This window comes from Centruroides sculpturatus, unplaced genomic scaffold (genome assembly GCF_000671375.1).
Source record: "Centruroides sculpturatus isolate CEXI.00-Female unplaced genomic scaffold, Cexi_2.0 scaffold766, whole genome shotgun sequence".
In the NCBI taxonomy this organism is placed as follows: domain Eukaryota; kingdom Metazoa; phylum Arthropoda; class Arachnida; order Scorpiones; family Buthidae; genus Centruroides; species Centruroides sculpturatus.
This window is the reverse complement of record NW_019384954.1, coordinates 1-68,130: the sequence shown is the minus strand read 5'-3', so window position 1 is coordinate 68,130 and position 68,130 is coordinate 1. Positions and strand designations below refer to the sequence as shown.

The window sequence follows — 68,130 nt, the reverse complement described above, 5'->3', positions numbered from 1 at the left end:
TTTTTTATTGTTTTTATATTTTTCAATATATTTATTTTGTTTGTACAAAATAAAAAAATAATTTTTAACGATACAATAGTCTTCGTTAGGCTTAACATCGACGAAAATTCAACGCGAAGCGACACGCAACGGAGAAAAATTTCAACACGGGATAAATTAATATATTTTTTCGTACATGATTCGTTATCCGAAAAATAAGTTATCCGAACCTCCCCAGTCCCCAATTGATTCGGATAAACGACGCTCTACTGTAATTAATAAACAACGATATGCGTTTTTTGCATACTTTTCGATTTACATGTTATTCTCAGGAACCTATCTACCGTGTAAATCGAGGGTAGGTGTATTTATTCAAACGACTTAATCACCGCGAGTTTATACAAACTTTACAATTGCTCTTTGGATTCTTTTGTCATTACCGGTATCTGTAACATCTGTGGAACGGTTGTTTTCTACACTTAAAATTATTAAAAACTGCGTTTCACAATGGTACAAGACAGACTCAAATCTTGTCATTATATCAATAGAGTCAGATATTTTGCATCAACTTGATATACAGTCGATCCCCATATAACACTGTTGATTATTCCGTTTTATATCAATTCCATGTTATACGAGTCACTTAGATTTTACAAATACATAAACCGTTCACAGCCCGGCACAGGTATTTGTAAAATCTAAGTGACTCGTACTACACGGAATTTATATAAAACGGAATTATCAACAGTGTTATAATGGGGTCGACTGTACATGATATTATTCGAGAATTTTTATTAATGAAAACTAGAAAAGCTCAAGTAGTTCCACGTTCAATTAGTCATTACTCGCTCATTATGGCCTACAGAATTAAATGATTTGGATGACTGCATTACGATGTCAAACACTACCGTTTTGTCAAAATCGATCAAAATGGACGCGGAACATAGGTGTGGCCTCAGGGCGAAAAAGTGTCAAAACTCTGAAAAAAAAGACCTGTATGAAATCGGTCAACATATGAAGAATTGGAAATTATACTCTCGATTTATAATACGCCGAAAAGTATTCCTTTAATAATCTGTGATTCTCAAATTGATCCATCTTCCTAAAAGTGAAACCATTTCCAAGTTTCTATCTTCTAAATTGGCTGTGTTCAAACTTTTTGATTGGCAGGCCAAATTGCGCATAACTCATCTTAGGTAAGTAGATCACAAATATAAAATATTTGTGACTTACCTACCTATAAAAGCGGATGTATGACGTATATTCCATATATGTACTAAAAGTATGTGTAATTCTATCACTTATAAGTAATGTATCAAATATGTTTCGCGGACGGATTAGCGTATGCCGCGGGCCTTAGTTCGGGCACTACTGTTCCGAAAGAAACATAAAAGCCAGAAGCGACAAAATAAAACAGATAAATAATGAAAAAAACAGCAAAAAGCCATTGTTAAAATCATTTTAAATGAATTATTTTGAATGTTTTAATGGAACTTATCACCCTATTACCGATCACATAAAAGTTAATACAGTATTTATTTTATAAATACGTTACATTAATAAAAAAAAATTTTTTTTTAATTTATAATAATAAAAATAATAATTTTTAAATGGGGATTTCATACTTATTTGAAATAATTTTCGACTAATATTATCGTAAACGAATAAATAAATAAAATAAAATAAACAAACAAACAGTTAGGGAGTGCTGTACGAAAATAACCAAGGTCGGCCATGTTATGATTGAAATATTATACTGATGCTATATTAGATTTAGATAAGCTATAATGGGATAATATATTTTACAGGTTTATTTTACTAGGTCTACAATGTACGTAGACTAAATTTTAAATCCGGATTGTTCATTATGCAAACGAACGAGTCGATACGAATATTTAAAAATAGTTGTCGTGGATGTCGTAATATTTGGTAAGTGTTATGCGAGAGAATATATTTAATTTTAAAGGCTGTAAGTAATATATATATTTAAGGTAAGAAGGTATTATGATTTATACGTAAACAGTGTTTCGAGGTATTGCAGTTGCATCAATTGCTTTGATTTTTAATGACATTTCCGTTTCAAGTCTACTGTGACATTGGACTGTTTCCTCTGAATTTTATTATAAATTCGTATTATATATTGAGAATTGAAAGATACTTCTTGCTGATGACAGTGTTATTTAAACCGAAAGGGGTTTTTATATTCAATATGAATTTTAATTATTAAAATTGGAAGTTTTAGAAATTATAACAGGTAAATCTATCATGATTTTTCAACTAATAAAAATAAATTGCACTGAAATAGTTTATCAGTGTAATAATAAATAAGTAAAACTGTAAAGATACAATTGTTTTTTTNGATTCTACTGCATATGGTTTGTAAAATCACATCAATAGAATTCAAAATATATTATGAGGATTATTCAAATACTGTATTTAAATAACAGATAAAACTGTGTAAAATTGATTAAGAAATCAAAAACATGATGCTTTTGATTTCTTAATCACTGATATCTGTGTATTGGATTATGAAAAATTGAATTAAAATATTTTTTTAAAATTATGTTCTGGACATGTGAAATTGTTAAAATTTTGAAAAAAAATGTTCTAATAATGTGAAAAGTTTAACAGCACCCCCTTGGGTCAGATCTGACACCATCTGTGACTTTTGGTCCACAGGAACCTTTCGAATAATGTGTGGCCATGTATGTGGGAAATTAGGGTAAGGGACGGAAGAGGAAGTTGAGAGACAGAGAACTTGGAAATAATGCACTCTACAATGTAATTAACAATTCAACAAACATTTATTTTCCAAATTAATATTAAAACAAATGGAGTGAGTTAAATGTGTGTCTGTCTTTGAGAGAGGCATTTTACAGTTTCATGCATGATGATAAATACCTTTGAAGTCTGGCGATCACTGGCTGACTTGGGTTTCCTGGAGAGTTGGAGGAGAGTCTTTCACTGCTACTGAGAATCTTGAGTCTAGGTAATAATCTGTGATATTAATATCCAGAATTGGTCATAACTGGTTCAAGTCAAATTGTTCTTTAATCTGGAGTGGCTAAGGTCTAGTGGAAATGACAGGAACCTGAGAAGATTAAGTAGAAAGAATAGTAAACTTCTGAATTCTAAAAAATGTTTATTCTGATTAAAATTAACTTTTTATCTTCTAGTAGATGTTCAAACATTTAATAATAATTGATTTATTCAACATTAATCATTCTATGCTATACTTTTAAATAAGTCAGTCTTTAATATTACTAAAATGTTTTTGAGATGAATCTTTCATTGTCAGATCAAATTGACTCCATTTCAAACTATTATCAATATTTTCCATATCAGACAATTGTAGAATGATATTTAAACTGAGTGTGTCAAAGATTTAATTTATTCAATATAATAGGGTAATGGCACCAGTAGTTGACTGTTTAAAGCTGTTTTGACTTTGATATTTTTTGTTATGATGTGTTGTAATAAAAATGTAAAATTCATATATGAAAATAAAGTTTGTTCTATAGTTGTCATGGGAAAGAAAAAAAAATTTCTCATTAAACTTTTGTTTACATTATGAAAAAAAAATTCATGGACTGTTCACCCAATCGTCGACTAGCAGGCTGCACAATTGTTTATGGTTGTTGACAACTGGATTTTCTGTCATCAAGAGCCTGACAAATATGACAACTGAAAGGATAAGCAAGCTCAATAATAGGTATTTTGTAGAAAATATGCAACTGAAACACAGAGCTCGCATTATCTTCTAAAGTAGGGATGGGCAACCCTCAGCCCCCGGGCCACATGTGATCCACATTAATATTTTTTGCGGCCCACGTCACATAAAATATGAATAAATATATCAATTTCCCAGCTTAAGGAAGAATGCAGCAAAAATTCAAACGTTATTTCTACAATTTATGTATGTGAATAGCTTTTCCGCAATGAATTTAGTAAAAATTTAAACAAAAAACCAGCTAACAGACACATCAAAAGTAATTTAAAACTAGTAATGACTAATATTTAACCAAACATTTCCAATATATTACATTTACATCAGTTTCAGAAGCTAAATTAAGCATACATATGCTAATTTATAATTATATATGAATAAATAATTGTGGTTTACTGGCATTTTTTTTTTTTTTTCTCTTTTCTTTTGTATGTGGTCTGCGTCATTTCAAAAGTTTTAAAATGCGGCCCTTACATAGAAAAAGATTGCCCATCCCTGTTCTAAAGACCTGACAATAACTCACTATGTGGTTAACTATCAGAAGGGATGTTGCACAATAATTCTTCCCATCATTGTGAGACAACCAGTTGTTTGTACATGTCATTGAGAAGGGAATCGTCTCATGATGCTTCATGTGAAGATAGTTTCAATGAACTAATTACACATGGCTTACATATTCAACTACTGGAAGTAGTCGGCAATAGGAGTCCCAGCCCTGTTTATCAATGATTTCTTCAAATTTTTGAATTGTTAATATCTGATTGAAGGTGAAATTTTAATGTTTATTTAAAGAACTAATATTTAAATAATATAAATATACTTAAAATTCATTACTTATCACACCGAAATTACTAAAAAATTTACACACCTGAACCATTTACGGTGTGATCATGCAAAACAGGTGAGAAGTATTTGCAAAACAAGAAAACCTTCCAAGAACAACATTGGTGGGAATTATGAAGAAAAAAGAGGAAATTAAGAAACTTGGGTCTGTCATGACTATCTCAATAATGCCAGAGAAAGTTATTGTACAAAGATGTGGAAGATGGTCTGGTATGTTGGCTAAAGCAAATTTGTTCATCGAATGTTCCTGTTTTGGGGCTGATACTGAAAAAAAAAGTGATGAAATTGTTGAGGTACAGTACTTGGAGTAGAAACCAACTTTAGTGCCAGTGATGGATGGTCAGAGACTATATAAAGCACTATTGCATGTACTGTATAAAGCACTACTGTATTTTCTTAATTGTAGTTTTGTGATTTTTTTCAACTTTTTTTTAGTCGTCATATCAGATAACTCGACACATTTCTACTTCTCCTTAGGATGTCGACTTATGCAGACTTGACTGGACTATTATTATTATTTTGGAAAACATGACCATATTTTTGTTTTAAAATGTATTTCAATGTTAATATTTTTTTATTATATAATAAACTAAGAAAAAATATGAAAAACTAATAGGAAATAATGTTTATAATGATAACTTTGATGAAATAATGATATAACTTTTATTTAGCTGTTTAATTGAGACAATTCAGAAAAAGTTTATAAATATAGTTTGCAAATTTTTTTATGTGGAGAATATGAGTGAATATTTCTTTTTAATTTGAGCCTAAATAAAATTTCACCCATTAAATATAAATATAAGTGTTTAAAAGAGTTTTAAATAAAAACAGAATTTCTTTTCTAGTTCTTTTTACAGCTCTGTGGAGTTTTTTTTTCCAGCTATTGCTGTAATTTTATTACACCACAAATTTCCTCAGGACTGCTTTAATTCCCTCTGAACCTTGTTTACATAACTGGACATATTCTGCACCTCTGACTAATCATCGTTTTATTTACTTATCTCACTTAAATGTTATCAGTTAATTATTAACATCGATATAGATGAGTCCCAAACCGATTTACAATAAGCAGATTCTACTGCATATGGTTTGTAAAATCACATCAATAGAATTCAAAATATATTATGAGGATTATTCAAATACTGTATTTAAATAACAGATAAAACTGTGTAAAATTGATTAAGAAATCAAAAACATGATGCTTTTGATTTCTTAATCACTGATATCTGTGTATTGGATTATGAAAAATTGAATTAAAATATTTTTTTAAAATTATGTTCTGGACATGTGAAATTGTTAAAATTTTGAAAAAAAATGTTCTAATAATGTGAAAAGTTTAACAGCACCCCCTTGGGTCAGATCTGACACCATCTGTGACTTTTGGTCCACAGGAACCTTTCGAATAATGTGTGGCCATGTATGTGGGAAATTAGGGTAAGGGACGGAAGAGGAAGTTGAGAGACAGAGAACTTGGAAATAATGCACTCTACAATGTAATTAACAATTCAACAAACATTTATTTTCCAAATTAATATTAAAACAAATGGAGTGAGTTAAATGTGTGTCTGTCTTTGAGAGAGGCATTTTACAGTTTCATGCATGATGATAAATACCTTTGAAGTCTGGCGATCACTGGCTGACTTGGGTTTCCTGGAGAGTTGGAGGAGAGTCTTTCACTGCTACTGAGAATCTTGAGTCTAGGTAATAATCTGTGATATTAATATCCAGAATTGGTCATAACTGGTTCAAGTCAAATTGTTCTTTAATCTGGAGTGGCTAAGGTCTAGTGGAAATGACAGGAACCTGAGAAGATTAGTGATGATGGAGTACTGCGACAGATAATCACACTGAAAAGGTGGACAGGCAAACCCTGTTACTTTTTCTTTTATTTGGGTCTCATCCCTCTCCAAAGACAGCCTGCACAAATTTGGTAAATTTGTGCAGGCTGCTAATCCAATCTACGATTTTTGGTGAAAGTTCCTTTGATGAGTAGATTTTTGCCCGATGATGTGTCATTTACGAAGGAAATGTTGTCAAAGAGAAAATCTCATGTACTTTCTCTGTGATATTTGTTGTCATGGGCTTAAATAGATTTTTTTTTCTCTTTGAACAAATATTAAATTCTCTAAATTACAAAAATGCTAGCCCAGGTCCTCACAATAATAAATGTTCTATTTTTACTGGATTTAAGGTTTTTAATATTAATTTTTTGTTTATTTATTGTAAAACAAAAACATTTTGTAAATGTTGAAACTTTTTTTAAGAAAGTTTCATGATAATGGTTTATTTTGCTGTAATTATGTAAGGAACCAACCTTTTTTATTTTACTCAATTATTTTTGAAAGCTTTATCTTCCTAATCTCAGCAATCTATACAAAACATTCTATATTGAATACTTAAAGTATTTTGTTTGAAAACTTTGCTCAACTATTTTTATTTTCTATTGTTCATTTATATTTTTGTTCTAAAAACAATTTTTAAAAATTACATTCTATCTTGATTTAATTTCTATATATCTAATATTGCATTCACATATGTTCTAATTTCATAAATAATTGTTTGTTTGTTGGTGTGATTGTGTAACATGGAGTTATTTCTTTATTTAGAAGAATTTTATGAGGACCTTAAACTGCCAATTTGATGATTTTTAGAAAGTGTTATATTTTACAACAAATGCAAGGGCAAATTGCAAAATGAGAGTAAATTTATTGTGCTCTAATATGTATTTTTAAAGAATACTATCAATATATAAAACAGTCCTTAAGTTTTATATTTGATTTTTAATGTTGACCAAGTAATGCATGACACTTAAAGAGAATTATAGAACTTTTAGAAGAATTTATTTTGACTTCTCATGACAGTACAAATGTTAAAAATGCTTAATAAAATTTTAATTATAATTATAGGTTTACATTTGTTTTATAAACACAATTGTAATAAAATAAAACTTTTTAATTATACAATAAAATATTTTCAATTTATTAAGTTTAATTTATTAATTAAGATTATATTTGACATAAAAATAGAGAGAATCAGATATTTTTTAATGAATCCAAAATTCAATATATATTTATTTAATAATTTACGAAATATTCAATGTTATCCAAGTTTATTATTAGCTACTAAAGTATCCAAGGTAGCTTCAATCCACATTATCTTAGATAATAGGAATCTACTGTACTCATTAATTTTGTTTTGATTTCTTTGAATAATTTTAGCAGATTCATTGTTGATAAATCTGTGAATCATAATATTGAATATTTCATAATTCAACAAGAAAGGTGTTTCATCTGTTTTTTAATGAGAATGTAAATTTGTCAATATCAATAAGTATTACCTTATGTTTTCTGTTGGAAATATATGCAGAATAACTGGTTAATATCAAGTAACTTGATTCTTCAACAATAATAATGTATTAATTCAATGCATCTTTTCCTATTGAAAATCTTTAGAATTGCAAGATATTTAATTGAATTTAGATTTAAATATTAAGTTAATAAATTTAGTTTTTATCATATATATTAATTTCAGGTAATTTTAATAATGAAGAATGGAAACTATATTGTCTGAATTTATTGCTCGTACTTCAGCTGAACCCGGATTAGCAAGAGACCTTTTAGAAGGTAAAAAATTAGTTATTAAAAATAAATTATTAATTACAAGTGTAATATTTTTATAGTACCACATTTATGTATAATAATTTATTATTTGATATTTATTAATATGGATTTACAACAGTTTGATACTTTTTACAAACATATGACTTCTGATAAAATCAATAGATTTTGAAATTGTTGAATTAAAAAATTTCAACTTTCTTTTATTGATAGTTATTTTACAAGCATACCTTGCTTTACAGCACTTTACTAATGTGGCACTTTTACTTTTAAGTTTGTCTTTTACTTTTAAGGGTTTTTTAAATTTATTTTTATTTAAATGCATCTGATGACTTACATGTGGCTCTTTCAAAAAAAGAGCTTCATTTTAATAGAATTATTATGAATAAACAACAACAGCCTAGCCATTAAAATTTAAATATTGCTTTTTATGTTATATAGTAATATATATTGTAAATAAACACTGCATTTGTTTATGCAATAAATGTTTTTTCTTAAATAAAAAATATACACACATTTTTTTAAGGGGGTGCAAGAGCTTATTTTCAGATTCAAGGGGGTGCTGACCATTAAAAAGGTTAAGAACCGCTGTTCTAGAGGATATAGCTATAAAACATGGTTACCAAAAACACCTTATCCGTAATTTAGCTAATGCCTATTTAACAGGGGTACTTGTTCTACACCCACTACAATATATCACAGATTGGGAACACTCACAACACACGCTGCATTGTTCTAGGTTATAACCACAACATGAGAAGCTTATATAAAGAAATTGCCTGGCAGAAAGGTGATAGATTAACATATAAACGTGTTCCCACTATCTACAATATCCTCAGAAACAGAAAGGACAACACTGACATGCTTAGGGTATTAGGAGTTTATAGGATTCTGTTGAGAAACAATAGATTCAAATGTGATCTTGAGTACATCGGCACCACTACACAATCACTCAAAGTAAGGCTTGTGGAACACAAATTGATATTGATAAAAGAAAATATACAACACTGCCCTAGCCGGGTATGCACAGACAATTACATTCAAGTCTATCTAGGCAAAGCATACATTATACAGTAATCTACATTATAAGTAATCTAATCAGGACACTAGAAGCTCTCAAGATATTCAAATCTGAAAAGAGGGGCTGTTATATCAATTTCAAGGATGAACAACAATTATCTTATGCCTGGCAATCTTTATATCAACAGGAACAGTCGATTAAAAAAAATTTTTTTTAATTCTCATTTATACATTTTTTCAAATAATCTTAAGAATGTTTCATTTTCCACATTCCATTTGAGAATGCTTTAACCTGCAGATGATTGCTTATGTAGATCAAAAATGTTTGTGTTTTATCTGCATTAAACTATTCTGGAATTGTACTTTTAAGGTTTAGAGGTGTGCTGTTTTTTATGCCTATGTAAATAGTCTGTCTTTGCTAAGAGCTTGCAACCAGAAGTTATATGATGTATTGTTTTTGGCAGAATATGGCATTTTCTGCAAGAGTCATTTTAGTGATGTAGAATTTGTTAGTGATGTTTTCTTCAGGTGTATTTTTTATAGTTTTTAGTGTTTATGACCTGATCTTGAATGGCAACTATAAACCTCTCAGTCTCTCCAAACAGGCAGCACCTAGTCAGCAAGTAATTTGATGCAGTTTTGCCAAAATAGTCCTGAGCTAGGTATAGATATTCCTGCCAAGAAGAGCATTTTAGGTCAATGGCTATTTAATATTGCATATATTATTTGTGTGTTGATCTATGTCCAGATGTTCAGAGTGTTTAAAGTATGTTGTTACTGTCTGCTAAAGTTATAGCTTGTTATTATTATCATTATTCATTTTAAAGTATTATTTCCTAAAAATATCATATTTTAATACTGCATTAAAAATTAGCACTTTTTTTATTTATTTTATTATCAATTTTAATATATACTAAATACTAGAATAATTTATGAATTTAATTTACTGACAATAAAATATTCTTGATGATGATTCAAAATATTGATGCCTGACTAACCAAATATTAATGTGATGCATACTAATAAGTTATGTATATGACTTGTTAGTTGCTATGTGTATTACAAATAAATGTTTCTCAACAGTCAAGGGTGTTTAGTGATGAATTATTCTTTCTGCTGAGTACGGGTTTGATTCTTACATATGTAACTTATTGAATTCAATTTATTATTTGTGATGTAATTTTTTTTTATCAGTGAACTGTGGTTACTTTGTGACATTTTTCACATTTTTTTAATGTTAATTACTGCATTATTGGACCAAACATAGTTGTTATTTTAGGAAGATTTAACTTTCCCTTTTCTTTACACACACACACACACACACACACACAGTTCTTAATTGTTAATTTATTGTTTCTGTCTCCCTGTAATTACTTACTGTCTTTAAAAGATGTTTTGAAAATTTTCAACCTCTCTAGGTGTTTTAAGTTGGACCAATCAAACCTAGGATGTATAAAGATATCTTGGTTATAGGCTATCTCAATGTCATCTTCACTCCTGTAAGAACTCAGGTTGGTGGAAGATAGGTCTTTTTAATAGAATATATGCTCTTTAATCCATTTCTACAATGATCTTTTAGTGGCTCTGATGTATACTAGTTTTTTGTTAAATCATTTATCCTTAAAGGGGATGGAATAGACAATCAGAAGTGAATTGTAATTTATTGGATCTTATGAGTTCCTTAATAATGAATAAATAGTAGGGTTCTGTTTGAAAAGATTGGATGTGTTTTAAACCTGGATCACTCTATATTTTGGGCATTTTGAATTATCATTGTCAGTGGACTGAATTTGGAAACAATCTGAGTTTGAAATCTTGGAGGATAACAGATATCATCCAAACCTCATAAAATATCTATTTGACATTTCCAAATCCACCTCACTGACAACAATAAATCTGAATGTTCAAAATATAAAAGTGGCCTGTTTTAACCATCACCTATTCACTCTTTACAAGCAGATTAATATTATTGTGTTTAGCAATCTGGCATACAAATGGAATCATATGTTTATTCATTATTAAGGAACTCAAAGGATCCAATAAGTTACAATTTATTTTCAGGGGTGTATTCCATCCATCTTAAGGTCAAATGGTTTAACAAAAACTAGTATGCATTTGAACCACTAAAATATCATTGGAGAAACAGATTAAGGAGTATATATATTCTATTAAAAAGGGTCTATACTCCACCATCCTGAGTTCTTACTAATGAAAATAACATTGAGGTAGCCTACAACTAAGATCTTATTATACATCCCAGCTTTGATTTGATCCAATTTAAAACATCTAGAGAGGTTGAAAATTTTCAAAGTATCATTTAAAAACAAAGATCTCCACACATGGGAGAAAGTTTCTGCCTCCCATGCATGGAGATCTTTATTTGATCATTCTGTAAATCTAGTTTGACATCATTGATCATGTGTCAGAGGCAGTCAATTACAGTAGAGTGTCGATTATCTGAATCAATTGGGGACTGGGGTTGTTTGGAAAATCGATATTTCGAATAACCGATTATGTATGAAAAAATATATTAATTTATCCCATGTTGAAATTTTTCTCCGTTGCGTGTCGCTTCGCGTTGCATTTTCGTCGATGTTAAGCCTAACAAAGACTATTGTATCGTTAAAAATTATTTTTTTATTTTGTACAAAAAAAATAAATATACAGTAGAGCCTCGATTATTCGATCCAATTGGGGACTGGGGTTGGTCGGATAATTGAAAAGTCGGATAACCGAAAAGTATGAAAAAATCCATTATTAGTGTAGTATATTATTATATCCCATGTAATTAGTATATTAGTATATCGCTATTAACCTACTTCGCGTTGAATTTTCATCGATGTTAAGCCTAACAAAAATATTTTAAAATAATAATCGTCGCTATTGTATCGTTAAAAATTAGAAAATTAAGCCTCATTTAAATACTGGCTCCCTTTCATGGTCGAATGAGTGTTGTCAGCTAAAACACGTAAAAATAATAATAAAGTAGCCAAGACATAACCAAATGTTGTAGTGCCACATCACTAGCAAACATTTGAAATTTGCCGACTAGGACGGTCGGTTAACCGAGGTGTCGGTTAATTGGGGGTCTGATAATCGAGGCTCTACTGTATTGAAAAATATAAAAACAATAAAAAATTATACTTCAGAAGTTAATTTAGTATCAAAAACGTAAAATATTTGAGTAGCCCAAGACATAGCCAAAGATTGCAGCACCACAGCACTGGCGAAAATTTAAATTTGCCGACTGGAATTCTTTCGGATAATCGACGCTCTACTGTATATCATACTATGTTTGGTTTTTTCGAACTCTGTGTTCTGTATTTCAAAGTACTTTTCAACCTGAAGGTGATGACTCAAGTTAGTCAAAAATGCTTGCTTTTATTAAGTTTTTGTTAAATCAAAATTATACTGCTCAATTTTCTGGTTTGTTTTTGATATTAATATTAACCTAGTTCTCAGTTGTTACTATATCAGAGTATAATACCAGTTCAAGATATAAATGAAGATAAATAGGAAAAAATAGAAAGAAAAAAAATTATCTTAGATTGTTTTATTGGCAATAATTTATTTTAACATGTGAAAAGATTAATTGAATATATTTAGAAAGTAAGTTTTTAAATATGTGTAATTATTCAATTTCAAAAACATTAGAGTTTTGTATTCTTGGAATTAAATAATTTAAATTTTTTACTGTAACAAAATAATAATGTAGATAAAATTTACAAAAACTTATAATTTTTTTATTAAAAGAAACTTTAATCTGGAAAAGACTGGGCTGATGGATTCCTGGAAATATAATAGTTTGACATTTATAAAAACAATATTATTTTTTTATTGTTATCTTCTTTTTATTAAGGTAGTAAATTTATTGTTGTTTCATTGAATGCAATATAAAAGTGTTTTATTTTTAGGTCATAAATGGGATCTACAATCAGCATTATCTGCTTATTATGTTTTAAAAGGAATTGTACCATCATCACCACCTTCATTAAATTATAATAATTTGGATAATCCTCTTCCATTAAGTACATTATCATCATCATATGAAACAAGAAACTCATATCCATTGTCGGCTCAGAGACCTCAGTTAAAAAAAGTAGAAGCAGTTGATATTGAAGATGGTCCAAGTAAGTAAGAATTTATGTTCGAGCATTTTAGTAGTATGAATATTATCTGTAGTGAAGATTTGAATTACATTTCAATATGACAACTTTTAAATATAAAGTATCTTCTGGTTTTGTAATCAGTTATTTATAAATTATGGCTGTAAAATAGACATTTGATTTTATGTTTTATAGATAAAAATTTGTACAAAAGATTGATAAAAATAAATTTATTTTCAGCTAAGAAATTGACTCGTGGAATATCTAGTGCAACAGACAACTTAACTTTAGTCACTAAAGCAAGAAATGAATTTGCTCAGGATTTTAGATCAGCTGGTACAGTGAGCACAAGACGTACCCATATCAGATTAGAAACACCTGATTTTACTTTTACTCTTCCTGATCTTTCAATTTATCCAGATGATTTTAGAGATTTTTTAGAACATGATTTAATCGAAACATCTACACTTGTTTCTTTGGAACAAGCAGGTAAGATAATTTTTTGTTCTGATAAAATAATTATCAGTAAATCAATTATATTCATTTTCATCAATGAAATTAGTAAAATATGATAAAAAATGTTGAGTTTATTAAGATGATTTTGTGAGATTCATGTTTTGATAATGGTAGTGGTTACCTTACAATCTTAAGTATTAATTTTTAATATTCCTTGCTAAAAAACTAAACATTGTATATTTTTCAGATAGAAAACAATTCTCTTATTTATAATTAAATGATTAGGTATTAAATATACTACTACATAGTTTCATTTAGTAGTAGAATGAATCTACATGTATATTTCACTGCTTAAACATATTTATTATATCAGACATGGGCAAATGCAGCTCTTTTTGAGTTACATGCAGCTCCTGCTGAAAGTGTTAATTTCTGCTTTTTATTATTATTTTTACAATTTTATTTCCACAATTTTGTGAAAATATGTTTATTAAAAAAATTCAATAATATTTGTTTTATATTATATAATAAAATTGCGGTACAGAACTGCAGCTCCCATGCATTTTGCAAAACCTACATTTTGGCTCCCACTGAATACCCCTGTATTATATCAAAATAAAATTTCTGGAAGTTGCATTACATTGAAATTTCCTCATATTACAGTTTCATAATCACTTTGGAGTGTGTTATGACTAATTTATATAAGCTTATTTCTACATATATTTTTTGAAAAAACAGCAGAATATACAAAAAGCAGAATTAACAAGTATAATGAAGTTTACAAAAAATTTTCCTAATTTGTTTTGATTAATTAAAATTTTTAAGAGAGACTTATCTAATAGATCAATTGATTTAGGTAGCCGGGTCTTTTATTGGCTAATGTATTTAGAGATAGACTGACTTTGCTGACTGATTATTATTAGCTAATTGCTAAAACTTCTACAGATGTTATATTCCAGGGGTGGCCAACCTGCGGCTCGCGAGCCACATGCGGCTCTTCGAAGGATTATTTGTGGTTCTCGATAAATGTACTGTACCCGAGTTCCCTTTTCATTTTTGTGTTATTATATTTTAAAAAATTATTATCGTCCGTATGTGTTTCAAATGTCTTTTAAATTACTAACAACAAATATGAAAGACTAAGTGCAACGTTGTAACAAATTTCATTTCCGTCCAAGTTAAGAATGATATGACTCATCGAAAACTGCGCGAACGAACATAAACAGTGGCGTAATCGTCCGTTATCGACCGACTCCAGACCGATTTCGAATTTGTAAACTGTCATTGCAATGGACAGTTGACATTGTGCTCTGGAGGAAACAAGTTGTATCACTCTTGCTATGGATATATTTTGTAATTGGAATTTTTTGCATACCTTTAATTGCGGCTCGCGAAAAATTTTAATTTTGAAAAATGGCTCGGACTATCAAGGAGCTTGGCCACCCTTGTTATATTCTTTAATTAACAGTAAGTTGATGATTTAAGAATAAGAACATTTATAACTTTAATAAGAAAATTATTTATTTAATATATAAATACATGAAATACACTAATATTTCATGTGTTTACTCATCCAATAAATTATATACTCTAAATGTGGTTATTTTCCTCTAATTCAAAGCTCCAAGGGGCAGGATAAAATTTTGAGTTACAGATATTTTGAATTAGAGAGCAATAGAGTGAAAAATATTGATTCTGAGTATTTTTGTATGTTTATCTCTCTTGCATTATATAAAGAATCTCTGATAGTTTTTTGTTTTAAACAGCTTTCAGCAAAATGTTCAATGTATTCATTGTAAGTAATGGAATCAAACATGTACATCTTGTTGAGATAAAGTGACAGATACTGTTGCTTTGGACCAGAACATTGTATACAAATGGGTGTTGGGCAGTAGATACAACTAACTGAAAATTTTGCAGAAATCTGATAATTTGGATCACTTTGGATAGAATAAATATTAAAATTCAAGTCAGGGAAGTCGAAAGTAACGTAAATCAGTCTCAGGGGGCTATGAAAACCTTTGACTTGGAGGAAATTTGAGGTTAAGAAAATTCAATTTGGAGACATTAAATCCCTGTGCTATTCCATTGAGACCTACCAAGTGCTACAGATCTTTGAATTAAAGAAGTTTTATTGTATTCTAATTTCAAAAAATATCCAATAATAAATTTAACTGTTGTTTATTTTAAAATTGTAACAAAAGCAGAAAATGTTTAAAATGAAATGACTGTAGTTAGAGTTTTTTTAAACACACAAATTAATTATTTTTAAGACACCAAAATTATTTAAAAAGATAATTTTTAAATTCTTATACAGCATAATTCTATTGTGCAAGTTTTTAAAATTTCTGTAGTTTGCTTGGTTATTTGATTATAAGAATGTTACATTTTTTAAAACTATTTTTAATTAAATATTGTATCTCATTTTTTTACACACAATATTTTCAAATATTTGAAATTAAAACCTTTATTATAAAGATTAAACTAATATGCATAAATAAAATTTATTTAATTATGAATTTATTAAAAATGTTTTGTTGAGAGCTGAATATTTAAGTGTAAGCTGTTGTTGGATTCAGACTATTGTTTGTAATAACAATAGTCAGTACATGTTACTATAAGTAAATTTAGTAACATTGCATTTATTGTTCTTTGTTTTGAATGATACAGTTTACTTTTATCAATATGATCTGTTGTCTTTAAAAATAAAAAAACATTGTATTATTCTTGAGTTAGTATCTTTTCACTATGCTATGTTTAATTTTATTATTCTGTCAAAGACAACAAAGTATTTAATTCAAGCTATGTTTTTCATTCTTTGATTAATTGTTTAACTTAAACTTCAGAGTAACATAGTGACTTTTTTTTAAAAAAAAGCTGATTTATATTATTGAAGTAAACTGTATTATATATAGTTTTATACTCTGAGACAAGCAGATAGGAATATAAATTAAAATTATTATAATCAAGTCTGGTGTTTTGAAAACATTTCCATTTGTTTCCAATTTTCCTTAAAATAGCCAATTTGTCCCCAAATTTTCCTTGTTTCCCATGTAAAACAGTTTATTCTCAACTTAATGTTTCTGTGCCATTTTGATTATATCTAATTGATTCCAGTGTGTGTGCATTCCAAGACTTATAGTATAAGTATAATTTTTAATTTATAAATTTTTTATTGATTTAGAATATAAAATTAATTAAATATAAGGTCATAAAAATTATGGATTATAAACAAATCATTTAACCAAAAACTAATGTATATAATATGAAAATAGACATTTTGAAATACAAATTCATATGATTGGTTACTTCTATAATGTTCCAAGCACAAGTGATTGCTTCTCACACTTAATGTCATATACTGCATATTTTTGAAAATACTTGTGCATCTAAAAGCCTTTTAGGCTTTAGTCTAATAAGAGCTTTTATCTGCCTGAAGATGGACCTTCTTAGCTTGAAGCAAAAACTCAATGACTAAGAATTATATTGTATCCATGTAGCTACAAGTCATTTCCACTACTACAGCATATTGTATAGCATGTGCACATTCCTTTGAAGTAACAAAAACAATCAATGAAGGCATTACAGAAAAGAAACATTTTTATTGGCATCTGACAAACATTTTTAAGGTGCAATATCTCATTGGCCAAGGTGGATCATCCTGCCATGAAGGAATTTCTAAAGGAGTTCACAAAATTTGAAAAAAATCTACATCTTGAAAGTGAAATCATAAAATAGATGCGTGAACTCTCACATGTAAATCATATAAAGTAACTTGTCTTTGGTTTCTACTGATGTAGAATATACTCCTCCTCAATTTACAAGAGTTTCATTTTAGATCAGACAGTTTTGTTCTTAATACCATTGAAAAATATTATTTAAGTGAATGTATCCCAGAGTAATTTTATAATTATAGCGATCTATTAAAAGTGAAATTCTGACCAGTAATAATTAAAAAATGCTTGTTGTTGATTTGTGTATTATAGATTACAATGAGTGCTTGTTTTCAATTTATCTTGTTTGTAAGTTATTTCTTTAAATAAATACTGTTGTCTCCAAGTATTTCAAACCTGTTCTCCATACATTGTATTCAAAGTTGATAATTTTGTTCTCAAGTTTTCCATGATTAAACTAAATTTTTCTTTTTAAATTCTTCAGTTCTGAATATAATAAATTATTTATGTAATTAATACTCATAAAAATTTTAATTTAAATGCAATTATTTTCAGGAAGACTTAATTGGTGGGCTGACATTGGAATTTGCCAAAGATTATGGCCTCTTGCAACAACTGGAGATGGAAATTGCTTACTGCATGCTGCTTCACTTGGTATTAATATTTATCATGTTGTTATTTTTTAATAAATGAATATTTATAATAAATTTTACAATATATTAATTTTAATAAGAATCAAAGAAAACATAATAGATTAAACAAATAAACAGACACACAACATCATTATAGACACTACTGACTCACTGATTGGCATGAAATATGTTTGAGCAGAAGCAGATTTCTTGTTAAAAATGAAACAGCACAATATTCCATCAGACTAATCTGAAATTTAAAAATTCCAGTGACAAGTTGCTTAACTTTCCCAGCAACATTTGGTGGTGCCATCTGTTATCATATTTTAACATTTTTATATTTTTAACTATTATAAAATGGCAAAAAGCATAATTTTGAGGATAGGGATGGTTTTTATAAAAACTTGTAAATGCTAATAATGAATAAAATGCCATTAAGTCCATCCCTACTTCAGATGTGACACACAACCTCCTCTATCTTTAATTGCCAAAATTTAATAGCACCAATCTCCCTAATACACAAACCTCCCTGCAAAATTTCAGAAATTTTTGACAGAAAGCACAGGGGTTATTAAGCTTCAAACAGGGCGAGTAAAATCGTGCTCCCCCCACACTAATATGTACATACAGGAAAAAACCCCAAAGTTTTTTGCATTTCTCGACATTTCAAGTTTCTGGGTCCAAAATGTGAAAATCTTGGGCTGTCATTTTTGACCGATCACCATACTTTTTTCTGTTACTATGTCCATACTACCTCTGTTATATATAACATAGCCATGAAAGTAAAAGTAAAATATTTTATGGGCTTAATAGTTTAATTTTTGATCTTTATAGAACAAAATAACAAATGATTAATTTTAACTACTGTGTTTCAATTTTTGAAAATCCTTTCTACTATTAATTTGCTTTACATTATTTTAAATAACATTTTATTTTGTCTTACTATAAATTATTTTTTATTAAAATTTTTTCATACATAAAATTTAAAAACTGTAAATATGTAAATATATATACAGTATAAACAATTAAGCCTGAACTTTATAATAATCAGATCATTAAATACTGGATTAATTTTTGACTATAACTTGGACTGAAGTGTTATTTATGAAAATGTCTAATTTGTTATTTATAAATTAATAATAGTTGCCATTAATTTCATAGTTATTCATCATATATTCAGCATAATTATAATCTGATTACTTAAATAATAATTTTTAATGGATAAAATTGAAACAAGTTTATAAACATTCAAATTTATAGCACAATTTAGAATGGAGTGATTCAGTAGATAGCCATCTTCAGAAATGAAATTATCAATTGTTATAATCACTTTATTTTCAATAATGTGTATCAGTCGACTAGTTCCTATGTTGTTTGGTAAAACAATATAGAAACTGGTTGAACTGTTGAATTATATTCCTTATACATCACTTAATATAAAACCAACAAACATTCTATTCTAGAGATAAATTATACAGGGTTTTTATAAGTAAAGTTCCAGTTTGAAATGGCCATAAAAGGAAAACTAGTGGACAAAATGTTATCAAACATGGTAATAGCTTACTGGAAGTCATGGAATTTATTTTCTGCCAAAAAAAGGGGGAGTTTAAAAACTCACCAACAGCAGGGAATGGTGCTGTATGCAATATTGTTAAATGAAAGAAGACATGAAGACATTGGTTGAAAAGGAACAGTTTGGTGGAATTGAAAAATGTGATACACCGACATGTCCATAACATTCCTCCTGATATGCTAAGAGCTACTGTTGAGAACACAGTAATGTGATTTAACTTGCTTTCAGAAAATGGTGGATGCCACATTGAACATGCTTTGTAACACGTTTTAGAAATGATTAAAAGCATTTTCAATCGATGTCTTCATGTATTATGTCGTTTAACAATATTGTGTAAGCATCATTCTTTGCTGATGATGAGTTTTTGAACTTTTTATTTTTATTTTTGCAGAAAATAAAATCCCATGACTTCCTGTAACCCAGGGTGTCCAACCGTTTTGTTTCTCCGGGCCACATTGAAAGAAGTCATGGAGTTTTGTGCCACAAGTATCTTGTATATACTTATAGCCCAATCCTTAAATATACTAGTATATTTAAGGATTAATATGTCTAGATTATAGTAATAAGTATTAAAACTTTATCAGGAAAAAGGATATTTAAAAAAATTACTTCTACAGACACTTTTAATTTTTACTTAGAAATAGATAAATTCATTGATTATAAAGGAGACAAACAAAAATTTATTTGAAAAACACAAATATTTGTTTTATTTGGGTCTCTAATTAATAAAAAACGACAAAACACCATTTTAAAGTGCATTTTTATTTGATTAATATATTTATGATATGTAGCCCAAAAAGTAGCCAACGTGCCAAATGATATTTTTTACGCCAAACTAAAAAAATGGGTAGCCAAATTTGAAACACAAAAAAGTGCAAAGTAGCCAAATCTTGCAACGCTGGAATGAATACTAAATAAAGCTGGAGTCGGAACTCAAAGGATTATAGACCCAAATGCAAGGACAAAAGATAAAGAAGTGAGGAACATTGGAAAATTAAGGGTCAATATTTGCATAACAGAAGGTCTATTTAACCTTTCTCACTACTTTTTATCTTTTGGCCTCTCTCTCAATTCCCTGAATTTGGGTCTATAATCCTTTGGGTCTGTAATTCTCAATTCCCCGAATTTGGGTCTTATAATCCACAACTCTAGCTTTATTTAGTATTCCTTCCTCATTCACACATTTTCAAGTATTTGAAAACATTTCCTTTCCACTCAAAAATAAAATATGTATAAAGGTATATGGCTTTGTGAAACTTCTTTTTGAGTTTATGCCATTGAAATGAATAAATAAAAATAAAATTAAAAAATTTGTCGGTTTTGTTTACACATTCATTGGGCCGCATTGGAACTTGCCTTGGGCTGAATGCGGGCCACGGGTTGGACACCCCTGCTGTAACCTATTACCAAGTTTGATAACATTTTGTCCAGTATTTTTCCTTGTATGGCCATTTCAAAGTGGAACTTTAATTATAAAGACTCTGTATTTTAATAATTCAGAAACATCTCCCACAACTATGGAAAATATCAATTTTTTCAAACATTACAACAGTTTAAAACATAATTTATGTTCAGAGTGTAATATATATATATGTATATAGGTTTTCTAAATTCCGTATACACTCCTGAATAAAAAAGCTATATTACGAACAAAGTTATTAATACATATAAAAACAAACTATTGAATTATATTTCTTATACATCACTTAATAAAATGTTTGTTGGCTTTATATTAAAATATATATTATATTTTTTTATAGCCTGATAGCCTGGATTTTCTTATAGCCTGATAAAAAATCCAGCATATTGTTTGGTAAAACAATATGCTGGATTTTTTTATCAGGCTATAAGAAGAAAAATTAATAGTCAAATACAAAGAAATATCCTCCATTTTGAAAACTTTTTTTTTCTCTTTTAGATAGGTTTTACTATCTAAATTGTTAAGTTTTTAAGTTCTTAAATTTTTTATAGTGTATATTTTAAAAATAATGCAGCATATTCTGCTAAAGTTAAAATTAATTGAACAATGTTTTTATTAAATGACTTATAACAATAAAGATTTAATTATTAAAGTTGTTATTAACATATGGAATTGTCCTAGGTTTTTAATAAAACAGTGTTTATTATTTATGTAAAATTTAATTGTTGTAAATATTGCTTTATTAAAAATTTTTAAATATATTTGTATATATACTATATAATTTCATTAATGAAATTATTCAATTTTAATTAAATACAGTCAAATCTTGATACAGTTGTTATCAATATAATGATTAATCTTTTCATAATGTTATGAAATATGAATTTGTCTTAATGTAATAAAAAATTTCTGTACTGCAATAAATTTCTGTTTAGTGATACAAGTTTTTTATACTATACTTGTGAAATACAGGATTTTTCTTTTCCTACAATGATGATAATGTAGTAAATTATATTTTAATTGATATTAATTTATTGGACATTTTTGGAATTAAAATGTTTGCCTTTAACACACCGATTCTATCGTGAAATTAGGTGCAGTTGGTAGTTATCAGTACAAATGAGAGCAGAATTGCCAAATTTAGCATGTTTTTTGTATTTTAGCACCTAAATTTTTTGTTTTGCATTTAAAATTATTTATTTACTTTTTACTTTACCTGAAACATTAACTTTTCAACAAAATTTATTTTGACAGCATTTAATGTTAAATGACAAAGGAAACCTGTTTTAACTTTTTCTAGAGCAATTTAGTTTTTTCCTTTTTTCCCTTCAAATCTGTCATTTCTAGTTTTTTCAAGAAATTATAAATTATAGTAAACCTGTATATTAGTCAAAAACCAAAATCTGCCAGAATTTGATCTTACTAGATAAAAGTAATAAATTTTAACAACACTAAGATAGTTCCCATATAATTTATGGAACCTTTATATTAAACTTCTTTAACATAACAAAGTTATCTTAAAAAGTGTACAGGAATGTCTTAATGTTACAAATTACATTTATTATTATTATTATTATTTTTTATTATGCATACTGGATACAATCCTTGATGCGGGGAGCAATACTTCTCCTGAAAAGAAAACAGTTAAATACAAAGATTATAAAAACACAGGCAAAAATATACAATAATAAATTATAAGTTAAGATTCAAAATTAAAATGTAATATTTAAAGTTTAACGCTTGGGAGCATCTGTCAACAAAATACGAAAATACCAATAAATAAAACAATAATAAGCAAATCACTTACCTAAAAAGAAAAAAATAATTTAGTATCAGTGACACAGCACTGACAGATGCTTCCAAACAACACCAGCAACGAAGCCAAATTTATAGCAGAGGAAACATGTCCCCTAAAACAAAAGATCAACAAATTTCTTTAGAAGACAAAACATTAAATTGAAAACATGGTTCCAATAAAATTTTAAGAAAGAAAGACCTGGAAAAAACAATGCAACCAAAAATTTCTTCTTGTAATACTTTTAGATGCCAACATTTGGCCAAAATATGCCTAGCATCCACATTTTCTTCCTCAACACAAAAATTACGCAGTTCTCTCGAGTAATTATTTAAGAAATTCAGTGAATTACACCTAGTGTGAAATTACATTTATTAAAATAATTACAAAAAGCATTTTCATTAAGAAATTATATTTCAGGAATAGTAGTTTTACTTTCATTTACTTCATTTTGCCTAGGAAGATTCATGTTCCTAGGCAAAATTTCAGGTTCCTAGATGATTTAGATGTGTAACATATACTGTAGAAATAATATGCAATAAATCATTTAAATCTTATACTAGAAGAGACTGGATTATTTCTATAATATTAAATGAGGAAGGAGATACTTTTTAAGACTCGCTTAACAGTAAATCTCTGTGACAATACTTTTTCTTGTTCTACTAAATATCACTATAGAGGGGTTTGACTGTATTTGATATATTTATTTGTTGAATATGGAAAAAATTCATTTGATATAAATGAAAATAGAATTTTCAATTAATATAATAATAATATGATACAGGTATTCCTCATATAACAAGGTAGTTACATTCTGAAAAAGTGTCATGTTATGTGAATCTGTCTATATGAAACAAAGGACTAATGCAAAACATGAGTTACATTCCAGAAGTTAGCAAAAGTGTACTATTCTTTTTCATCACTAAGAGAAATATGTTTAATAAAGCAATTAATGATTTATTTCCAATCAATAATTAACTAAAACTTACAATTAAATGTACTGTGTACGTGTTAATATTACTTTTAGTTAAATGAGGGCATTTTCGTTTTACAGAGTATCATTGTCATAGCTTTTTTGTTGATCTTGATCAGAAGTATCAGCAACATTTTCATATTTTTTATTTTTATCATAAAAAGTTATTAAGGATGAGGAAATAAAAATATGTTATTAATCGAAAATTGTTTTAGTGGTCATGTTTGTTTAGTCAAGTACCGAGCAACTTTTTTCCAGAATTTATGTCCTAATACCAAATTGTTCAAGTACCGAAATACCACTATTTCTTTTGTCTTATTATGAATGATTTATTACCTACAGTTAAAAAAAAAAACTTTAATAACACTTACCTAAAAATGTTTAAATAAACTTTACTAAATATGAAGATTAATCTATAAAAAGAAAACAGAGACAGTCTTAAGGACTAAAGTCTGAAAGCAATGACAACAACACCTGGTTGATAGGAAAGTTAGTGCAATTATTTTCTTTCTTGTCCTGTCAGTTTTCATTAAAGTAAACCTGATGCAAAACACACAATAATTTGAAAATTTCAATATTCTAAAATCCATGGGCAAATTTGAGACAACATTCTTGTTTACTTTAATTTAAAAAAATATCAAATAATGAATTTTAAACTTGAAAATTGTGAACTTTTGTACAGAGGATTTTCAAAACTGTGTTAGAGCGAAATCGTGTTTTAGAAGTACCATGTTGTATGAGGGATACTTGTATTTTATTTTATAACAGTAAAAGACATTTTGTTGTGAATATTATTATTATAGAAATAAAATTTAATGTCTGTTTTTTTAACATTTGAGATGTTCAGCAGGATTCTGTTTATTTATTTATTATTTTAAATACTCTAAATTTAGTTTAAAATTTGAATAACTTAGTTTATTTATTTATTTTATTTTTGTTTAGGTATGTGGGGTTTTCATGACAGATTACTAACTTTACGAAAAGCGCTTTATTCGTTGTTAGCAAATAGCTCATATACTGAGGCATTTTATCGCAGATGGCGATGGCAAACATCTTTACAAAATAAAGAAGTAAATATAAAATAAGTTTTTAAAATAATATATTGCTTTGAATAAAATGAATATGCAAAAGTAAAACTAATTACTTAATTTAACTTAAACTTTGTTTTTAATATACATATATAAACTTTTAATTAAATTATCTAGTTATAATGAATACAGTACACCCTTAATTTAACAGTTTGGATTTAATGAACAAAAAATACGTCCTATAGGAAAAGTTTAAAACCTGTTTTTATTCACAAATAGTATGCTAAAAGATTGGATCAATGAGTTAATCAGTATAAATTATTTAATGTAAATTATTATATTATTTTATTCATACTTATATATTATAACAACATATTAACACATCTAGCACATTTTAAGTTCATTATTAATATATTCTTTTAAAACACTTGATTTGACTTTCAGTAATAGCAGATACCCCTTCTCTCCAGTTCATCTGTTAAATTGAGGGTTTATTGTATTAAACTTTTAAGTTTTGATAATTACTATTAATATTACTACTATAAATCAAACTGAAAATTACTGAGACATTAACAATTTTCCACTTAAATTGAAATTAAAATTATAAATTTTTATCATTAAGTTTAGGTTTATCGTTCTTAAGTTTAGGTATTAAGTTTATTTTTCACATTAAATTATAGGTTGAAATGCTTTTGCTTTTGGCTTTGCACCCTACTTGTACATGTACACATTAAATTAAATTTGTAATTTTTACAGTATATAACTTATTTTAATGTTTATAACTTAGGCTGGTCTTATATATTGTGAAAATGAATGGCAGCAAGAATGGAAGAATTTAATAAAAATGGCATCTACTGAGCCTAGGTCTAAAACTTTAACAAAAATCCATCGTGATTTATTTAGTAGAAGAGGGTAAGATTTTCATTTTTTAATTAAAATTTTCAAATTGTTTAAATTGAAACATTAAGTAATTTGGAACACCTAAAAATAATTTTGTAATACTTTAAATAAAATGTTTTTACAAGTGTATAAGTTTTAATTAGAAGTACAATCAGAAACCCCATTAGTACAAAGTTGAAGTAACTTAAAAATTGGTATATTTTATTACCAAGATTTGTATTATGCAAACTTTACAAAAAAATGAATGGTCATATTATTAAAGGCAAAATCCAATTTTTTCCCAGTAATTTCACTATATTTTGTTTTTGATATGTTTAAAAGTAAATAAATAAACAAAACACAGACTTTATTGAGATACATTGTCCTGAAGAAATTTCTGTAATCACTGCAGAAATATCTATGAAGATGCATATTTCTATAGTAGATTAAGGAAAGAATCAATGCTTGTTTTTTGATGTTAGAGTTGATAGAACAACAATTAAAGTTATAATAGGATATAAAAGTCTAACTAGCTGCAAATTGAATCCAGAGGCTGGTTATGTGTGAAACTTTACAAATTTAAAAGTAACTTATATGCTTGGATTTAAACGGAAATTGTTTATTTTTAATTTTAAAATTATGAACTAATTACTGTATTTAATATTCAGTTGTTTTGTTATTTCTGTTATTAAAGCAATTAAAAATAAATATTTCATAAAACTACAAAATTCTCTGTCCTATTAATTTTCAGTTTACAATGTGCGTATCAACTGTCTTAATTGTTCATCATTGTTATAGCATATAAAGTGCCAACCATAAGAGAAACTATAATTTTTTTCAAGTTGAAGTGAATGTACGAGGGGGCCCCAAAAAAACCAGATTTTTTGTATAAAAATGTTATTTAATAATTTTTTACAAAATTCCTTCAGTCACTTTCAAAGTACTCTTCATTAGATGCGATCCACTTGTCAAGTCCTTTTCTCCACTGTTTGAAGCATCTCTAGAACTCTTCAACCTTGATATTGTCCAGTGCCCTTAGCGAAGCTGTTTTTACTGCCTCCACATTATCAAAACGCTTCCCTTTTAGATTTTTCTTCATTCTCGGAAACAGAAAAAAGTTGCAAGGCGCTAGGTCTGGTGAATACAGAAGGTGGGGAACGACAGGCCATCCCCGAGAAGCCAAATAGTGGGTCACTCGTAAGACCATTTGTGCGAGGGCATTGTCGTGATGAATGAACCAGTCATCTGATCACCAAAGTTCTGGGCATTTCCTTTGCACATCCTCTTGCAAATGTCTTAAAACTTCCAAATAAAAGTGCTGGTTAACAGTCTGGCCAGGGGGAACAAATTCCCGTTGCACAATTCCACAAACATCAAAAAAGACAATGATCATTGTCTTCACATTTGACCTCACTTGTCCTGCTTTTTTTGGTCTGGGAGAGTTGGGAATCTTCCACTGGCTTGATGCTTGCTTAGTTTCTGAGTCATACCTGTAACACCAACTCTCATTACCTGTAATGACTTTGGTAAAAAAGTTTGGATCACTTTCAATTTCTTTTTTTAAGTCCCGGCTCAAATTCAATTCAATGTGTTTTTGATCCTGTGTGAGAAGGTGAGGAACAAATTTAGCAGAAACACATCTCATTTGCAACTGCTCAGTCAAAATCCACTGGCACAAGCTCCAACTCACGCCTGCCTCTTCTGAAATTTGGTCGATTGTAAAATGATGATCTTTGTTGAATTTTTGGTGGATTTTTTTCAAAGCTTTCATTGTTTTGAGATGTTGAAGGACACCCATAATGAGCACGGTCTTCAACTATCATCTCACCACGTTTAAAGTGCCCAAACCACTCAAAACCTTGTGTGCGGCTCATAGCATCCTCTTTAAAAGCCTGTTGCAACATTTGGTAAGCTTCCGTTGCCGATTTTTCAAGCAGGAAACAAAATTTCAAACACACTCTTTCTTCTTTTAAATTTGCCATAACGACTTCGCAGCCAGAACAAAATAACAGTAAGAGAAACACAACACTATGCTCAAACTTAAACCTACAAACTGATGTTGTCTGCACAGCTATTTCATGAAGGTCTCTACTAACCCCATCTAGCGGGAGAACTCTGTACTACATCTATGAATTGCAGCACACTCTCAGTTTGGTGTTTTTTTTTTTTNTTTATATTGTATGAATTTATTATTTCTTGTATCCCTCGTCACTTTTACTATGTTTTCTTGAACATAATAAACATTTTATATTTGACAACAAAAAAAAAATAACAACATGCAGCACACTCTCAGTTTGGTGTTTTTTTTTTTTTGGTCTCCCCTCGTAATTGGTGTGACCTGCATTGCCAATGACAATAATAGCATTGACATTATAAATATTTTCACCATCTTAGTCAAAATATATGTCCTTGGTTATGCTGTGGCTTGTGCATTGCCACTTTGATTTGTGTGACTTCAGGGAAGTTGGAAGCAGTGTGCTTTATTACATTAAACTATATAACATAATTATTTCATAAACTGATAATGCAATAATAGAGTTTGAATGTAATTAAGCATTTAAAATTAAAACAAAGTTTAATCAAAATAAAACATTGATTTATTATCTGTAGGTACATAACAAATGTATGCTTTTCAGTGTGTATAATGAATATAAATATCTTAATTTTCTCTTCCATTTGAAGAAAAATTAATAAAATAGTTGATTAATTCTATTATTGTCTACTATTTTACTATCACTATCTGACAGTAAATAAATAGTGAAAATATATGATTGCATTAAAGAGATGAAAGAATACAATACTCACTTTACGCTATTTTAATAGAGAATAATTATTTCATTTTAAGTTAATTATTTCCATTATCTATGTTTGTGTCCTGTGTTGTTATTGTACATGATTTTTTTTACATTTTAATATTTTTTGTTTTATGATGGTTTATATTAGTAATATTTATAATACATTAGAATCTAGATAAAAGGCTTTGCCATTTTTTTCTCTTTTTCAGATTTTTACAATTGTTTAGCTAAAAATTATTAGTGATACAAAGTATCAATTATGTAAACTTAATATGATAATTATAAATATTGATATATTTTATATAATAATTTAATTCTTTAATTCAAATGAAACTATTTGATATTTTGTCTATTTTACTGTTAAGTTTTATTATAATGTAATTGAATTTAGCCAAAAAATTAGTCTATAAAAATAATTTGGTCTTCAATTTCACAGAACATTGAGCTCTTTGAATGAAAATGAAGAAGGACTACAATCTGATGTTTATGAAAGTTTAGAAGAAATTCATATTTTAGCATTAGCTCATGTTTTACATCGTCCTATTATTGTAATTGCTGATACAATGCTTAAAGATGTCACTGGTGAACCATTTGCTCCTATTCCATTTGGTGGAATATATCTTCCTATAGAATGTCCACCTGCTGACTGTTACCGATCTCCTCTTTGTCTTACATATGATGCTGCTCATTTTTCTGCATTAGTTAGTATGGAAAAGGAAAGTTTTGCTGATAAAGTACCACAGTTACAAGGTAATTAATATTAAAGATTATATAGATATCATTTTATTTAATTAAGATATTAATAAATAAAAATTTTATAATATGCTTCAAAACTATAGTTTGGAAAGACTTATAAAAAACCAATTTTTAAAAAATTTACATAATTTGTTTTTGAAATTAGTATAGTGAAACCTGGTTAACTTGAACCAGAATAACTTGAAATCATATATACTTAAGTCATTTTTTTTTCTCTGATCTTCCAGCATGGGGATTTGTGTGTTAAATCAAACTGGTTAACTTGAATTCATTTGAACTGTTTAACTCAAATGAGATTTTGATATAGTATTTTCATAAACTGTCTGGAATTTTAATTTTCCATTAAATAAAATAATTAACATTGATCTGCTGAATAAACTAATCAGAAACTTCTATAAAGTGAAGGAACCACATACAACTAAAAATAAACATGTCACATGACTTCAAGTGGGGAGTGGAGGCTTCCAGATAGTGTGTGACCTAGATACTGTAACATCTATTCAAATTGCTTTTTTTTCCAAACGTTTTTTTTCTTTTGATTACTGATGGATTTTTCCAACTAGCTTATGTAATAAATAAATGAATTTTTGATAAAGCTTGGTTAAATGTTTCAAGTTTCTAAACACCACTGAGAGGTTTACATTGACACAACTGTTCTATGTAATAAGACCAGGGAAATATCATATGGATAGTATATTATGAGTTACCAATAAACTGATTTACAAAACCTTAATTTTTAGTTGAACCTCTATAACTTAACTTTTTAACTCAAAGTCCAAATTTTTTCCTCAACCAATTTGAATTAACTGGGCTCCATGTGTTTATTTCAAAATAAATTTCATTGACACACTTTTAATATATGATCTTTTGCATTTAGTGTTAATAATGACAATGAATAATGATTGCTGTCTTGTCTTGCTTATAAAAAGCTTCTTATTAAAAGCTTATACATAAGGATACAGGCTTAATTTCAAAAGAAACAAATATTTGAAAAAATGCCTCCTCCTGATTGATGTAATAAATTTTTAATTGTACAATTGTTTTAAATTTGAAAACTAAGGAAAAAAGTTTTTCAAAAAAAAAAAAAATTGACTTTTTGATCCAGCAAAAATGATTTCATAAACAAATGTTTTCAATATTTAAAACTCATTATCAAGTTAGCCATCAAATTGAACACAGTATAGCTATACTAAACTCAATTTGATTAATAACTTACAAATAGCTTTTAAAAAACTTGAAAAATATTTGTTTATTAAATACTTATTGCTGGATTAAGAGAGATACTACTTCTTAAGCACTACTTTACAGAGTTTATGGGAGTAATGGATTTTTTGCCCTTTCTACTAAAGGCACTAAAGGAGCTTTTTTTTATCTATCATTGTGGATTTGGATACCTTAGTGATGAGGGACAGAGCCTGGCTTATCTAGGACAGACAACCTCCCTAAAAATCTCTGATGTGTTTGACCTGGAACCCCAGAAAAGCAGGTTAATGCCTTTATTGCCTCTGTCATTCAGCCATTTAAGAGAGCAATGGATTATCATTTTCAATTTTCATATATCTTGGCAACTAATCACTAGATCTCGCATCCATAAGATCTTTGGTAATGAAACATTTGAAGAACCAGATGTTTTAGAAAGGATGTCATATCCTAGTAGATCTGAAGGAAACCATTAAATGACATGTTATGTTCTACTGAAAATTCATTTTTTGAATAGAATCTGTTGTTTCCTGTAATGGAGAGCATATTGAACAGTTATTGAATTCCTCAATGGATACATTGCACCACTGAACCATTGGTGAAAATTTTGTAACTTTTTCTAATTAATGTATTCTGCATATTTTGAAATGCATACTCTCCAAGTTTTGATGTATTTTGAGCCTTAGAACTTGCTCCAGTCACCTTCTAAGTAAGAATATTTTAATTATAAGAATCTTGTATTTGAAAAGTAATTTATGTTGTAAAGAAATAATTTTTTAATTACAAAAATTATTAATCAGTTATTAAATTATTAATCATTAATCAAATTATTCAAAGATGGAAATCATAATTTATACTGAGAAATTGATGTTACCTTAATGGAGATTTAAGTAATTTTTTACATTATATCAAATTTTGTAAGTCAAAAGTTATTGATAAGTCATATACTTTTTCCTGAATTGGTTTTTTTAACATTTTCTTTTAATATAGCTTGCTTCATAAATCTTGGTTATTAGCTTCATGTTATCTGAATAAGGCTCTGGATTTTTTAGAGAGATTACGTACTGGCAACTTGAGTTATATTCGTATCCTGTTGAATTTACATAATCTGTATTCTTTACATACTAACATACCTTGTTACTATGGTATATTCCAACAGCATGCTGAATTTGTAATTGAAGAATAAAACATAATTTATTGAACAATTATGGATATTTTTATTTTAGTAAAGTAACATTATGTCCCATTTTAGTGCTAAATCATTTTTACACATGGAAGACTGACTGCCAAACATTCACCATGATTCTGGCAGCACTCACATGCTTTTTTCACAAAATTGCTTATGACACTAATGCCTAATTCAGGCCCATTTTGCCAATAACATGTCAAATCTCTACGTTGAGGTCATTGATTATTCACATGAATACAAGATATGACAAACCCCTATGCTAATGGTATGTAATTTACATTCAACATTGTTAATGGGACATCCTTTACATATCAGATCTGCCCAGCCAAGATTCATGAAATGCATGATACATTAAGAATAAGCAAAGTTGAGAAAATTATCATCTAGGCGTTAATAACCAACATCTATCGCTACAAACAACAAGCGCTTTCAACGAAACTATTTTCGTCTTCTTCAGGTTAAAAGAACAGTTAATATCCTTCAAATTCAAATTACAGCAACGGCAAACCAGCATTGGAATAAAATCGAAAAACCTTAGAAGAGTGTTATGCAATGACAGGGATCCTTTGTCTGTGCTAGAGCGGTCTGGAGTGTATTCCATCCCATTGGAAAGTACAACATCTGGTACTCATACCCAGTATATCGGAGCGACATCCAGAATGTTGTCTTGCCGCATTTCTGAACACAAACAATCTATTAGTACGGGTAGATGCGACACTGAGTTGGCAAGATTGGTGTTGTAACACCAATACATTCCGAGGTTTCCGAGGTGGGACCAGGTGGGGATACTCAAACAGTGTGATAGCAGAAACATCTTGTATATATGGGAGGTGCTGTTTACCAGCATGCTAAATCCATGCAACACCCCCACGCTGGATGTGCCTTCCTTGTGGGTCAACTTATACAACAGATTAAAACAACGTCGCTAGCTCCGCATTCTCGCAAAATAATCTATTGCTCATGCACGTCGGTACCGAGCGCGCATCTTTTAAATTCTCTGTTTTAGTTCTGTTTCGATTTTATTCCAATGCTGGTTTGCCGTTGCTGTAATTTGAATTTGTAGGATATTAACTGTTCTTTTAACCTGAAGAAGATGAAAATAGTTTTGTTGAAAGCGATTGTTGTTTGTAGCGATAGATGTTGGTTATTAATGCCTAGATGATAATTTTCTCAACTTTGCTTATCCAATATTCGGCGTGAAGTCCAATAATATTTTTCACGTTTACATTAAGAATTTTTTTGTTTTGCACTTTATTTATTTAAAAAAATCAGTTATGAAACATGTTTATTTTGATCTGACAATTTACATACAAAAAAATTTATGGTTTCTTGGGTTTATAATCATTTTAACTTGAATGGCTATGGCTGTATCTAGCATTTTTGAATTGTTAACTAAAAGCTACAGTAACCAAATTATGTAGAAATAAAATATATCTATATACTTGTTTACTTTTTAAAACTGTATTTAAATGTCATAATTAACATGTTTAAAAAACTCAAAACTCATCAATAAAGTAAGAAACTAATTAAATTGGTTAGACTTCCAAATAGTTTGAAACAAAAAATAAAACCTTTGTAATCAGGTAACAAATTTTTTATTTTGAACTGTTCAGAATTTTTTAATTATTTATTACTCATGATTTTAATAAAACATTTTTTTATTTGTTAGCTGCCATACCACTCTGTGATGTAGAGCATAAATTATTACCTCTTCAGTTTGGAGTTGATCCTGGACCAGATGTGCAGTGGAGTCATGATGAGAATGATCCATGGATAATATCAAAGTTGACATTATTGGATAAGGATAAAGTTGGGCTACTAAGTGAATATCTTGATGTTATTGAAATTTCTATTCCATCATATGGACAAATTATATCAGAATCTCAGAATGAAATATCGAATCTAAACAATAGCTATTCTGAAGAGAAGAAGTATTTTTCTGAAATATGTGATAATTACAATGAAAGCAGTAATAATATTTATCAACAAAAAAGCAAAGCAGCACGTCAGCTACAAACAGTAGCAAAACAGTTTGGCAGTATTGGTAAAAGTATGAGCAAAAAACTAAAGAATTTTGGAAATATTACACGTAGAGCAGGTTCATTTAAAAATGATTCTGATAACTTCAAACAGAATTCTGAAGAACTGAAAAATAAAAGAAATTTAAACGAACCTTCTCCAAAGATAAACTGTGAACAGGATTGCCTTAATTCGCAACATATAATTGCAGCTATACTACACACAGAAAAACAACATGAGTATCAAGAAGAAATGATAAAAAATTATTTAATTTCAGCACGCTCCCGATTTGTTCAGGAAAAAGAATTAAAGGCAAAACAAGGAAATGAGTTCATTACTACTGGGTTTAGAGATACATATTCTTCCTCACAATGTGTTAATCCTGGATGTAACATGTATGGAACTGCAGCTACTAATTATTTATGCTCTTCATGCTATTCTAAACAAAAGCAACAAGAAGAGGAATTAAGAATGAAAAATTCAGATGTATCGTCTTCGGTTGTTGAAATTATTCCCAACGATCATGTCATCCGACTTGGAAATTCTGCATTTTACACAGAATGCGACAAAAATACAATGGCTTCTGTTGCAAAAGTGCCCTTGGGAATCCGACCTTCTGCTGATTCTGGACATTATCATTCTTTGTCTAAATCAGTGTTTTATGATGGTGATGTATCCCGTGAATCTATGCAATCTAATTCATTTTCAAATTCTACATCTCACCTTTCAAGTGATAAAAATACTTTAGTTAATTTTTCTGATAGTACTCCATATCAAATTTCAAGTGCATCTGGATGTACAATGAAAGTGGGCCAGAGAACTTATTTGTAAAATTAAAAAAAATCAAGCTAAGTATATTTATGTAGTCATAATTATAGAAATTATAAATGCACAGTGCCTTTGCAACTATTTTTTTATTTAAAAATAGACATGCACAATTCTTAATATGTTGATGATGGTTTTGGAAGTTGTTTACTTGTTATTTATAATATTTCTATTTGAAATAATTAAACAAATGGCTTAATAAAATATTAAAATTTATTTTAATAAATAAATTTTACTAAATAGAATTATATACCATGTATTTTCAAATCATGATTATATCAAGAAAAAATTTTAGAAAGTTTTGAAGTGAGCAATATACATTAACTAAAAGGTTTTAAAATGATAAATATAAATACATGAATAGTTTTCACACTTATGACATGTAATTTTCCATATTAAAATTGTTTGTAGAAAGTAATGTGGAATGTTTTATGATAAAAAATAATAATAATAATGTGATTGATTTTATAATTCTTTTATTAAAATTTGTTAGCAAATTTGTAAAACTTTTAAGTTTTAAAATTTGATATATAATCTTTGTTATCTTTCAGATATGAAAGAAAAATATAAATCTTTTATTATTTTTGAGAGAGAGAGATATTTATTTTGTTAGAATTATCAAATATTATTATTTATTTTATATTAAAATGTTTGCTTTGCAAAATCAGATAATTCCAAATTTATTTTTGCACAATTTTTAAAATTCAGTATTCTATATATATAAAAAGAATTGGAACTAATCAAAACAGTTTTCAAATTATATTATATAATAGCATAATGAAATAAAGATATAAAAGTTTTTGCTATGATTTAGAGTTATCTGACATTGTAAAGTTTCTTTATAAGTATAATATTTTATACTGTTGCTATAACTGGATGTTATTCTAGATTTAATGATTCTATAACTGGAATTTCATCCTATTTAAGTATTAATATTTGTTTTTTTCTTTTTTTAAATTATAAGAATTGTTGAGCTATATTATTTTAGAATTTTCTTCTGAAATCAAGAATAAGTAATAGCATTTAATATTACTTTAAAACCAAAGGAACCAATGAAAGATATTGTTTATAACAATCCAAAGAAGATTCATCTCTTTCAAAATATAAATCTTGTGTATGTAAAAAAAGAGTTAATAAATAAACTAATGATATAGGTTTGTTGTTCAACTGTTCTATTGGATGCTGATGATGATTATTGCTGTCTAAGAGTGAAATTTATAAATTATTATATGTGACTTAAATCATAAATATACAACTGATTAAAAATCTCGCTGTTTAGATAAATAGTAACAAATAAAAAAAGTTTATTAACTTGTAATTTATTGGAACTGTAACAGTTATCTTTTAGCTTATTTGCTCACTGGATATTATTTCAGTTACAAAGTAAGTGTTTTAGTTTATTTTAATCATTACTTATAATTTAAAATTTGTGAAATGTGATTTATATTTTGTATTAATTTGTTTTTTAAATGATTGATGCTACCAATTTTTAATCTAAAATTATTATGCACATATAAGAATTCATTATAAATAACAAATGACATGGTGAGATTATTTGTCTACAGTTTTATTCAAACACATATTGCTAAATACTTATGGCTTTATATACAAATCTTCAAGCATATGTCTTGTTTTACATACATTGTCATACATTATTGAAAATGTTTAACAAAATAGATAATTTTGGAGTAAGAATTTATATTGTATGAATTTATTATTTCTTGTATCCCTCGTCACTTTTACTATGTTTTCTTGAACATAATAAACATTTTATATTTGACAACAAAAAAAAAATAACAACATTCTGTTACTAAATATTTGAATATGAGATATTTATAAGTTGTTTTCATCCATTTTTTTTAATCATTGTCCTCTTTCACTTTATTCAAATTCTAGAATTCATTACTTAATTTATTTCCTACTAATGTCAGGCAGATGCTTACATAGTACTGTCAAATGAGATCTAGATTCAAATGTTAGTCTTTCTGATTTACTTATGGGTAATCCATACTAGTAATGTGTCTACCTCACATCTTTCTTGGTCGACTTCTTTACAAAACAAGCCCGTTTATGGTGGTCAAATAGTGACAGTATAATAATTGCATTAGTATTTCATGATAAAAAGCTAGTCTATTCTTTTAGTAATAACATTACATATTAAAGCAATGTTATAACAAAAAACAATTATAAAAATGTTTACTTATTAAAATTAACATAGTATGTAGAGTTGTTATATCTTGTATATGGATAATCAAACTGTTGAATTTTTTTCAACTTCAGTATGTACTTTTTGATAATCCTTGATTGGAGATAATTAAAATAGAAAAATTTGTAAAATTCACTAGTTTGCAAATTTACTTCCCACTTTTACTTTTGATGTTTTTACATCCTGGTTTTAATAGTGATATTGTTCAGGTACAATGCCTATAGCCACAAAAATCTGTGATATTGTGTATAAAAACACTTCTGTCCCTTTCTGTTATAGTTTACAAATTAGTTTCTAATGCTACTAACATACAATTATTGAAAAATAGTTACTAACATACAATTATTGAAAAATAGTTTGATTTCTTAGAGTAAATAAGTAGCAATTATAAAGATTTAAAAAACAGTAAAAAAGTAATTAATTTGATTTCAGCTGCTTATAATTTAAAAAATTTTTGATTAAAGAATGATCTTGAAGTATGAAATTAAAGAAAATTCAAATATATTTTTTCTTGTGAGTAGAAATGTTTAACTTTTTTTTTTCTTAATATTAGGAACATTTATGTTTACTATTAGAATATAATTTTGTGCAGGTTTTAGGTGCATGCTGAAAAATAACTTGCTTATCTCCAAGTAATTCTTAAATGTTAGAATGACAAAAGCTTCCAAAATATAAATAAACCTCTCAGAATTGACTGGTTTATTTATAATATATAATTTTCTACATTTTATATTGTAGCTAACATGGAAAAATTCTGAAAATTTGACACTGAAGTTAAAATAAATTGTCTTTATTAAATTTTTTTATTTATGACATCAGACAAAAATTCATTACTGCACTTTACAGATATCTGGAATTTGTTATTGAATATATACTGTATATTTTTTTCTAGTCATTATATATTATTAATTTTTTTCTACTTTATATAAGTTTCTTTACTTCTTGATAAGTGTCGGCTTAATTTTAACTTGGCAATAAAATAAAATTTAAAATTTTTAAATAGTTTGTTATGTAAAAAAATAATCATTTCTAATTCTCCACTCATTATTTAAGTAACAATATTACCTTAAAATGACTCAAACAAATTTGATACATAAACAACAGTTTAAACATTTCTGTTCATTAAATCATTTTCAAATTAGCTTTGAGTTTCTTGAAATTCTTAATTTCATCAGAGGTTTGTGTATATAATAATTTTAAGAAAGAAATACATTTTGGATATTTAAAAATGTTTAATTTATCCATTGTAAAAATTTAGAAAATATTGAACATGTAAGTTTTACATGTATCTGAAAAGAGAAAATAATGTAACATATGAACTTATCATTAAAATGTTAAATCTAACTAAATTGAATGCCATGTGATGATTAGACTAAATAAATTATATCATAAATTATTAAACTATAAATATAAATTCTTACTATAATTCAAAATATTTTGTGTTTTTAAGATCAGAATTTTTACTCTTATATGAAACTTTGTAAAAGTAAATTGTGCTATTCATTAGGACAATAATATTGTGTAGAGTTATAGTGGAAAATAAAGATATGAATTTGATTTTAAGCTCAAAAGAATAGTTTAATTATAATGCAGCAAACACAAGGCTTACATAACTGAACCACATACAAAGAAAACAAAACTGACAAGTGAGACAATATATAAAAACAGCAACACTAGTGCCACCTGCTCCATAAAATGCTGCACAAATATCAATAATCTCCCAATTGGTGCATGGGAGATGAACTGTTTGTCAACAGTTTGCTTGTATGAACAAATTTAACTTTGCCAAAGCCTTGGTACAAATGTCTGCAGTATTCTCTTTGGTGTGTACAAACTTACTTCCACTGTACTTCTTGCAAGAAACATAAACATACTGTATATCAAAGTGTTTGCTTTCCCATGTGACCATTGCAGACTCTTGCAACTCAACTACAGTGCTCAGTATCACTTACTCAACTACCTCCACTTACTCTGCTTTATTTTTTGCAAATATCTCATTCCAGAGTTGTTCAATCCAAGGCTTTCATGAATGCCAATTATCAAGACATAAAACTTAGCCTCCATTGTGCTCAGAACTATAAATGTAAGTAGGGGTTTGGAGCAAGGATCCTGATCATGGCTCTACTCCAGGTGAATTTCCTGGTTCTGTCATTGTTTGAGATAGGAATGTATTATTCAACCATTTTATTTTGTTACTTTTATTTATAATCTGTTTCTAATATTTTATATAAACAATAGAAATAGATCTTGTGATTTTTGCTGGGGATGTGGACATAAGGTAACTATTTTAAATGAACACAAGAGAGAGACGTGTGTATTTCATGAGAACAAACTTTATTCTAGTAAGAAATATGCACAGATGAGTACAATAAAATAATATACAGTAAATGATTTTCAAGTTGTCTTCTGAGAAATAATAATCTCAATGATAAACAAGATAATAAACATATTAAGTTTAATGGAAATGGAATGCATCAAGTAACAGATCTTGTGATCAAATATAATATATAATTTTACCTATATTCTCAGATATATTAAACTATAATTAAAAGGCAGGAAATTATAGAAAAAAAATTAGATGCCAATAAACAATTAACTAATATAACTACTATTCACCAGTTCTTTACTATTATTACCCTATTGAAATGTGTTTAGTTTGTTTTTACACTTCCCTGCTTATATTAGAAAGACTATTACAAAATTAAAGAATACACCAATTTCCCAATTATCTGTGTGTGGATTATCCATGCATTGTCAAAATATTAGAGTTACTGTAAAATGACAAGTATTGTGAGGCTCTTGACAAGTCCAAACCTTTACTAAAATTTGCATTAAAATATTTTTTAAAGAAGAAAAAAAATATGCTAGACACAACATTTTTGTTCAAAAATGCGACGTGAATTTTGTAAACAAAAAAGGAATGTAAGTCCTAAGATTGATCTCTCCGGTTGAAAGATTGAATTAAACTTAAATTGCGGGAGAGGTCAGAATTGAAGTTGGGATCCCATTACACATAGTAATGAGTGATCGACCACTTGGAGAGAGAGAGAATGAGAAAAAATGACTAATTGGAATGGTGATTGAGGACAGAAATCTTATAAAAACTTCAGATTTCAGGGTCAAATAGCAGTTTTTCTAAGATTTGTGCTACCAGCTTGGATGTGTCAACCTTTTTCTCGAGCAGCATCAGTATTGCCTAAGTTCCTCCCGTTGCCTCATCTTCTCTGTCCGGCACACGCTGTGTGTTGTTCACCCACCTGCTGAACCCATCTTGTCACTTCCTCTGGGCTTCCATCAAATATCCATCCAGGACAGATCATCAACTGCTATCTGAATGAACTCTTGTCCATGATTGAATTTGTGGAAAGAATCTTTGTACTAAAGTATGTAAGCAAATCTTTCATTTTGAATAAATGGAATTTTGTAAAGATGCCTAGCATCAGTGTCTCCTCCATCACACCCACATATGAATTATGCCCTTATCCTCCTGACACAGGACTAAAGATCTCCCCTATAATTGTCAAGCTCACAGTTTCGTAAGAAACATTTAGCTTTTCTTTCCTCCTTCAACTGTCAGTTCTAAGGGACAGAAGTGAAATGGGTCATTAGTCCTAGAATAGTACTTTGCAGTAGGCAAAGTTGGTGCTATAAACAGCAGATTTGAAAAAAATATCCCTCTAGTCCTAAAATTAATTTGGAAAAAATGTAAGAAAGTGTAAAATTTAAATTTCTAAATATTTTTAAAAATTCAAAAATGCATTATATTGTAAAATTTACAATTTTACAATGTAATGCAACATGCAACAAAAATAAATACATGATTATTATTCACACACAACATTTATTGACATAATTTTATATTTTATCTATATTTTTAGCAAATTAATTAGGATAATAATTTCATGTACAGATAAAAAAAACTACCTTATTTAGGAACAATCAATTAATACATTTCCAATTATTCTGCACCCTGTTCTTCTTATTTTATTTATAATCTGTGATAATTATTACATTTTCTACTTATTACTTTGGTAATTGAAAAAATATTATATGTAATAATGTAATATAATATAAAAATATTAAATGATATAGATTTTGTAATTTTTACTTTCCCAGCTGTTATACAAGAGGAAAATTATGGCGATCCAGCAAAAAATGACCCCTCCAGATTTTTACTTAGGACATCTTAAAATGTCAAGAAATGGAAAAAATTTAGCAGTAATTTCTGTATGGATGTTACTGTGTATGGGGGACGAGCACGATTTTGTTCATTCTGTTTGAAGCTTAATAACTTGTGCTTTTTGTCAAAAATTTCTGAAATTTTGCAAGGAGATTTGTTTATTATAGGGATTGATGCTATAAAATTTTGGTGGTAAAGGTCAAGGGGATGAGGAGATAATAAGTCGTATGTATCTACAACAGGGTTGGACTTAATGACGATTTTACTCGTTATTAGCATTTACAATTCTTTATAAAACAAGTTTAATAATTATCGAATTTTCATAAAATCTCTTAGGCTTCGTAACTAAGATCTAAATCAGCGTTTCTCAAAGTGGGCGATAACGCCCCCTTGTGGGCGCTGGAGGCTTTCAGGGGGGCAGTAGAAGGCTCAAAGAGAATTGGGGGGCGTTAAGGAAATATAGAGGGGCGATGGCAGACAAATTCTATATATAAAAATTCGACGGAATATATATAAAATGTTGACATTTTATATATTTTTTATTTTTTATTGAAGGTCACAACTTGAATATTTCTAACACATTGACTTTTATTTTAGCTCAGCGTTTCTCAAAGTAAGCAATAACGCCCCCTTCTGGCGCGATGAATAGATCTATGATAGAGGCAGGGTATTGAACGGTGACCAAAGGCAAAATTGGGGGCTGATAAGAGGAAACATTGCGTTTAATGGTTTCCAGATGATGAGAACAATGTACAGTAAGGGCACAAAGTGTGAGATTCATAGAAAAGTTTTCCTAAGAATATTTCCAATCCTTTTCTCACACAAGAGAAAATGGGTTAGGGGGCGTTGGGTATAACTTTATGGAACAAAGGGGGCGGTGGATCGAAAAAGTTTGAGAATCACTGATCTAAATAATGTGTGTATGTATAATGGTAGAAATATGTTTGGTCTAATTATATGTATGAAAATGTTTATGAATACTTTCTTATATCTTTATAATTTAAATTTTAACATTATGATAAATTGTAATTTAACTAAATGTAGGAATTGCTATATGATCACAAGCATTTACCTTTCTTTTTCCTGGGAAATCGATATAATCACTTTCCAGGAGTTGAAAACATTGTTATACAACTTGCAAACATACAGATAAAACATCCTACTGGTAGAAAAATTTCTTGTGTAAAAAAAAAGTTTGTTTTCAAAAGCTAATGATGGTCAATATTGTATAATATGGTAATGAACACGTGTCTAAACACCCATTACTAGGGAGGCTGATATCATTGAGTGACCATACTTACAATGGAGTTTCACCATTTACCATATGCATGCTTTGGCTCTGACTAGCACTAGCTCCAAAGCCCTGCCTGCAGGTACTGTAAATACATGTTTTACAGCCTTCCAGTATTGTATTCTGGGATTTTCAAAGAATCTCCCTAACATGGCCAGAACATATGCCAAGTCCAGTATAGATAAACTAGACACTTTATGGAGCATACAAGTTTCTTATATTGCATGCCTATCGTGTGTTCCTTTTTATTTTCAGTCACCAGGCAATCATCTTTGTTTAATACTATACTGGCACAATAGAAAAGTTTGCTGGTTTACATTTTAACATGTTAAACTGTTTCAATAAACATTTGATGTAACCAAATGATGTGCCATTGCTGTTCCTTAGCACTTTGACACCAAGTAAAGTTGGCTCACCAAGAAACTAATTCAAAGATCTATTTCATGTTTGTCTTTTAACATTTTCATGGTATGCTTATTGGCAGTAAATATTTGAAATCACAATGTATGCAGCTACAAGCTCATAAACCACGCAGGGTGACAAAAACCACTTGAATCAGCTCCATTTTGTTTGAACCTGGCTTTACCATGTGTTCATACATTTCATTGAATCTTGTACAACCTCTTTATTTTAGGCTGTGTAAGTTACTCATGAGTTTCCAGACTTTGGCTTTGGCTTGAGGATATCTTAAATTTTAACATAAATGTCCTCCTATAGTTTCCCATCTAGATATGCAGTCTCTACATTGATTTATTATTTGTGCATTACATCAGTGCCAACAAGATATGCAATGTAGTCTGTGATGTCACAGGTGAGTATGTCATGGTAATAAAGATCATAACATGTAGCTGTAATGCCATGTTTCTGTGTGATGCCTTGCACCAATAAATCTTTCTTTACGCTGATTCATTGTATCATCTACATCAGTGGTTCTTAACCTTTTTAGTGGTCAGCCCCTTAAAAAAATGTGTGTATATTTTTTATTTAAGAAAAAACATGCATTGCATAAACAAATGCCGTGTTTATTTACAATATATATTACTATATAACATAAAAAGAAATATTTAAATTTTAATAGCTAGGTTCTTTTTTATTCATAATAATTCTATTAAAACGAGGCTCTTTTTTTTAGATGCATTTAAGCAATTTCTGGCTTTTGTTTTGATGTGCAAAAGTGCTGTATTCAAGGTATGCGAACATGTCTCAAACTAGTTTCTATACTACATGTGACTACACTAACTGCATGTATACTGACGACTGATGGCAAGTGCTATGTGCTGAGAGACAGTAGAGTAGAGAGTGTAGAAGTGAGAGGTCTTGAACCTCTGATTTCAATGTTTCTTCCACAGTGATATCACCACTCACAAACTGCATTTGAGGTATGCTAAAATTGCATTATTGTTTATTATGATAAAAATTAAAATATACAGGATGTATGTAAGATTTATACTAAAATTGTGGAATATTTTGACTTACAGCATTTAGATGTCCAAAGAATTTTTTTTTAAAGTACAGTTGAATTTGTTTATCTCAAATCTCACAGGAACAAGAAAAATTTTGAGATAAACTGGTTTCAAGATATAGAAGTTTCTACTCATTAAGCAGTAATAGGCTTGATTGGAGGTACAGTATTTTATTAATACAATGGCAAATATAGTACATACCTGTATTAGATATTAAAAGGTTTTTAACATACCTTATAACAGAAATAGTTTGTTAATAGTTTCTGATGCCTGACTTTCTTCAACCAATAAGATACAAGCCAATCAGAAAAAAGCACTGTTAATTGCAATTATGTATGTATTGCAAGAGAGGTTTATCACCAGCAATTTATGCTATCAAAATGTAGTTGCCAAGCTTTAAATTTTAATTGACACTTTAGTCCGTAATTTGAGAGGGACAGGTTTTGGAAGAAAATTATTTGAGATAAAGGTGGAAAATATATTGAATTTATGCTGAATATGCAGGGGAAAAATAAATTTTGAGACTGACAGGTTCAACTGTAGTGGTTTTTGTAATTAATTCATAAGTTTTGAGAAATGCAGATGAACTTTAAAGAATATTTAATTATATCAGTAAGTTTTATGTTCTTATGGTCAACAAAGAAAATGAAGATCATTTTTATTCCAACATAACATAATTCATTAGCATTCTAATTTTCCATTCATATCGGACAAAACATAAAATTGTCATATTTTTATTAGGGGGAAAAACACTTTGGTTTATCATTAAGCTAGAGAGAGGGAAATTAGTTGAAAATGGACAATTTTTTATAGCTTGCAATCTAAATTTTTCTCAATTTTATAATCTATTAAATTAGAATATTTGTTTTTATATTATTTTCTCTTCAGTTTTTCCTTGTTCTTTCCTCTAAAAGTTACAAATTTTCCAGCTGTCTGAAACAATTGAATTGCAGAAATTAGAAACTTTATGCAAAAAGTAACTGGGTAAATTTGAATTTATTTATTTTTGTTGAATGAGTTTGAAAAATTTCAAAATACATATATACACATACATAAAAACTTTTTGAAAATGCAATGTTTTTATGAATTGCAAAGTTAAATAATTATTTGACGATGATATAAATTTTTGATGCAATAATTCAACAAATGCTAAAAAAAAAGATTTATAAATGTTATTGTGTGTAATAAAAAGTTATATTAGGTTAAAATTAAGAAAGAAAGATAATATAAATTGATATTTTTTTGAAATTATTATGCATTTCCTAATATTTTTACTATTTTTATAAAAGATCTTTAGTTGTATATTGTTATTTTATCTGATGATTATTTTATATAAAGTGCAAGTCAGCAACATAGATGATGATTCAGTTTAAAATTATATTACTAAATGATGTCAATAACCATTAAAAAAAATTACAGTAAATATTTAAAAGTAATGAAATTACTTGTATAATATAATTCAGTTAAATATTTTTAAGAAAATTTTTTCTCGTGCAGTTCTTATAAACTTCTTTTAATTTTGTATTATTTATGCTAATTCTTGAAGAACCTTTCTTAATTTTTCAGCTTATTTTATGCAGATATATTATCACAGTATTGACTAATTTCATATTGCTGAAACAATACATAAAATACATACAGTATATATCTAGGTAGAATTGGTTTTAATTTTGCAAATTCTTGTTCATGCAATCCACAATGTTACCTCTGCATAAATTGCAATAGAAATACACAAGTACAGTACATTTTCTAATTTGAACATGAGTTATAGCATGTTGCAATGCTTTAATGTTTGCCTCTACATGCGTCTACACACTGTATATTTAAATAATTACATTAATAACATACGAGCCGTCCAAAGCGAAAATCTGATTCTTGGGATCAATTGTGTTGTATTTTTTGCTCGTCAACCTTTCTCGTTTAATATTTGTGCCAAATATCCAGATAGATTCTTAGTTGGCTGTCATTGTGGCAGATTTGATGGATTACTTTTTTTGGTAGAAGAGGAATATTTTTGGCTTTGAGGAACTCCACTGTTGAATTTGTGTAGTGAGACGAACATTTGTCTGGCCAAAAGATGAAATCGTTTTGATGATGCCTGTGACATTTAGACATTCGTTTTGATACGTGTCGGTATCAATTTCAGATCCCTTCTTAAAAATAAACCAGCAATGAGTTGCTCAACTTTCCCAGCAACATTTAAAATTTTGATGGAGCCATCTGTTATGAAAAGTTTTTTTAATAAAATATATTTTTATTATAAAATGGCAAAAAGCTGAATTTTGATTTGAGGGTAGGGATGGGTTTTATAAAAAAAATTGTAAATGCTAATAACGAGTAAAGTCGTCATTAAGTCCGGTCCTACACGATCTCCATTATCTCTCCACCCCCTCGATCTTTCATCACCAAAATTTAATAGCATCAATTCTCTAATACACAAACCTCCTTGCAAAATTTCAAAATTTTCGACAAAAAGCACAGGAGCTTTAAAAAGGGTGAACAAAATCGTGCCTCCCCACAAAGTAACATCCATACATACAGAAATTGTTAAGTAATGGCAACACGACACTTGGGCGATCTGTCTAGGGGGATGCCTTCCGGGAGGTCTTTTAAGGGAAACTGGCCCCTATTTAGGCGTTACAGACGTGGAGAAAATCCGGAAAACTCCACGTGGCCAGCCTGTCCGAGCGAGACGCGAACCCACACGACCGAACTCCCAGTGTTCAGGGTATGAAGACCACTTGGCCACTGGTGGGCCCATATATTGATAGAAATTATTCTCGAATTTGTTTTTGACGTTTCAAGGTGTTCTAAGCCCAAAAATTAAAAAACTTGGGGAGTCATTTTTCTATCGCCATATTTTTCCTCTGTCATATATAACAACCGTAAAGTAAAAATGGTTTCGAAACACTTGCTGGTAAAATGACAACGTACTGAACAGCATGACTTTTTTTTTGCTTTAAGAAGAAAATTTACATTGCACTTCGGGAGGTGCTTTATATTCATTGCTCACGTAGTAAATTACGTTTTCTAAAATTTGCATGCCGGAGAAAGAAAAGTAGGAGCCACTATTTTTCTTTCTCCGACATGCAAATATACAACGCGTTTTCTTAATATGTCCTCTTTTGAAGCTATTTTTTCGAACTGACAAATGGGTTATTGAGCTGTAATTTTCAAAAACTAGATTTATAAATTTTCTCTGGTATCTATCTATTCTTAATCTCGAGAGCGGAGTGAAATAGATGAAAGTCGAGACCAGATATGGAAAGTTTAGGAGCAGGATGCCCGATTAACTATATACGAACTTCCAAATCGGAAGTCGTGTTATTTTAAAATTTTCTCCTGAAGGAAGTTAGATGATTGGCATGACTATTATTAACGTGAAACATGATTTACAGGGCCGAGAAACTTGAAAGCATTGTGAAGAAAAATTGCAGGTTGCCATTGTGACGATGTAAGAATAAATAATTGCTCGTTTATTATCAATTTATTATAGGACAACAAATTATTAGGAACGACATGGTGATTGATCACCAGAGAATTGAGCTGATACCAAAGTTTCGCAAGATAAATTTGCTTTTTATGAGATCCGGGTATCGTTTTTTCTTTGCGAAGGACATCGTCACTGGAATAACATAACTAGAAATACAACAGACGTGACTGATGCTTCAGCTTCAAGAGGCGGAGTTTGTGGACTATTTTTCAGCAAGATGGAGCATATGCAGGTATGATGTAGTTGGGGTTCGAGCTAATCTTAATGACATTCTTACAGGAAGATGTATTGGCCGTGCCAGAAATAATGGCTCTCCTACGTTGGCTCCCTATATCTCCAGATCTTGCGTCTTCTGAATTTCTTCTTTTGAGCTACGTGAAAGGCCTTGTGTTTTACCACCACTGCCTCCTGATTTGACTGAACTGAAGATTCCAATAAATGAGGCATTGTCTACTGCCGCATGGAATATGGTGTTTCGTGTTTGGTATTATCAGTTAGACGTTTTCCATGTAACCAGAGGTGCGCTTAGAGGCCGGGCGGGTGGCCGAAGCGGTTAAGGCGTCAGTATACCGCTTTGGTGAGATCGAATCTGGGCGATCGAAATATCCCAAGAATTTTTTATGGGCGGTCTGTCCCAGTTGCGACCTCTGATCATCCGGCCGTGCCATGGTAGACTTGGTCGAATTTTCACATTAGGACTGAAAATGGGCGAAAAAAATAAATAAGGTAATGCGTATATTGAAACGGTGTATACTGCAAAAACTGAGAATTTTTCTTTCCTGTATTGCAAGTTTTATGTTACCAACTCTTATAATTGCCGAAGAAAAATTTTGAGAAGTCAAATCTTATTGAAACACGCTGTATTATACAGTAGAGCGTCGTTTATCCGAATTCCAGTCGGAAGAATTCCAGTCGACAAATTTAAATTTTCGCTAGTGCTGTGGCGCTGCAATCTTTGGCTATATCTTGGGCTACTCCAATATTTTTTTGATGTGTGTGTTTTAGCTGGCAGCACTGGCAATTTTGTGTGTCATGCTGAATCGAACGTTTTTGATATTAGATTAATTTCTAAACTGTAATTTTTTTGTTTTTATATTTTTCAATATATTTATTTTGTTTGTAAAAAATAAAGAAATAATTTTTAACGATACAATAGCCACGATTATTATTTTATAAAGTTTACATTAAGCTTAACATCGACGAAAATTCAACACGAAGCGACACGCAACGGAGAAAAATTTCAACACGGGATACGTTAGTTAATAAATATTTTTTCGTACAGGATCGGTTATCCGAAAAATAAGTTATCCGAACAATCCCAGTCCCCAATTGATTCGGATAAACGACGCGCTACTGTATCTTTATATCGTATCGTTTAAATAGATTAAAATCAGAGAACTATAGACAATCTGCAAAACAAAACCTTTTGTTTTAAAATCTTAGTATTTGATAATGTGAAAGTTTTATTTGGTACGAATAATGTAATAAACTAGGGATACATTCGAAGCGCGACTGTCTAAAATGGCGTTTTAAATCCATAAACGTGTCTCCGATTACGTTTTAGAGATTCTTCTTCTTCTGGTTCCATATTCAATTCTGAATGTAGGATTAGTATTATAACAATCTCAATTGTGCTTCACGTGTGAGTTCTGTTTTAGAGATAATCAGACAAATCATAGTTATACATGATAAAGCGTTATTATCACGTGACCTACAATATTATTATTTTAAAATTTATTTTTAAATGTAATAAAACAATTCATTTTGAAATGAAGATGTTTAAGTTTTATGTAAAATAACTAAAGAATAATATAAAATGTTAATTTTTTTTTAAATAAATGACGTTTTTGTGTAACAAACTGGCTGCACTTTAAAATTATGGCAGTTACGAATTTATGACGTAAATAATTTCATAAACTTTCAAATTAATTAAATGACATAGAAGAAAAATTCAATTAAACGTATTAAATTTATTTATTTTTCAAAATTAATTCCAAGCTCGATACAATACGTTCATAAACAAAAGGCGAGCGACGACATCGGTGACAGCGAGAAGCGACTCGTAACTATTTTTAAAATTTATAAAAACAAAAAAATAATTTAAAAAAAAACAATATTTTTTGCATGTATTAATAATGTACAACGAAAAGAAATCAATAATAAACGCGATCCGATCATAAAGTACGCTAGTGTAGACGTTATCCTATTTAGTATTAATTACCCGCATACTTAATTTATTATGAATAAAACGAGCAATCGACCCTTGTTGCTTCTATGGCGTCCCCGTTGCTAAGTGACGAGCGATGATGATGTTCTTCTGTCGCGACCGCCATGTTAGACCGGATGTCAGCTGGAAGTAGAAAAGGAAACAAAAAAGTATCATGACAACGGGATAAGGTATTTCTTATTATATACTAAACTAGTCGAATATAACAATAAAATTTACGTAATAGCGCCATATTACGCGTAAATAACAATAAAATCGATCACTTTCGTGTGTAATTTAAACATTTCAAAGTTCGCCGGTCCGAAACCATTAATAAGGCTTAACCTAATGAAAAATAATAAGAAAGATTTGTTATAATTAACGTTTGGATCACAGATAAGCCTTGTTTTTTCTTCGAATTTTAATGTTTAATGATGTAATTGGTAGGTTAATGCTTTAAAAAAAAACTTTAGTAAGTTTGTTTAAGGCTAAATATAGATTGTATCAATGTCTAAAGGGGGGAAATGAGAGCATTGGTGATAATATTTAACTTACTTGGACTAATTCACTCATTTCTACACCATTAAAATGTGTTTTATTTTACATTTTACACATATTTATTTAATGTATTTTACATAATATATTTATTATATTCTTATATTATGATCACTCTTGCTAAATCTCTATAAATATTTTAACAATTACCAAATTAAAAAAAAAAAAACTGTTGTATTTAAATAGAAGGTGTGGAGCCATTTGATTTAAAAATTGTATATAATTTTGAAAAACTGTANTTGTTTTTATATTTTTCAATATATTTATTTTGTTTGTAAAAAATAAAGAAATAATTTTTAACGATACAATAGCCACGATTATTATTTTATAAAGTTTACATTAAGCTTAACATCGACGAAAATTCAACACGAAGCGACACGCAACGGAGAAAAATTTCAACACGGGATACGTTAGTTAATAAATATTTTTTCGTACAGGATCGGTTATCCGAAAAATAAGTTATCCGAACAATCCCAGTCCCCAATTGATTCGGATAAACGACGCGCTACTGTATCTTTATATCGTATCGTTTAAATAGATTAAAATCAGAGAACTATAGACAATCTGCAAAACAAAACCTTTTGTTTTAAAATCTTAGTATTTGATAATGTGAAAGTTTTATTTGGTACGAATAATGTAATAAACTAGGGATACATTCGAAGCGCGACTGTCTAAAATGGCGTTTTAAATCCATAAACGTGTCTCCGATTACGTTTTAGAGATTCTTCTTCTTCTGGTTCCATATTCAATTCTGAATGTAGGATTAGTATTATAACAATCTCAATTGTGCTTCACGTGTGAGTTCTGTTTTAGAGATAATCAGACAAATCATAGTTATACATGATAAAGCGTTATTATCACGTGACCTACAATATTATTATTTTAAAATTTATTTTTAAATGTAATAAAACAATTCATTTTGAAATGAAGATGTTTAAGTTTTATGTAAAATAACTAAAGAATAATATAAAATGTTAATTTTTTTTTAAATAAATGACGTTTTTGTGTAACAAACTGGCTGCACTTTAAAATTATGGCAGTTACGAATTTATGACGTAAATAATTTCATAAACTTTCAAATTAATTAAATGACATAGAAGAAAAATTCAATTAAACGTATTAAATTTATTTATTTTTCAAAATTAATTCCAAGCTCGATACAATACGTTCATAAACAAAAGGCGAGCGACGACATCGGTGACAGCGAGAAGCGACTCGTAACTATTTTTAAAATTTATAAAAACAAAAAAATAATTTAAAAAAAAAACAATATTTTTTGCATGTATTAATAATGTACAACGAAAAGAAATCAATAATAAACGCGATCCGATCATAAAGTACGCTAGTGTAGACGTTATCCTATTTAGTATTAATTACCCGCATACTTAATTTATTATGAATAAAACGAGCAATCGACCCTTGTTGCTTCTATGGCGTCCCCGTTGCTAAGTGACGAGCGATGATGATGTTCTTCTGTCGCGACCGCCATGTTAGACCGGATGTCAGCTGGAAGTAGAAAAGGAAACAAAAAAGTATCATGACAACGGGATAAGGTATTTCTTATTATATACTAAACTAGTCGAATATAACAATAAAATTTACGTAATAGCGCCATATTACGCGTAAATAACAATAAAATCGATCACTTTCGTGTGTAATTTAAACATTTCAAAGTTCGCCGGTCCGAAACCATTAATAAGGCTTAACCTAATGAAAAATAATAAGAAAGATTTGTTATAATTAACGTTTGGATCACAGATAAGCCTTGTTTTTTCTTCGAATTTTAATGTTTAATGATGTAATTGGTAGGTTAATGCTTTAAAAAAAAACTTTAGTAAGTTTGTTTAAGGCTAAATATAGATTGTATCAATGTCTAAAGGGGGGAAATGAGAGCATTGGTGATAATATTTAACTTACTTGGACTAATTCACTCATTTCTACACCATTAAAATGTGTTTTATTTTACATTTTACACATATTTATTTAATGTATTTTACATAATATATTTATTATATTCTTATATTATGATCACTCTTGCTAAATCTCTATAAATATTTTAACAATTACCAAATTAAAAAAAAAAAAACTGTTGTATTTAAATAGAAGGTGTGGAGCCATTTGATTTAAAAATTGTATATAATTTTGAAAAACTGTATTTGTTTTTTAATGAAATTTTAATGAATGATTAAAAATAAGCAATTTTTATTATATAATTAACAAAATATGTACATTTATTTTACTAAAAAAACTAAATTTAAATCTCATTTTGGCTTAACCTAAACTAGGCCTAAATTTTTTATTTTTTTTGTTTTTCTTTTTTCAATGTGAATGATTTGTTATTTTACAATTATAATCATTAAATTAGTGTAATTAAAATTAACTTTTTAAAAATTCAAAAATAGAATTTTAAGAATCATAGTTTTCATGAAATGCAAATTTTTGTTTGTTTTTAGAAATTTCTCTGGTTTTTATGTTCAAAGTAAAGCCTAATTTTTGAACTGTAAATTTTAATTTTATTGAGGAAATCTTATACTGGTGGATTCCAACCTTACGCAGATCGCTAAACTCGCCATTTTGAATCCCGTGGACTGCTATTGTGAATTTTTTAAAATGATATATAAACATCTATAGAACGACTATCATAAAAGTTGTATTTACTTTATTAATATGAAATTCACTGTTTTATTATAACAAATTAGTGTGAAGTTTGTTACTGCTTGTTTGAAATAGGTTTATGGATTCTTGGCTCTTTTCCACCATGACGATTACACTTGCAGCATTATTTATTGTTGATTTATTTATTAAGTCATTTTATATTTGGGTTTTTTTTTATTTGAATTTAAAACTGACGAGTGAGAAAAAGCAACCAAGCATTTTGCATTTCTTTTGTAATACTATGCATAATCTTCAGTTGATCAATGTCCAAATTTCTACATGGACTACTAAAATTTTCTTGTGGACCATTAGTTGTTGACCACTGTCTTGTGCACATTTTTAGGTTCTGGCAATTTATCATAATTTCTCGTTTTTGAAATCACTTTTCTATTTTATTCAACTATAAGTTAAATCTTTTGTTAAGCCTTTTTTGTTTGGTGATCTGTTTGAAATAGATTTTAACTGTTTTAGATTTCTTTTTGACAAGATTGTCTTGTTTATAAAATAGTACTGCCCGATATTCTTACCAGCATAGAGGTATGAAGTGTCGAGAGTTGATATTTGGCACAGAGTATTAGGTGCTCAAATCATTTGTGCATAAAAAAAATCCAGAGTCTTAGGTAGTCAGGGGACCGAGAATTGAGTCAAAATAAAATACAAAATGGCGACCCTCTTCTACAAACAGGCAAAGCAGCCACCTCACCCCACCGAAGTCAGGTAGGGGAGAGTACAACCCGCAGTCATTCTAAGAAGTGAACTCTGACCTTAGGACTGAACATGTAGTTTCTTCTGTGTTAAATAAAATTTGTAATCTAATTTTGTAAATTTGGGAGTGCTTCAAATATGACGTTAAAACGGTTTTATGTCATTACAAGTGGGCTTTTTTTAACATTATCTAGTATAGTAAAATCATAGGATTGATAAAAATTTGATGTTATATTAGGGTTGTCGTTACATTCAATGACATTATAATCAGGTTAAACTGTATATTATTTGTGCAAAATAAAAAAATAATCTCGGACGATACAATAGCCACGATTATTTTTTCAAAAATTGGAACTTTTCATTACGTATTGACGAAAATTCAACCCAGGCTGACATGCAATGGAGAGAAATTTTGAAATTAGATAGGCTAATTTCATCGAAGATGCATCGTGGATGATCTCGTAGTCATGGCCAGCAAAGTTTGAACGATTGCACCCAAATGCAGCTATATCAAAGAAGATAGGAGAACGAGAATGAGACCTGCCTTGAGCATCAAAGTGATTCTGTCTCCAAAACATAGTCTTGTCCCAAATATGGTTTTGTCGTTTTACTCGTTAATTTTAAATTTGCTGTTATTTTTAGTTACAAAAAAGTAAACAAAAAATGGGTGTTTTAAGCATATAATACCATAATTTTTGTAGTGTTTGAAAAAGGAATACATATTGTAAGTAGTTTGACATTGTAACTTGGGCCATGGCAGCCCACACCCTTCTAAATATATTTTATCAAGTTCTTTTGGAAATTTTATCTACTTTTAAATAAATTTTTGTAACATTCCCTACACTTAATCTCTGAATGTTGTCAGGTCTAGACTGAGTCTTCCTTCTTTTAAAGAATTAAATATTTTGACTAGCTTTTATAATTCAAATATTTTAATGGTTTTATACAGTCCAGTTGGCTCTGTTTAAGAATACTCCAAAGAAATTTATGATATTCTTGATATATTTTTATGCCATTTTATAGATTAATAATCTCAGTGTTTTTATTTTTATCATATTTTTGCAAAGTATGTTTAATTTTGATTCTTTTTAACATGTTACTTTCTGTCAGTTTAAAAATATTTGTAAATGAAATTTATACCATGCTTATCTTTTTTTATGTTGTATTTACTTGTTTATTGTTTCAGGCTTGTGTGTTATCTGTGGGGTGGAAAACTGTAGTCCTTACATGACTTTTCCTATGTACTGGTATCAATGATAAATAAATAAATGATAAAATAATAGTCTTATTTTTACATAGCCACTTCAGAGTCATAATTGATTTTGTGCTTTCATCTGTTGTGATTAGATATGCAAAGATTTTTGCAGTAATACTCATTGTAAATGATCACCCTTCCTATCTCAAACATGGCATCAAAATGATAATGGCATGTGCTTTAAACACTTTTTTTTATATACAGTGGTACCTCAGGATACGAAATTAATCCGTTCCGAAACTGAGATCGTATCATGAAAATGTCGTAAGGTGGATCATCTTTTCCCATACGATTACATGTAAAACCAAATAATTCGTTCCAATGCAAAAAACATACTTAAATTAAAGCCAAGTAATACATTTAAAAAAATAACTGTAGTAAGAAAAACAAACGAAAAATGCGAACTAATGTAACGTCGTATGGTGAGTTTTTGTTCATATCGTGGAGCAAAAATATGTTCGAATTTCATGTCGTATCCTGAAAATTTCGTATGCTGGGGCGTTTGTAACCTGAGGTACCACTGTATATAACAGATGCTGCTATTTTTTTATTATTTTTATTTTTATCTATATATTATAAGAAATTGCTTTTATTTGAATTGTCAGGACAAATAAGTTTAAACTTACAAAATTTAAGAAAATTCTTAAAATATACAATATATAGGTGTCTTAACTTTGTCCTTTTGCTCTCATGTGAGGACATTAATGGTTCCATGGCAGAATCAATCTTTCTTTCATTTGAGGCTACTCGCCCACCTCAATATGTAAAACTTTAAAATCGTCCCTCTAGCGATAGCACAATTAAAAAAAAAAATAAATGCATTTCATAAAAAGTTGCCAGGACAAATAAATTTAACTCTTTAAGCTTTGAAAACTAATTCCATCTCTGTTGCTAATGACTAAATTGTTTTTATCCCTCAGGCTACAAAGAAACGGAACTTGTATAGCAAAACTAGTCTAACAACTTTTCATTTGGCTGATTTCATTTTTTTAATTAATCATTGATTCATTAATGGATAAGGCTGATTTTGGTCAATTTCGTGTTTAAAGAGTTAAGTTATTCAGTGTCAACTCTGTATTACAGTGGTGCCTTGTACTTCAAATTTAATTTGTTTTAGAAGGCCATTCAAACTTTAAATTGTTTGAAGTCTGAAACAGTTTTCCTTGTTAGAAATAATGGAATGTGAATTAATCTGTTTCCAGGTCCTAAACCATAGGTTCTCAAACTTACTTCAACCACTGCTCAATTTGAGATTTAAAAAAAATCTAGTGCCCCCATATTTTTTAACTTACATTTTTACATTACCATCTGTTGTGTATCTTAAAAACAGTTATTGCAAATATAATGTTTAAACATGCATTATTATATGGATAAGTTCTTAACATTACAGTAATGTAACATTGCAGTGTTCAAGGTTATTTTCTACCTACCCATATGTGATGGGTTTTGCATTTTACTGTAACCAGACCATTTCTTGTAATTGTTAATATTTTATAACGGTCTTGTCAACTTTTATAATTTTGGTTATTAATAATTTCTGATGCAGTGCTCTGAGGTCCTAAGAACTTTTTTTCACCCTTACTTTTCCCCCTTTTCCTTTATACTTCTCCCTTCAGAACCCCTCCTTCAACCTTTTCTCCACCCCTTTCTCTTCCTAGTGGGCTAAGTTTGCAAAAGCAGACAGCCCCTCCTCCTCCTCCATTATTATTATTATTATATGGATAGGATAGATGGGCGTAACCCATATCCTATTTCTGAGATCAAAGAATGTTTCAATGAGAAGAAATAAAACTCATATTTAATCACTGAGCCTTCTGCTGCCCCTCCTGAAAGCCTCCAGTGCCCACAAGGGGTGTTATCGCCCACTTTGAAAAAAGATGTCCTAAACAATACCTATTTCAATCAACAGAAATTACACCTAATTCAAGGTAAAATTAATACTGTAAGGTCTCGTTTTATGCGGTGGATACATTCTACAGAAAAGCGCATAAAAAAAATTCGCATAAAAAAAGACTTTACTTGCCTTGAAAAAGTAGGGATACGTTCCGTAATTTTCTAAAATCGCATAAAACCAAAACAACGAATTAAAATTAACTTAAAACCGCATAAAAAAGTTTGCAGAAATTAAAAGAAATAGGCTGCTTAATAAATTACTTCGAATGTCTGAAAGAAATTCATATAAAAGCTTAAAATAAACTTGTATTCAAACTTAATTCAGTTAATTTTATTGAAAAGTAATATAGTTTTTTATTTTTTTTTTGAATTTTTGGAATGTTTTTTAAGTCTCCAAATTTTTTAAAAATATTAAAAAATATACGGCCAGCTTCACCCTACTTTAAACCCTTGTCCTCCCGCGACGTTTATGAGAATGCCCCGGGAAATCCAACTCCAGCTGTGTTCAAGGTCATCCAGATGTATAAACTGACTCATCGGTGTTAAATTTCACAGAAGGGCAAGACAAAGGAAGTTAAACTTTGAAGCTTTTTCTTCAAAATTAACGCATTTCTTTCGTTTTTTTCAGTTTTAAGTATTTTTTATGTTTAATTACATTTATATCAAAAATTGCTAGGAACTAAAGCGATTAAGGTAGATCTAGCTGTCCTTTACATCCATAAAGGTTATATGTCAGTGGAACAAATGGAGTGAGCTTTGAGCATCCCACGATTTTTGGAGACTGTCTATATGCGGGCTTCCTAAACAAGCCTATATGTATGTTTGTCCAAAAAAATTTTGGATGAAATACAAACTGCACAACTTCAAAATCGCATAAAAAAAATCCGCATAAAACGAGACCTTACAGTACAGTCAAATATCCTAGATAATAAACTAAAACATAAACAATAAATAAATGCAAATTGTATTTACTGTATCTTAATGAGTAGTGATGATGTCCCATTTCTTAAATTCACTATGCAGCTGCTTGGCTTTTTCACAAATAATTCTCTTGTGGAGATATCACCAGCCAGTTGCTTTTCATTTATTCTACACTAGAAACTTTTTCCATCTCAATAACATATGATCTAAAATCTATAAGCTAAAATTGTTAAATCTTTAGCCACATTTGCTGCTTTGTTGCTTCCTTGTTCTTAAGGATATCAACTTAAGCATCTTAAACATGGCTGCCAGATCTACACCTTTCTTGTTTCACAGTAAGTTCCTTTTTCACCTCAATTGTCACTACTATATCCTTCCTCTTAGGCTTCATTGCTTCTACACTCTTCTTCTATATAATATAAAACCAAACAAACCAAAAATAAAGTGAAAAAAGCACTGAAAATACATGAGCATAAAGTAAGAGATGTATGCCTGAGTCATCTCTTACTCTGAAAACAATGAATGGCATTTACACAGCAAGCACATTTTTCACTACATGTGCAGGTTTTTAATCAACACATTTTGCTTATAATTTGTAATTGTAACTTATAAAACTTGTAAAAAAGGATTTTAGTTTTTACAGCAGGGCTCGGGTTATTAGTTTTTAGCATAAACTGACTACTGTTGTTATGTCTAGTTAAGCAAACATAATACTAAAATCTGTCACAACAGACCAGATATTATATTCATTGACATCCAAAAGAAAATTACATCCATCATAGACATAGCTGTTTCAAGTACAGGTAACCCCTGTATAACACGGGAGTTATGTTCCAAAAAATTGCCTTGTTATACAAAACAAAGAACTAGTATGAAAAGGGGGGTTAGGTTCCAAAAATTAAAAAAACATGCTATTATATTTTCATAATTAAGATAAATATCTTTAAATTAATTAAAATATCTATAACCATAAGGTAGATAATAGGAAGGGCTTATCACACCAATGACAAAGAGCACAAACGCTCAAAAATCAAAGTAAAAAATTTAATAGAACAGATAGGGTTGTACAATAAGATAATTACAAAGTATAAAAACCGTAAAAATCCAAAATGCATTTCGGACTATTTTCCAATGGAAAATAGTCCCTCATCAGTTGGTAATAGCGACCGGTCTAAGTATACTTAAAATTATACAAGGTGAAAAAATATTAAATTTAAAATTAAACTAAAAAATATGCCTAAAGCTATACAATATAAAGATGAAACCGTCGACATGACTGTACGAGCAGTAAGCATATCAATGTTGACAGGAGTAATGTTTCTTCCTAACGTTGCATGGTAACATGATGAACAGGGTGCTGATACAAAAATAGTTATAAGTTAGCCGAAATATTGGTTAACAGTTATGAACTAATATTATACAGTCAGTTTAAATTAAGTACATACCAAAAACAGTAGAACAACAGAGTTGCAGGTTCAGACATTTTTACAAGATGCAGGGAGCGGTTACAAAGGAGGTGTGTTACCTTACACATCTGGAGCACAAGTGGTGACAACATATGATGCAGCCAGATGTCACTGTTAATTTTATCTATTTTAACTTTTAATAGATGAAGGCCCATGCTCAATTATCAATTNCGATGTACAGCACTTTTTGAAATGCCTACCATGTCTGCTAGCTCTTGCATTTTGAGTTGACTGTCATCCAATACCATTTTGTGGATTTTTCCACCATTTCTGGCATGGTCACCTCACTTGGTCGACCACTACGATGTTTGTCTTGGCAGCTCATACGGCCTTGTTTAAACTCTGCCACCCAATATTTTATTGTTGTAAACGAGAGAGCAGACTCCCCCAGAGTAGAATCTAGCTCAGCTTTAATATTGGTTGGACTGAAACCTTTCAAATGAAAGTATTGTATCACACAACGATGACAAATTTTTTCCATGTTTACAAATTCACTAAGATTGTTCACTATTTATGGCTGCCAAAAAAATACTATACAACTTAACGTCTTCAAACTTCAAACTTAAGCCTTATAAGGTTGATACTTTCAAACATAGTTGTTTTTTTTTTTCAAACAAGTACTGCCATCTATGTCAGGTCGGGTACTTCTGGGATGACCCTCGTAAATAACAGTTAATTATTGGAAGTTTATTAGCTTTCAAGATACAAATTCAAACAGGAGTGTCCAATAATAATAGTGTTCAATTAGCACTTTAATTCACTCTTGTTCATTTTCTTCATAAATTAAAGGTGAAATGTATGTCTGTCTCAATTCATGATGATAGATTATAACTGTGACATAAAAGGATTTTTTTACATTTTCTAACAATGCACTTAAAGAAGGAAAAGCTGTTTGAGTTTGTGATTGCAATTTTAAATTGTCATTTCATAACTTATGTAAATGTTCTAAACATACAAAACCTGTCGGTTATTTGCATGAAATTGAACTACTTATATTTAGGTGATTAACTAAATTTAAAAAATTGGCTGAATTTTACAATAAGAAAAATCATTGTCGAAACAATCCTTTATTTACAAACATCTCTAAACCCGATATACAATAAAGCTACACACCAACAGAATGCTGAAAATCTCTCGGGCTAGTTTAAGGCTAATTACTAAATAAATTACGTAACCAATTCTATGTTAGTGTTAGAAGCGTATATTGCTAGGATAGTGGTCTGCTTTTTGTTTTGAATATCATACTTATGCTCTGCCAGCTGTTTTTAAGGGATATCTTGGTTTAACCAATGTACACCAGATCTCTGTGAAATCTGTCATCTCTCACAGGTATACTATAAGCCCCTGGTGTGTTGTAGGCATTAATGGCATCTTTGCCATTTCTTAATAACTTATAGGCATAACCCATCAGTTCATATGTTGTTGAACACACTCTGAGTAGCAATTTCTCTGTATAAAGCCTTTAATCCCCATTAGTAATCAATTTGTATATGTTTGCCTGTACGGTTTAAACCCTTATTATCATCCTTGTTAAGATTGGAAATGGTGTGATCATTCATTCTTTGATAATTTATGAAAACAAATGAGAAGCAAGAATAATCAGAATTTCTTATACAATTGAGAAGCTTGGTGGAAAAATGGAATATTCCACATTAGGAAGTTTTCAAGAGAAAGGATTTGTGCTTTAATTCACCAGCATTTTTAACATTCAACATTTTAGTAGTGTGTGTATACAACCCATGAGGCATGCAACTGAACTGTGAAAGTATTTTAGAAGACATGTATTGATGCACAAATCCAAATATTAATAACTCATTTTTTATAATTTTGAAGGATATGTTGTTTTTTCACTGTCTCTCAATTTATTAAAAAAATCATTAATAGATATGAGAGAGTTCTCAGCTAATTATTAACTATGTTATATATATATACATACACACACATAATTTAAATTAAACTTCAAATATTAGTTTATTAATTATAATGTTTATTTTTTTCTTTTATTAGACTAAAAAGATTTTCTTATTAACCAAATATAAAAAATGGAAGAAGTAGTTACTGATCTTTCTTTGAAGTAAGTAGCAGGTTTATTAAAACCATTTAATAAGATTTTTTAATTATAATTAGTCTTCATAAATTTGAGTTTTATAACTTCTATTTTATGTATATCTATAAATAATTATGTAAAAACTGAAAACCTAAGTTATTTAGACTAAACCTTTTTAAATTAGTGTATTGAATATAAATGAAGTATACTAATATCTTGATTAACACTATCTCATTAGTATGGCTTTTATATTTTATTTAACATGTTAACTATTAAGCATTTATTTAATTTTTTAAAGATTTTTTAAAAAATAACTTAGTTTTTAGTATAGTTTATGTTTATTACATAATTATTTGTGTGGATTTTATTTTATATACTAGCAGATGAGCCTGGCGTTGCTTGGACAAAAAGTAATGATAGCAAAGATTAAGATTATTAGATTACAGCCGATTTTATCCGTTATCACCGGGTGCAAGAATTAGATCCCCTTCTGAAACTAATTAGAGAATTTTTAGATGGGTCTAAAAATATGTTTGATTTCCCACAAAAAACTATGTCTAAAATAGTACAGAAGAAGCAGTTCTTCAGGGTAATCCTTAAGATTTTTAGAGTACATTGTGCTAATGCACACTCTGTACCAAATTTCAGCTTTCAACTCCTAACCATTTGGGCTCTGCACTTATTATCAACCCATCTCGATTATATTATAAGATTGGTTTTATTTGAATAATTTTAAACTGAATGTTTTCTGTGGTTCTTATTCAGGGGCATTGGTATTGTTATTTCCCCTTTGCACATACTTTATTAATAATGGATAACAGGTATTTAAATATTAATAATATTTATGAAAGGCTAGTGATTTTTTTTAAGAAAATACCTGAAATGTCAACTGGTATCTTCATAATAAATGTTACTTTATATATACCAGTAATAAGAAAATAATTAAAAAAACATCTATTCATGGGTTTGTGAATACATGTATATACAGAGGGGGTCAAATGGGAACTTGCCCTTTCTGGGATAGAGTGAAATATTCCACAAATCATAATTGTAAAAGTGATTTGAGGTATGTAATCTTACATCCTTGACCATGGGATACTTTTATGCAATACTGTATTTTATAATCTACTTATGAAAAAAAAATTAAATAAAAATTTATTGATGTAATTATTTGTTTCCAAACTGCCCTTCCTGGAAAATTTTATGCAGATGCCATGCATCTATTGTATATAGGACATTTTACATTTTTCATTTTCTATTAGTTTGTTAAATAAAGATAGTATCTATAGTGTGTATTTATTAATTTTATATTGTTTCCTAAATCCTTGACTTTTATTCATATAACGACTCTCAAATAGTAGCCAAGGCTACTATGTATATATCTCAAATAGTAGCCAAGGCTACTATTTGAGATATATACTATACACACACTATATGAAGTGTATCTTTTACCATTGATGAATAACATGTACTGCAGATGTACACATACACAAAATTTATAAAAGTATGATTTTTATTTTTCATGATCATCATTATGATGATGATGATGATAGTTGAAACTGTTGAAAACATAAAACAGTTGAATTTGTATGTGTAGCCTAATTCTTAACAAAGAAATTTCATATATGTATAATACATTTGAACAATATATAAAAAGAAATGTAAAACAATGTAAAATTAAGTCATATACTTCAAAAAATCCAGCAAGTTGCTTAACTTTCCCGGCAACATTTAAAACATCATGTGTTATATGTGAAAACCTTTTTATAATTTTAATTGTTATAAAATGGCAAAAAAGCTTAATTTTGAGGGTAGGGATAGGTTTTATAAAAATTTGTAAATGCCAATATCTGGTAAAATCTTAAGTCTGACCCTACTTGAGATATGACATGGTTTGTGTCATATCTCAAGTAGTGTCATATCCCTTCAAAAGTCAACAGGGTGGGGGAGATAATCACCGAAATTTAGTAGCATTAATCTCCCTAATACGCAAACCTTCCTGCAAAATTTCAGAAATTTTCGACAAAAAGCATGCATTAAGCTTCAAAGAGAGAACAAATCGCGCCCCACACATTAACATTCATACATACAGAAAAAAACCCCCAAATTTTTTTTTGGTAACATAAGTAATTCACTATATGAATCAAATAATATATAAACTTACAAATTAATCTTACATATAAAGGTGCTGAAACTATAGTACTTAATTAATTAAAAAAAATTTTTTTTTTTTAATTTTTAGAATTCATAATAAAACTTAGTTACTTTTATTAATTTTAAACTTTTTCTTCAAATTTTATTACATTTTGATTATTTGTTACATTATTTCATTAAATTTGGTATACCCTGGTGTTTATATTTATTCTCCTATTCACACTCAGAATCTTCAACATTACAAAATCAACACACCTTATTACTGAGCAAATAAGGTGTGTTGATTATGTAACATTTACATTTATGCAATGTTGTTGTTGTTATCAACCAAATACATGCTATAAACATTCATAAACTGTATTCTTAGATTAATGCCAAACAATTCCCGCATTACATCGGGCTATATTAGTGCTACTAATTAATAATTAAATGTTAAATCATTTGGCCTAGAGGTACGTTTTAGATGCCATCTCTTGATAAATTTAATAATTAATATTTTAATTCATTTAGAAGATTCTGGATGAAAAGAATCAGCCCAAAGTGGGATTTGAGCTTGCAACTCATGCTTGCCATGCTGTTCAAATCTGACTTTGAGCTGATTCTTTTCTTCCAGAACCTTCTAAATTAATTTTTGAAATATATATTACCTAAATCCTACCTCTAGGTCAAATGATTTGATATTTAAAATTAGTAATTAGTAGCATTAATATAGCCCAATGTAATCCTGCAATCATTTGGCACTAATATCATACTAGTCATTGTATCAATTTATTAAATGTCTTTAATAGCTGTAGTAAAAATATTCACGTTAAATCTGAATTAGAATTTGACAAAAATAAATAAATAAATAATTTAGATGTTGTTTTACATAGAAAATCAAATAAAACAGATATTAATGTTTTGTTCTAACATCTTTAAAAATATGAAATGTTAATTGACAGTTGATTTATTATTGAAAAAATAATAGGGGAGTCCAAGAAGAAAGAATATTATGAGCGATTGAAGTTAAAGATATTCATTACTGGATTATATATTTAAGAATCATACTCTAATGTTATTATGATGAAAACAACTAATATTTCTTGTAGGAATCAGGATTTTTGTCGGTTTTTAAGAGAGACACTTATAAAATACTAAAAGTACTTTGAGTTACATGAGTAGATATGTAAGATCAAAATTTGTTTTATAACATAAATAACATGAGTGGGAAAGGTTTGGTCTTGATGTAAACATTTTAAAATTTTAATTTTTTTACCTTAACAAGGGATGGAAATAAACAGTGAAAATAATTTTAAGTAAATCCCATAGTTTGTTATTTTGAATTTACACATTTAAAATTTTTTAAAAATAAAATTTAAATGACAATGTATACATCACATACTTATTTATGTGAGAATGTCAGACTTTTAAAAATATGATGCATTAAAGTTCTAATTTAGAATATTCTGGAAGAAGAAAAAAAACAAGTCACTTGCCTTTTTAATTTCACAGAAATGGTTATAGATAGGGTGGTCCAATAAAGTGTTGTTGCTTAATCTTTCATTATTTAATTAGTAGTTAATGATTTTTTAATTATTATATATTATTAAAGATAAGGAGATGTATCATTTTTGACCTATAATATGGCCGAAATAATGGTTTGGAAGTGAAGAATACACAGAGCATAACTAGTAGTGCATCTGCTTGAGTAGCAGAAATTGAATTTTTCCTGCTTCGGGTTGATCCTTTTCTTCTATAATTTGTTTGCAATTTGAAAAAATTGTAGACCTATAAATTCCTACTGTCGTCCATCTGTCTTTCTTTCCTTAATCTCAAGATTAAGGTTAGATAGATGAAATCTGAGACCAGGTAGGGAAACCTTAGGGCTGATTAACTATATATAAACTTTGATGCAAACTGGAAGTAATGTTATTTCAATTCAAAACTTTCTCCTGAAAGCAGTTAATAGATGACTGGCACACTTCTATTGTTAAAAGTATGATGTACAGAGGCAAGACAATACAGTACTAATTTGAGGTGGAGAGTGCATATTTTAAATTAAATAAATTAAAAATATGATTAAAAATTGCAGCCCGGCATTGTGATGATGTCACAATAAATAATTGCTCGTATTAAATTGTATTTTAAATACTTAAAAATTTTCATTATAGAAGAAAAAAAGACATACTTTAACTTTAAGGACTTTAAATCATTATCAGATTATATAGTTTTTTTATCTGTGAGAACATTTTAATGCATGTATTACTGTACAGTACTTCATAAATTTTTTTTTCTGTGCAATGCTGAAATTTATTAATATAATAAACATGGTTTGGCTTTAAGTTGAAAAACTTTATATGTTAAAAGCTAAATTAAAAAAAGTAATAGCTCCTAAAAATAAACCAAATTTTATTTACATTTAGATATTTTGCATAAATATGTGATTATAGAAGTATACAAAAAAATTTTTAGAATTTAAACAAATACATGTTTTAAACTTATAATGAATAAATTTAATATGATCAAAATAATTTTTAAACCAAAATGATTTATTTTCATGCTAAATTTTAAAAGCAACAACTTTAAATTTTTGAGGTTCAATATTTTTATGAAATGATTTGTGTATTAATTTTTGATTCTAGATCTGAATCAGTTTGAATTATTTCAAAGTAAATATAATTTACTTTTGAAATAATTACAGTTAATGATTTCTAACAATAAAATCATCAATTGTTGTTAAACCAGATTTATATTTGTAAACATAAAAATCTATAATTAATTAAAATGTTTTTCTACATTGATTTTTTTTAGGAAGAAGAAGCCAAATCTTGAAATAGAAAATAATGCTGTGCAAGATATTGATAGTGTTGATTTGAGTTTTAAAAATCCAATAGAAACAAACTATAATCTTACAAAAATATTAGACTCTCCAAGTATAGGAATATGTAATTTACAAACAGTGGAAAGTAGAAAAAGGAAAAGAATAGAATTGCAGCAGCATAGAAATAAATTTCCTTTACATCCATTTCAACATCAGTTTTATAGGCCTACAACTTTTGTTGAACCTCCTCATATTAAATCTCCTGATGTAATTGTTTTAACTGATGAAGAGGACAACATGACTAATGGTCATGTTAATGGTGTAGAAAATAATTCTCGAGCTGATACTCCAGAATCTGACATGACCCTACCAGTTTCACCTCAGTTAAAAGAATTAACAGAGGAGGAATGGAGAGAGAGAGAGAAGAAGATAGCAAGATTGAAACATGTATTGAGAGATGAAGAAATGAAACTTGTTTTATTAAAGAAACTTCATCAAAGTCAAATTATGAAAGAGAATTTAATTGGAACAGCTGTTAACACAGCAAAATCTAACATTGGACGGGTATCTGGAGACACTTCATTTATGTCTTCTCCACTAATTAGAAGCCATTTGTCTTCCTCTGCTAATAATAAATACTTGCTTCAAAGATCTGTCATGCAACCTTCCACGGTAAATATATTTAAAGTATTGCTATTTTTATGTTTTTCTTTTTAGAAGAATACTTTTATTTTATTATAAATATAAAGGTCTGTCCAAAAAGTTTAGGTAATTTAGTTTTTTTGTGAAAAATTTTATTTAAAATTTAAATATTGTTATTTTTATTTAATGTAATTGTTTTTAATACATCAATTAATAATTCTTATTATTTAGAACTTTAAACAATAATTTGTTCAAAAAATTGAAACAGTTTGTGTAAAAAAATTTAGGTAATTTTACAAAACAATAATATTTATTGAAAATAATTAATACATTTTATGTTTAACATTTAATTAACTTTCCTTTACACAAAATTCACTCAAAAACTTATTTTCCATTGTTAAAATAAGATTTTTATTGGTTTCAGATTTTAAGTCACTTATGGTCAAATACTGCTTGCAATTGGCATATACCAGGATAGATATAATTCTCCAAAGATTTTCAGTATGATTCAGGTCTGGGCTTCTAGTTAGCAACAGGGCCATCTAAATTTCACTTTTTTCCATCACTAAACATTTATACACTTTCCTTGTTTTTTCCACAACATGTGTTTTCTTGCCCAATACAGGTATACCTCGCCTTACGTCGGTAATTGGTTCCAGGAAAACGACTTAAGTCGAAAAACGACGTAAGTCGAACTTACTTGTCTCCCAATCTACTTGACATTAGGCTAAACCACAAATTACTATTCCCAGTTCTGTATTTTATTTATTAATGCATTTTTAATAATATATGGTTAATAAGAAGCTATTTTAAGCTTACAAAAAATAAATTTTAGTTTTTAATAGCGTACAAAAAAAGTAATCTAAATTTACGAATGCATGTACTGTACTGTAAATACAGTACATACTTGTAAATGTGTATATTTTAATATGATTTTATGTGCTTTAAACGCTTTTCTAGTGATATTACGACTTCAATATTTGTGGCGGACGGACGTAAAGTCGAATAAAATGACTTAAACTTGATTTTTATTTTTTCGTATACTTTTTTGATAAACGACGTATAATCGGGAACGACGTAACTCGAAACGACGTAAGTCGAGGTATACCTGTATAACTTTGTCTCAATGTGTTATGGTTTCAAGGGAGGTTGATTGACCATTCTTATTGGTGATGATTTTAATATATCATGAATGGTGCTTTTACTTTGATTCAAATGTACTGCAATTTTTCAAACAGATGTAGGATTTGAAGCAAGCTTTAAAATTCTTCTTTCATCACATTTAATAGTCACTTTTGGTCTTCCAGATATTTGTTTAGGTTTTCAATTTTCACCTTTTTCAATAATTGTATATGTTCCTGAGGCAGACTTATGAATTTCTTTGGCAATTTGATTAACACTAGTAACTTCTACTTTCCTTCTCCAAATGTAAACCACATCATTGTCAATGAATCATTGTTTGTTTCTTGGCATGATTAATATTACAGATAAAGAGCTTGTTAAAATAACACTCTCTTGTGATATTTTAAAGAATTGAATGAAATTATTTATACTTGAAAGTTAAGATGTAAAAAAATCCAATAAATAAAAATAGCTAAACTTTTTGGACACGCATTGTTCAGTTTATTTGCATTTTTAAATTAAATTGTGTAAAGTTATAAATAATAAGAATTATTAATTAAATATAAATAT

At 28.8% G+C, this 68,130-nt stretch overlaps 2 protein-coding genes across 3 annotated transcripts; both read left to right on the top strand.

The window, feature by feature from the left end:
- Positions 1–1,654: 1,654 nt before the first annotated feature.
- On the top strand, positions 1,655–34,917 carry LOC111632339 (OTU domain-containing protein 7B-like). The gene is made up of 10 exons (XM_023376748.1): positions 1,655–1,706; positions 1,788–1,908; positions 8,081–8,172; positions 13,101–13,316; positions 13,533–13,781; positions 17,978–18,076; positions 24,758–24,885; positions 25,631–25,755; positions 28,954–29,267; positions 33,332–34,917. The coding sequence occupies exons 3-10, from the start codon at positions 8,100–8,102 to the stop codon at positions 34,510–34,512; spliced, it is 2,385 nt and encodes a 794-aa protein (XP_023232516.1). The 5' UTR covers positions 1,655–1,706; positions 1,788–1,908; positions 8,081–8,099; the 3' UTR covers positions 34,513–34,917.
- Positions 34,918–49,519: 14,602 nt separating this feature from the next.
- On the top strand, positions 49,520–66,547 carry LOC111632343. 2 transcript variants are annotated; one of them, XM_023376752.1, is made up of 3 exons: positions 49,520–49,536; positions 60,803–60,869; positions 65,787–66,547. In XM_023376752.1, the coding sequence occupies exons 2-3, from the start codon at positions 60,838–60,840 to the stop codon at positions 66,511–66,513; spliced, it is 759 nt and encodes a 252-aa protein (XP_023232520.1). In that variant the 5' UTR covers positions 49,520–49,536; positions 60,803–60,837; the 3' UTR covers positions 66,514–66,547. The 2 variants fall into 2 exon arrangements, with proteins under 2 accessions (XP_023232520.1, XP_023232518.1); XM_023376750.1 differs by lacking the exon at positions 49,520–49,536 and adding an exon at positions 51,087–51,453.
- The last annotated feature ends 1,583 nt before the right edge of the window (positions 66,548–68,130 follow it).

Excerpts from the sequence above, each read along its gene's own strand:
- LOC111632339 (XM_023376748.1), top strand. The coding sequence starts at position 8,100 with ATGGAAACTATATTGTCTGAATTTATTGCTCGTACTTCAGCTGAACCC. Across the intron at positions 13,782-17,977 it reads TGTTTCTTTGGAACAAGCAG|GAAGACTTAATTGGTGGGCT; the intron begins GTAAGATAATTT and ends AATTATTTTCAG. Across the intron at positions 18,077-24,757 it reads ACTGCATGCTGCTTCACTTG|GTATGTGGGGTTTTCATGAC; the intron begins GTATTAATATTT and ends ATTTTTGTTTAG.
- LOC111632343 (XM_023376752.1), top strand. The coding sequence starts at position 60,838 with ATGGAAGAAGTAGTTACTGATCTTTCTTTGAA. Across the intron at positions 60,870-65,786 it reads GTTACTGATCTTTCTTTGAA|GAAGAAGAAGCCAAATCTTG; the intron begins GTAAGTAGCAGG and ends GATTTTTTTTAG.